At 43.9% G+C, this 56,186-nt stretch overlaps 4 protein-coding genes, 1 long non-coding RNA gene and 1 pseudogene across 6 annotated transcripts; 3 read left to right on the top strand and 3 right to left on the bottom strand.

The window, feature by feature from the left end:
- Positions 1 to 4,441: 4,441 nt before the first annotated feature.
- LOC129835150 (uncharacterized) lies at positions 4,442 to 10,425 on the top strand. 2 transcript variants are annotated; one of them, XM_055900556.1, is made up of 5 exons: positions 4,442 to 4,886; positions 5,331 to 5,382; positions 5,517 to 6,051; positions 9,758 to 9,899; positions 10,054 to 10,425. In XM_055900556.1, the coding sequence occupies exons 2-5, from the start codon at positions 5,368 to 5,370 to the stop codon at positions 10,175 to 10,177; spliced, it is 816 nt and encodes a 271-aa protein (XP_055756531.1). In that variant the 5' UTR covers positions 4,442 to 4,886; positions 5,331 to 5,367; the 3' UTR covers positions 10,178 to 10,425. The 2 variants fall into 2 exon arrangements, with proteins under 2 accessions (XP_055756531.1, XP_055756532.1); XM_055900557.1 differs by having other exon boundaries at positions 4,453 to 4,886; positions 9,758 to 9,894.
- Positions 10,426 to 18,250: 7,825 nt separating this feature from the next.
- LOC129835148 (uncharacterized) lies at positions 18,251 to 23,550 on the bottom strand. Its single transcript, XR_008756385.1, has 9 exons — positions 23,077 to 23,550; positions 22,833 to 22,934; positions 22,558 to 22,642; positions 22,363 to 22,410; positions 21,274 to 22,236; positions 20,559 to 21,139; positions 20,201 to 20,344; positions 18,610 to 18,697; positions 18,251 to 18,445 (listed from the first exon to the last, which is right to left on the bottom strand). It is a non-coding gene; the product is annotated as an uncharacterized LOC129835148 (long non-coding RNA).
- Positions 23,551 to 24,134: 584 nt separating this feature from the next.
- On the top strand, positions 24,135 to 30,893 carry LOC129835147 (la-related protein 7-like; annotated as a pseudogene).
- LOC129835146 (stabilizer of axonemal microtubules 2-like) lies at positions 30,832 to 33,947 on the bottom strand. Its single transcript, XM_055900553.1, has 4 exons — positions 33,684 to 33,947; positions 32,840 to 33,022; positions 32,510 to 32,709; positions 30,832 to 32,295 (listed from the first exon to the last, which is right to left on the bottom strand). The coding sequence occupies exons 1-4, from the start codon at positions 33,731 to 33,733 to the stop codon at positions 31,256 to 31,258; spliced, it is 1,473 nt and encodes a 490-aa protein (XP_055756528.1). The 5' UTR covers positions 33,734 to 33,947; the 3' UTR covers positions 30,832 to 31,255.
- Positions 33,948 to 38,592: 4,645 nt separating this feature from the next.
- On the top strand, positions 38,593 to 43,676 carry LOC129835145 (perilipin-2-like). Its single transcript, XM_055900552.1, has 8 exons — positions 38,593 to 38,696; positions 39,031 to 39,070; positions 39,499 to 39,694; positions 40,822 to 40,904; positions 41,229 to 41,547; positions 42,089 to 42,273; positions 42,644 to 42,754; positions 42,947 to 43,676. Exons 2-8 carry the CDS (start codon positions 39,041 to 39,043, stop codon positions 43,340 to 43,342), a joined length of 1,320 nt encoding a protein of 439 aa, XP_055756527.1. The 5' UTR covers positions 38,593 to 38,696; positions 39,031 to 39,040; the 3' UTR covers positions 43,343 to 43,676.
- A 7,084-nt stretch (positions 43,677 to 50,760) lies between these two features.
- On the bottom strand, positions 50,761 to 55,438 carry LOC129835408 (uncharacterized). Its single transcript, XM_055901047.1, has 3 exons — positions 55,349 to 55,438; positions 54,629 to 55,168; positions 50,761 to 52,793 (listed from the first exon to the last, which is right to left on the bottom strand). Exon 3 carries the CDS (start codon positions 52,180 to 52,182, stop codon positions 50,761 to 50,763), a length of 1,422 nt encoding a protein of 473 aa, XP_055757022.1. The 5' UTR covers positions 52,183 to 52,793; positions 54,629 to 55,168; positions 55,349 to 55,438.
- Between the last annotated feature and the right edge of the window lie 748 nt (positions 55,439 to 56,186).

The raw sequence follows: 56,186 nt of genomic DNA, 5'->3' as shown, positions 1-56,186 counted from the left end.
AGAACCAACAACTCCAATACCGGAAGTGTGAGTGATGATGTGTGTCTGACTCTCCTACCTTGGCCTGCTGTGTGTGGTGAGTGAGATGTTAGTAAAATTCCTGAACTATGTATTTTCATCCTTCTAGATTGCAGCCGGTAGCAACAAGAAGAAGCGCTGCGATGTGTGTGGACCCAAGAAGGACAGGAAGACACAGTACACATGCGTCAAGTGCAAGAAATACGTTTGCAACACACGCACAGTAAAACTCTGTCCCTCACTGGCCTTAATTTGTGTTCAATGGTTTTCATTTATCATTTCCATAAAATACTGTATGTAAATTGTCCTTCCAATTTGTTCAGTTCAAAGCAATAAACATAAATAGTGATGGAAAAATTGTTTCATTTATATTTGTTCAAGATAAACATGATTTATTCCACCCATGTTGATTTTTAATAGCGCTTTTATTGATAAATGTGATCTAGCAGAGGTAAATGGCAAATATTGGGTCCACACACATCGCAGCGCTTCTTCTTGTTGCTACCGGCTGCAATCTAGAAGGATGAAAATACATATATTGCTTGTAATTGATATAGGTCAACATCTAAGTATTTTTACATAAAATGTTATGGCTGTGTTGTTTTAAAACCCCAATATTGTTGTGGGTCCATCAGACCTGCAAACATTTGGTGAATAACAAAACATGAACACCACACAAGGGTTAAGGGGCTTTATTGGCATGGGAAACATATGTTTACATTGCCAAAGCAAGTGAAATAGATAATAAACAAATGTGAAATAAAGAAATGTACACTAAACATTACACTCACAAGTTCCAAAAGAATAACATTTCAAATGTCATTGTCTCTAAACAGTGTTGTACTGATGTGCAAATAATTCAAGTACAAAAGGGGAAATAAATAAATATAGGTTGTATTTACAATGGTGTTTTGTTCTTCACTGGTGGGTTAGGGTTAGACAACGGGTCACATCTTATCTTGTGGCAACGGGTCACATCTTGCTGATGGCACACTGGTATTTCACCAAATATATATATGGGAGTTGTGGGTCTGTGTAATCTGAGGGAAATATATCTCGATGGTCATACATTTGGCAGGAATTAAGTGCACATATAGTTTCATTCTCATTTTGTGGGAAGTGTGCACATAGCCTGTCTTCTCTTGAACCAGGTCTTCCTTCGGGCGGCCTTTCTCAATAGCAAGGCAATGCTCACTGAGTCTGTACATAGTCAAAGATTTCCTTAATTTTGGGTCAGTCACAGTGGTCAGGAACTCTGTCACTGCGTGCTCTCTGTTTAGGGCCAAATAGTGTTTGCTCAGTTTTTTTTGTAAATTCTTTCCAATGTGTCAAATAATTATCTTTTTGTTTTCTCATGATTTGGATGGGTCTAATTGTGTTGCTGGGTTCTGTTTGTGTTTGTGAACAGAGGCCCAGGACCAGCTTGCTTAAGGGGCTCTTCTCCAGGTTCATTTCTCTGTAGGTGATGGCTTTGTTAAGGAAGGTTTGGGAATCGCTTCCTTTTTAGGTTGTTGTAGAGTTTAATGGCTTTTTTCTAGATTTTGATAATTAGCGGTTATCGGCCTAATTCCGCTCTGCATGCATTATTTGGTGTTGTACACTGAGAATATTTTTGCGGAGTCTCAATTTGGTGTTTGTGCCATTTTGTGAATTCTTGGTTGTTGACCGGACCCCAGACCTTACAACCAGGGTGAGACTGGGTGCTGCAGACTGTTCTAGTGCCCTCACCAATTTGTTGATTATATGTTGAAGAGGGTGGGGCTTAAGCTGCATCCCTGTCTCACCCTCTGGCCCTGTGGAAATAAATGTTTTTGGCCAATTTTAACTGCACTCTTGTTTGGGTACATGCATTTTATAATGTTGTATGTTTTTCCCCAAACATCACTTTCCATCAATTTGTATAGCAGACCCTCATGCCAAATGGAGTCAAGCTTTTTGAAATAAACAAAGCATGAGAAGACTTTGCCTTTGTTTTGGTTTGTTTGTCAATTAGGGTGTGCAGCGTGAATATGTGGTCTGTCGTGCGGTAATTTGGTAAAAAGCCTATTTGACATTTGCTCAGTACATTGTTTTTGCTGAGGAAATGTACGAGTCTGTTGTTAATGACAATGCAGAGGATTTTCCCAAGGTTGTTGTTGATGCATATCCCCCGGTAGTTATTGGTCTGTAAATTTTATCATTTAATTTAGGATACCATAAACCCCACAGGCCTTTTTGGGTTGGAGGGTTTGTATTTTGTCCTGTAGTTCATTCAATGTAATTGGATAATCCAGAGGGTTCTGGTAGTCTTTAATAGTTGGTTCTAAGATTTGTATTTGATCATGTATATTTTCTTGTTTTTGTTCTTTGTTATAGAGCCAAAAAGTTTTGAGAAGTGGTTTATCCATAAATCTCTGTTTTGCGTAGATAACTCTTCGTGTTTAGAGTTTACCAATTTTCCCAGGAGTGGTTCAATTCTATGAATTCTTCAATTACATTGAGCTGATTTCTGACGTGCTGTTCATTTTTCTGTAGTGTATTTCTGTATTGTTTTAGTGATTCACCACAGTGAAGGCGGCGTAGGCTCAGGTTTTCTGGGTTTTTGGTTGGATAGGTTTCTCAATTTCTTATATATTTTTTTGCATTCTTCATCAAACCATTTCTCATTGTTGTTACTTTTCTTAGGTTGTCTGCTTGAAGTTTTTCAATTTGAGGGAAGCTGAGAGGTCAAATATACTGTTTAGGTTTTCTACTGCCAAGTTTACACCTTCATTATTACAGTGAAACCTTTTTGTCCAGGAAATTGTCTAGAAGGGATTTAATTTGTTGCTGCCTAATTGTTTTTTGGTAGATTTCCACACTATTTTCCTTTCATCTATAGCATTTCTTAATATTATTCTGTTCCTTTGGCTTTGATGCCTCATGATTGATTATAGCTCTGTTCAAGTAGTGTGATTTTGCTGTGATCTGATAGGGGTGTCAGTGGACTGACTGAACGCTCTAAGAGACTCTGGGTTGAGGTCAGTGATAAAGTAGTCTACAGTACTACTGCCAAGAGATGAGCTATAGCTGTACCTACCATAGGAGTCCCCTCGAAGCCTCTCTCTCCCCAGCCCGTGTAGCGGAGGCAGGACAGAGGCGTGTGTTAGACGATGCAACACGACAGCGGAGGTTAAATCGGCAGCTGGATGCTTTAGAGAAGGACAACTTCCAGGATGACCCTCTCTCCTCCCTGCCTCCCACCGGTCCTACCGCCCGCTTCCTGCCTTACATACACTTCCCTCCCTTCTCTCCTTTTTTTATTTATTTCTCTCTCTCGCTCCATTTTCTCCTGCCTCTCTCTTCCTCCTCCTTCCCTCTTTCTTTCTGTCTCTAGGTAAGAAGAAGAGGAAAACTAGAGGCGATCACTTCAAACAGAGATAACGCAAAAACTTCCAGACTCTACTAGAAGAGGAGGTAGATAATAGAACTAGGACACCTCAAAAGTATCCTTGCAGTGGCAAGCACATTTTCATCCACGTTCCCTCTCCTCGACGCATCTCCTTGGTTACCTTGGACCTTTTTCAAAAGGAGGCGAGAGACGACGCAGGAGTTCTGCAAAACCAAATGAGATTCTCCCCGTCTTTGCTGAGTCTAACCCTATAACCTGTCCTTGCTGTGTTGTGATTGGCAGAACGTGTCTGAAAGTGAGGAGCCTAACTACCTGTCTGCCGCGGTAACCTGTCTGCAGCTGCTAATCTGACCATATCTGGTCATGCTCATAGAATTTTGATGGTAAACACCTCCACCTGTAGATATATAGAATGTTACAACAATACAGGATCGGCACTACGGAGAACTACTAGTGTACCCGAACGTTGCTACAATGTCTCCTCAAAGATGCTATGGATATAAGGCTACCAGAGAACGATAGGGAATGCTACTAGAACGTTACAGCATGCACACAGTGGCACAGCACTCTGCAGTGTGATGTTAGTGTTGTGGAGTAGGATCTGAAGGGGGGGCAGGAAGGAGAGAGGTGGGTTTGTGTCATATGGGGAGTAGTAAGGAGGGCACTTGGTCCCATGCATATGTCTATGTTTGTCGGTCTGTCCTGCTGTGAAGATTAATTAAACATGTTTTGATATGACTCTGTGTCTGCTGTCCTTTATGTTTTAGCTTAGTCTCCTGTATTTTGTCGTTTGTGTCTGAGCGGCTGTGTGTCTTCACTGAGCCTGTGCGTGTGACTGGTGGGTGTACCCTGGTCCAGGTTTGTATACAGATGTTTGTTTATGAACTCTGACCTGATAGAAGGAATGTTCCTAGAGGGAACAAAAGGTTGTACGCTTATTAACTTCCAGGGGTATGAATAAAAAACTTTATTTTCTGAAACCATTGCGCACACACAACTGACTAAAGTCTAGCAGTGGTTGAGTATATGAATATATGTTAATGTATTGCATGTACTGAATAGGTTATATAACTTATATGGTGAAGGGGTGGGGGCAAGTGGTAACCAAGGGCAACAACCCCTGAACCTCGAGCTGAAAAGGACGTAAATTATTAATGTGCGGGATGGAGGTGAGCATGAAGTGTAGCCCTGAATTTGGCCCAGACCGGACTTCGGAGTGCCAGAGTGTGTGCGTTTAGTGCTTTGGTGTGTTTGTATTCAATTGACAGCACTTGGGAGTGTCAACGAGTGAAAGCTGCGCGGGCATCGTGTGTTGTGTGAATGGCGGATGACTAGGCTAGGCTCCGTACAAAAATCGGTCACCTGTTCGCACGGCAGACTTTACCCAGTGAGGAAGTGTGTACGGAAATTCAGTAACAGGCAGCTGGCAAGCGAATCTAACAGCGGAACGGGGGCGCCTCGAGCTGTCAAGTGCGAGCCGATCGCTGAAGCGCGCCAGGTGAGTAGGATGTAATGAATGGATGTAGCCTATTGGTCGTCCTTTTAACACACAACTATGATCCGATTACTATACCCAAACCACTATGGGGGGATGGAAGAGACCGCGGGCAGATTCATCATTCTGATCCTAGGATCAATGGCTCGTTGATCAATACGCACAGTAAAACTATAGGCTACCGCAGGCTTTCATTTCAGCCAGGTATCCCCACATAACGCATTTTCACCGAGCTCAGAGATAAGAAGCATGATTTGCTTGTTCTTTCGATTTTTGTGTATTTATTTGACGCTGAAAATCCGCTTCAACGGTGGCAATAGACAATGCTGTGATTGGCCAAGCTCTGTGTTCTCTGAGGAGCACAAGGCTCCTATTGGGTAAGAGGTGTGTGCACACTGCACATATTGTGTGAATATGTTTTGTGTGTGTGTGTGTTTCTCTGTGTAGGGTTATAGGCTAGATTCCCACTGATACTGCTGCTGCCATGGAGAGGAGGGAGGTAAGACATCGGAATATTTGATTGTGATGTACAATGAAACAGCATCCATTGCAGAACATTTGCTCTTACCCCAACCTGCCTCTATCTCCTTCTCATCTATCTATCCCTCTCTCTCTCTCTTTCTTGTTCTTCAGTATCCAGTCGGCGAAGTCCTCATCATTCCAATGACGTCGACTTCACCTTCACCCCAGGACTCAGCTCGACCCCAAGCCCTTCCCCTCCAGCCCTCTTCCCCTCCTGTCTCCTCCCCTCCACCCCCCCATTCTCTGTCTAATCCCCAGCTCCAGGCTGAGTTTCTGAGGAGAGCTCCCAGAGCTGCCTCCCCTGACAAGGACTCGGCTAGATCCCAAATCCTTCCCCTCCAGCCCTCTCCCCCCACCTCTGTGGCCCCCCGCTCCTCCCTTCCTCCCCCTCTTTCCTCCCCTCCTCCACCCCTCTGTCTGTCCAGTCCCCAGCTCCAGGCGGAGTTTCTGAGGAGAGCTAGCCGTGGTCTCAGAACTGTCTCCTGCGACACCGACGATGTCCTCACCTCCCCCAGCTCCCCCCTGGTTTCACCCTTTACCTCCACCACCACCTCCCCCCTTACCTCCCCACCTCAAGCTCTCTCCCCCACCTCCCCCTTTAGCTCTCCACCACAGCCCCTCTCCCCCTCCACGCCCACTACAGAGGGTGAGTGTATGGTGTAATACTGATAGTATAATCTGAGTAATGTGTTGCTAGTCTGTCTCAGCAGCGGCGTTGTTGTTACAGTAGTAGTAGCAGCAGCAGCGGCGTTGTAGTAGTAGTAGTAGTAGTAGTAGTAGTAGTAGTAGTAGTAGTAGTAGTAGTAGTAGTAGTAGTAGTAGTAGTAGTAGTAGTAGTAGTAGTAGTAGTGGCGGCGGCGTTGTTGTAGTAGTAGCAACAGCGGCATTGTTGTTGTTGTAGTAGTAGTAGTAGTAGTAGTAGTAGTAGTAGTAGTAGCGGCCCTTGTTGTAGTAGTAGCAACAGCGGCATTGTTGTAGTAGTAGCAGCAGCGGCGTTGTAGTAGTAGTAGTAGTAGTAGTAGTAGTAGTAGTAGTAGTAGTAGCAGCGGCGTTGTAGTAGTAGTAGTAGCAGCAGCGGCGTTGTTGTAGTAGTAGCAGCAGCGGCATTGTTGTTGTAGTAGTAGTAGTAGTAGTAGTAGTAGTAGTAGTAGTAGTAGTAGTAGTAGTAGTAGTAGTAGTAGTAGCAGCGGCGTTGTTGTAGTAGTAGCAGCAGCGGCATACCACCCTGCATACCACTGCTGGCTTGCTTCTGAAGCTAAGCAGGGTTGGTCCTGGTCAGTCCCTGGAAGGGAGACCAGATGCTGCTGGAAGTGGTGTTGGAGGGCCAGTAGGAGGCATTCTTTCCTCTGGTCTAAACAAAGATCCCAATACCCCAGGGCAGTGATTGGGGACACTGCTCTGTGTAGGGTGCCGTCTTTCGGATGGGACGTTAAACGGGTGTCCTGACTCTCTGAGGTCATTAAAGATCCCATGGCACTTGTCGTAAGAGTAGGGGTGTTAACCCCGGTGTCCTGGCTAAATTCCCAATCTGGCCCTCAACCATCACGGTCACCTAATAATCCCCAGTTTACAATTGGCTCATTCATCCCCCTCCTCTCCCCTGTAACTATTCCCCAGGTCGTTGCTGCAAATGAGAACGTGTTCTCAGTCAACTTACCTGGTAAAATAACGAATAAATAAAAATAAAATAAATAAAATAAATAAAGCGGCGTTGTTGTTTTAGTAGTAGTAGCAGCAGTAGCATTGTTGTAGTAGCAGCATTGTAGTAGTATAATAATTGTTGTAGTAGTAGCAGCATTGTTGTAGTAGTAGTAGTTAGTGATGCACCGATATGACATTTTTGGCCGATACCAATAACCAATATTTAAAAATTTTAGCGGCCTTTTAAGCATTCTAGTACAGTTAACTATTTAACACGCAGACATGGACACAGCGGTCTAAGGCACTGCATCTCAGTGCAAGAGGTGTCACTACAGTTCCTGGTTCGAATCCAGGCTTACTCACATCCGGCCGTGATTGAGAGTCCCACAGTGCGGCGCACAATTGGCCCAGCGTCGTCCGGGCCGTCATTGTAAATAAGAATTTGTTCTTAACTGGCTTGCCTAGTTAAATAAAGGTTACACACACACACACACACACACACACACACACACACACACACACACACACACACACACACACACACACACTGACCAAAAAGTTATTGTCCCCATTACCAGTAAAATATAATCAAAACCTATTTCTTTCACTTACTTGCTGTACTGTTTCATTCTCAACCAGGATTTCTATGGAACGCCATTTGGGTCTCTGCGTGTCAAAAAAGATACACGTCAAATAACACATTTTGACCAATCAGGACCTGAATATGACTGCATGACACATAATAATTGAATGCATTCATAAATTTTTTACGTAATTATTACACATTGATTACACTATCACTCGTATTTCATGTCACAACGATTCATCGATACGTATGCTATGGTGCTCGTAAAGCTGTCTCACGCACCTGCAGTGCTGTTTCAGTAGCTAGGTGTCATCATCTAAAATAACCCTAATTTAAAAGACAGTTCTTATTAGATTAATGTGGTCGGACCCATCTATGTGAAGCTAGCCACAATAAGGATTAGCCACAGCAGTGGACTTTGCGGTTGACCTTCAAAATCAAAGTATAGCATAATTCTACTATTTGCATGCATTTGCATCTCTGTCAATGACATACTTTTATTTTGAAGGCAAACCGCAAAATCCCCTACTGTGGCTAGCTACACAACACATAACGCAGTCCGTTCGAGCCTCACTAGCCAGATGAAGCTAGCTGGCTGCTTATAATGTTAGCTTTGGGAAACAGGGTTAAGTAGCTGGCTAGCCATTTATTTTCATGAACTGAAGTTCAATTTCAATAGGCGAACAACAAGTGGCAACCTAGCAAATACTTACTCACAAGGATTCCTAAATCATTGATAAGAATAATGAAAATGACTGCAGTTTCTACTGGTCATTGTTTTCAGGCTGGTTGTATTGGTGCTAGCTAGGTACCAAGCTAAAGCTAGCTACCCCAGATGTTTCGGTCGAATAAATCATGCTTTATTACCAACACGGTGTTGTAAACACATCGTTCGTGGCCGGTGTTTGCAAACTTTTTTGTACAGCTTTGACAGTGCTACTGTATCTTTTTTGACACGCAAAGACCCAAACGGTGTAATGTGAGAGATTTGCGTCAATTCAAATCTGGTATCAGGACAAAATGTGATTCAGAGTCACCGAATATACTTTAAGTATTTTAATTAAACTCCGGCGATAAATGGTAAATGCAATTTTCGTATATACGGGTTCTCTGTATCACCGCGCAGGGTAGAACAGGGAACTGGCAGGAAGTAAGTAAACAGCTGTTCTTATACCGTGACAGACGTATTTCCAACCCATCTGTTGGCCTATCACAGTAGAGGCTGAGCGTGGTTTAAACTTTGCTCAGCCTATCGCCGGCACTCACTGGTCCCAGTCTCTTGGTGCTCTCAGCTGTCCGCATCTGGTCGTTGGGTAGATTAGATCCGTCTTGTGTCTCACCCCAGATTCTACACTCAAACAGTTCCATATATGGTATTGTCCAGTGTCCTACCCTCCCTGGTTGGCCTGGAGATATGCATCCCTCCCCTCTCCAGATTGACCACAGCTTTTGCATCAAGGCACTCTATGTTGCTCAATCTTTACACACATACACACACACACACACACAAACAATGCAGATGTAACAAAACAATATTCATCTTCAAACAATATGATAGCGGGTCATTATGCATAAACATAAATCCTAACAGTAACATAGTATGTATGTGTGAAGCTAATAGCAGTGACACTATTATTGTGTAACTCCAGGCTTGACCAGTCGGCGAAAGCCAACATCACCCCCGACAGAGAACGGTTGATTGTCAAGGCCAATGAATTCCATTATCTTGGCTTTAATGGATTTCGCCTTTGAGTTGTCTTGCTAAAATGTTCTTACTCTTTCAAATAACTGCTCAACTTGTTGACTGCTCGATCCACACAGCAGACATTGTGGGCTAGGTTAGGAATGCTGTGTTACACTTGTAGTGCAACATTTTATTATATAGGTATGCAGGGTAGCTTTGACATCGGTTTTTAACATTGTTGTTAAACTAGACATCGGGCTGATAGATACCGATGTTGGCATTTTTAGCTTATATCATCCGATTCCGATATGTTCGTGCATCCCTAGTAGTAGTAGTATAATAATACAGTAGTAATGTGTGTGTCTCTCTCCAGTCAAGAGCTGCTGTGTGTAGTGGTGTACAATAATATATGTGTGTGTGTGTGTGTGTGTGTGTGTGCAGGTCGCGCTACTCGCCTGTCTCTTTCCAGTCCTGAGCTGCTGACAGAGCTGCGTCGGTCTCAGTCCCGTCCTATGAAGCACGTCTCCATCTCTAAAGGACTCACCACTGTCTTCTGTGGACGGGGCAGGGGCGTAACGGTAAGGTGTGTGTGTCTCACCACTGTCTTCTCTGGCAGGGGTGAGGACAGAAATTATTGGGAGATGATGTGAGAACTTATCTACTGGGGTAAATATAAACTCCTCCTGACCCCCCCCCCCCCCTCCTCCCCTCGTTCTCTCTCCCTCTCTGTGCACCAGACTTCTAGCTCTGCCCCTGCCTCAGGAGCAACCAACCAGACACTCCGCTCAGACTCCACGGCCAATGAAAGAAGACAGGCGGGTCCCAGGCTGTCCAATGGGACATAGCGTTAGACTAAGTTAAAGTGCCTCTGAGGAAACCAGCTGCTGTATAGTGTCAATGTTATTGATATTAATGAAAACCAGTAGTACTGTGGCCTGAATATGATACATGATCAAACACTATCTATACTGCCATGTGCCAACAATAAACACAATGCAAACTAACCGACAGACGAACACACTGTAGCTCTTCATGTAAGACATGGAGAGCAATGTGTTGAGCTGAGGCATGCCTCTCTCTTGAAAAATAAATGATAAAATGTATCATAACACACTTGTTTGTCTCGGTATTGTGGGTGTGTGTGGGTGTCACATCCCTGATAAGATCCAACCCATAGCCAGAGTCCAGAGACATCATGAGATACGGGGACATCATAACTTACCGCTCGTGTGTGGTAGCTGACAGGGGTGATATAACAGTGGTTGAGATAAAAGCCAAAGGTTAGAGGTCTCTTACACTCTTTCTTAGTACTGTTTTCCTTTCCCTCCCTTTCTAAATGTAACACAGTAAACATACCCTTCCTATTTAAGCCACACCCCCTGGAACACTCTGTACAGTGTTCCAGGGGGTGTGGCTTAAATAGGAAGTGTATGTTTACTGTGTTACATTTAGAAAGGGAGGGAAAGGAAAACAGTACTAAGAAAGAGTGTAAGAGGCAGAGAGAGTACAGGAAGAATGAGAAATTACAGAGACAGCAGAGGGAGAAAGAGGGGGAGATATGAGCTATAGGTAGAAAAATAGAGTAGGAGATAGCCGTTTACTACCGGTTAGATTTGCTCACCAGCCGGATCTGTCCTGGTAGCAATTAACCTGGGGGCGAGGTTAATTACCGGTAGGTTATGTGAAGGGGGGTCTACTGACATAGCGTGTGTGTAGACAAGATGGGACTCTATGGGCAACTGCAATGCTACCTGCTGCTGGCCTCCATGGCTCTGCTGCTCTTCCTCAGCTCCTTCTGGCTCCCTAAGTTTCCACTTTAATCATAGTGTTGAACTGAAACTGTTCTCCGTGTGGCTCTGTTTGTATAATGTGACATACACGTGTCCCTCTCACTGCTCGGGTTGGAATGTGTGATTCCCGAGACCTTCTGGCACCCCTGTCTAAGTTTCCATTTTTACCATCCAAAGGTGAGTAACACACACACGTGATTTAGTCTGTAGGAAAATGTAGTTATATTTGAAAAGTATTAGTGCAATTGATATTCTAGTGTAAAACAAAGTGAAAGATTTGAATATACAACTGTGAAGATATCTAGGAAAATTATGTGATACTTCTCTTTTTTTTGTGCATTCCACTTCTAGCTGGAGACCCCTGTTATTCCAGATGCAGGAGAAGTGCAGAGTGGGGGACAGCAGGGTGACAAGGGTGTAATGTTGCATTCCGTGCCCCCTTTCCAGGTGTGTCCAGGTCAACAGTTCCAGGTGTGGCGTCTCATGCCCCACCTGACCTCTTCCATGGCTGCACACACTGACGACGTTCTGCTGGAACACTACCTCTACAGCTGGGACGAGCTCATCAAGTGCGACTAGTGTGTGTGTTTCTGTGTGTGTGTGAGAGAGAGAAAGAAAGAAAGTGTTTAAAAGGGGAACATCTTTTAAACTTGCCATGAATGATATAGTGAGGAGTTGTTAGGTAAAGGCCAGACAGAACGCACACAGATACACACGTGGGCACACACACACACTCTAAAGGTCGGTTCACAATCTCACTGAATTATCCCACACTACCCATATACCGGTGGCCATGCCAGCTTCCCAGCAGCGTGGGCACTGATGCCTGCTCTCTCACTCATAGGCACGCTCGCACACACACACCCACTAAATCTAACCTTGCCCCTGTTCCCTAAGGAAGCGTACACTATGGCCCTGGCCCACCGTTGTTCCACAGGGCAGCTGAGCTGGTGTTTGTAGTGCTGCCAGATAGAACACTGTTCCTGGACATAGTGTGTGCTCAACATTGTTATAAACGTTATGAGAGAAGTACACACACACACACGCACACAGAGCATACTGGAACAACACAACATGATGGAGCTTCCCTCGACAGACATGGACAGACAGAGACACAAGACATAGCCTATACTGAGTCTACAAAACATTAGGAATTAGCTCTTTCCATGACATAGACTGACCAGGTGAATCCAGGTGAAAGCTATGATCCCTTATTGATGTCACTAGTTAAATCAACTTCACTCAGTGTAGATGAAGGGGAGGAGACAGGTTTTAAATAAGGATTTTTGTTGAAAACCAACAAACCACTTGTTTGTTGAGACATGGATTGTGTATGTGTGCCATTCAGAGGGTGAATGGGCAAGACAAACTTTTTAAGTGCCTTTAAACGGAGTATGGTAGTAGGTGCCAGGTGTAACAGTATAACTTTACGTCGTCCCCTCGCCCCGACACGGGCGCGAACCAGGGACCCTCTGCACACATCAACAGTCACCCATGAAGCGTCGTTACCCATCGCTCCACAAAACCCGCGGCCCTTGCAGAGCAAGGGGCAACCCTACTTAAGTCTCAGAGCAAGTGACGTAACTGATTGAAATGCTACTAGCGCGTACCCGCTAACTAGCTAGCCATTTCACATCCGTTACACTCACCCCCCTTTCAACCTCCTCCTTTTCCGCAGCAACCAGTGATCCAGGTCAACAGCATCAATGTAACAGTATAACTTTAAACCGTCCCCTCGCCCCGACACAGGCGCGAACCAAGGACCCTCTGCACACATCAACAACGGTTGCCCACGAAGCACGGTCGTTACCCATCGCTCCACAAAAGCCGCGGCCCTTGCAGAGCAAGGGGCAACCCTACTTAAGTCTCAGAGCAAGTGACGTAACTGATTGAAATGCTACTAGCGCGTACCCGCTAACTAGCTAGCCATTTCACATCCGTTACACAGGCGCACCAGTTTGTGTCAAGAACTGCAACGATGCTGGGTTTTTCTCACTGAACATTTTCTTGTGTGTATCGAGAATGGTCCACCACCCAAAGGACATCCAGCCAACTTGACACAAATGTGGGAAGCATTGGAGTCAACATGGGCTAGCATCCCTGTGGAATGCTTTTGACACCTTGTAGAGTCTATGCCTCTGTAACGGCTGTCCTCCTCTTCTTCATCCGAAGAGGAGCAGGGATTGAACCAAGGCGCAGTGGAGTTTGAATACATAATGAATTTAATGACAAGACGGAAAAAACACGAACTTGACTATACACTAACAAAACAAATAAACGGTGTAGAACAGATCTGAACGACGGACTCACATAACACACGAGAACGCACGAACAGGGAAAAAGCCTACACATAAATGACACTTAACAAACAAACCGAAACCAGTCCCGTGTGGCGCAACGACATACACAAACACAGGAGACAATCACCCACAACGAACACTGTGACAACGCCTACCTAAATATGACTCTTAATTAGAGGAACGCCAAACACCTGCCTCTAATTAAGAGCCATACCAGGCAACCCAAAACCAACACAGAAACAGAAAACATAGACTGCCCACCCAACCTCACGTCCTGACCAACTAACACACATAACAACTAACATAAATAGGTCAGGAACGTGACATTACCCCCCCCACAAGGTGCGAACTCCGGACGCACCAGCACAAAGTCTAGGGGAGGGTCTGGGTGGGCATCTAACCACGGTGGTGGCTCAGGCTCCGGGCGAGGTCCCCACCCCACCATAATCCATCCTAGCTTCCTCCCTCTAAGAATGTCCACCCTCTTTTTACCCCCACAAAATCCTCTTAATAACCTCACTAATAAGGACAGCACCGGGACAGAGAGATAAATCAAGACAGAGGGATAGATAAGAATATAGAGGTAGATCAAGATAGAGAGGGAGGTCAGGATAGAGGGGCAACTCCGGACTGAAAGGCAGCTCCGGACAGAGAGACAGCTCTGGACTGATGGGCAGTTCTGGGTATCTAGCCGTTTCAGGCTGAAGGGCAGCTCATGGCTGACTGACGAATCTCGACGCTCATGGCTGGCTGACGGCTCTCGACGCTCATGGCAGGCTGACGGCTCTCGACGCTCATGGCAGGCTGACGGCTCTCGACGCTCATGGCAGGCTGACGGCTCTCGACGCTCATGGCAGGCTGACGGCTCTCGACGCTCATGGCAGGCTGACGGCTCTCGACGCTCATGGCAGGCTGACGGCTCTCGACGCTCATGGCAGGCTGACGGCTCTCGACGCTCATGGCAGGCTGACGGCTCTGGCTGCTCATGGCGCTCTGACGGCTCTGGCTGCTCATGGCGCTCTGACGGCTCTGGCTGCTCATGGCTCTCTGACGGCTCTGGCTGCTCATGGCTCTCTGACGGCTCTGGCTGCTCATGGCTCTCTGACGGCTCTGGCTGCTCATGGCTCTCTGACGGCTCTGGCTGCTCATGGCTCTCTGACGGCTCTGGCTGCTCATGGCTCGCTGGCGGCTCTAGCAGATCCTGTCTGGTTGGCGGCTCTGGCAGATCCTGTCTGGTTGGCGGCTCTGGCAGATCCTGTCTGGTTGGCGGCTCTGGCAGATCCTGTCTGGCTGACGGCTCTGGCGGCTCCTGTCTGGCTGACGGCTCTAGCGGCTCCTGTCTGGCTGACGGCTCTAGCGGCTCCTGTCTGGCGGATGGCTCTGTAGGCTCATGGCAGACGGGCGGCTTTGCAGGCTCATGGCAGACGGGCGGCTTTGCAGGCTCATGGCAGACGGATGGCTCAGACGGCGCTGGGGAGACGGATGGCTCAGATGGCGCTGGGGAGACGGATGACTCAGATGGCGCTGGGGAGACGGATGGCTCAGATGGCGCTGGGGAGACGGATGGCTCAGATGGCGCTGGGGAGACGGATGGCTCAGATGGCGCTGGGGAGACGGATGGCTCTGGCCGGATATGGTGCACTGTAGACCTGGTGCGTGGTGCCGGAACTGGAGGCACCGTGCTAATGATAAGCACCTTCCTACTAGTGCGGGGAGCAGGGACAGGGCACACTGTATTCTCAAAGCCCACTCTATAACCGATGCGTGGTACCGGCACTGGTGACGCCGGGCTGAGGACAAGCACATCAGGATTAGTAGGGGGAGAAGATACAGTTTGTACAGGGCTCTGGAGACGCACTGGTAGCTTAGTGCGTGGGGCCGGAACTGGAGGCACCGGGCTAGATACACGCACTACAGGGAGAGTGCGTGGAGGAGGAACAGGGCTCAGGATACGCACTGGTAGCCTAGTGCGTAGTGTAGACACTGTAGGTACTAGGCTGGGGCGGGGAGGTGGTGCCGGAAATACCGGACCGTGGAGGCGTACTGGCACTCTTGAGCATTGAACCCGCCCAACCTTACCTGGTTGAATGCTCCCGGTCGCCCGACCAGTGCGGGGAGGTGGAATAACCCGCACCGGCCTATGTAGGCGAACCGGGGAAACCATGCGTAAGGCCGGTGCCATGTATGCCGGCCCGAGGAGACGCACTGGAGACCAGACGCGTTGAGCCGGCCTCATGACACCTGGCTCAATACTCAATCTAGCCCTACCAGTGCGGGGAGGTGGAATAACCCGCACTGGGCTATGCACTCGTACAGGAGACACCGTGCGCTCTACTGCGTAACACGGCGCCTGCCCGTACTCCCGCTCTCCACGGTAAGCCTGGGAAGTGGGCGCAGGTCTCCTACCTGCCCTTGGCCCACTACCTCTTAGCCCCCCCCCAAGAAATTTTTGGGAATTACTTACGGGCTTTTTTGGCTTCCGTGCCAGACGCGTTCCCTCATAGCTCCGGTTCCTCTCTCCGGTAGCCTCTGCTCTCCTCCGTGCCTCCAGCTCAGCTTTGGGACGGCGATATTCTCCCTGCTGTGCCCATGGACCTCTCCCGTCCAATATTTCCTCCCAAGTCCAGAAATCCTTGTTGCCCTGTCGAGCTTTCCCTTGCCTCCGCTGCTTGGCTCTGGAGTGGTGGGTGATTCTGTAACGGCTGTCCTCCTCTTCTTCATCCGAAGAGGAGCAGGGATTGAACCAAGGCGCAGTGGAGTTTGAATACATAATGAATTTAATGACAAGACGGAAAAAACACGAACTTGACTATACACTAACAAAACAAATAAACGGTGTAGAACAGATCTGAACGACGGACTCACATAACACACGAGAACGCACGAACAGGGAAAAAGCCTACACATAAATGACACTTAACAAACAAACCGAAACCAGTCCCGTGTGGCGCAACGACATACACAAACACAGGAGACAATCACCCACAACGAACACTGTGACAACGCCTACCTAAATATGACTCTTAATTAGAGGAACGCCAAACACCTGCCTCTAATTAAGAGCCATACCAGGCAACCCAAAACCAACACAGAAACAGAAAACATAGAATGCCCACCCAACCTCACGTCCTGACCAACTAACACACATAACAACTAACATAAATAGGTCAGGAACGTGACAGCCTCGACGAATTGAGGCTGTTCTGAGGGCAAAATGGGATACAACTCAATATTTGGAAGGTGTCCTTAATGTTTGGCATACTCAGTGTATACTGTAGAGACACACAACAACTCCGTTAGTTAAGCCTACCGTATAAGCATGTTTACAACTGTATATGTTGAAAAGCCCTTCTATATTATTCTAACCTTATAACTCCTGCTTTATTTCTGTGAAGTGAAAGGAGTGAATGAACATGTTATTTATTCACAATTATCTGTACAGATGTAGGAGCTTAATTTGAGCCAGTTCTCTACAGCAGGAAACTAATCCTGCAGCAAGAGTAAATGTGAATTATTATGTGGATTATAATTAATGAACATTTTTGTAGGGGTGTCACGACTTCCGCCGAAGTCGGTCCCTTTCCTTGTTCGGGCGGTGTTCGGCGGTCGACATCGCCAACCTTCTAGCCATCACTGATCCATTTTTCATTTTCCATTGGTTTTGTCTTGTCTTCCTTCACACCTGGTTCCAATCCCATCAATTACATGTTGTGTATTTAACCCTGTTTCCCCTCATGTCCTTGTCGGAGATTGTTTTATTGTATGTTTGTGCAGTTATGTGTTGGTGCGCGACGGGTTTTGCACCCTCTTTTATTATTTTCTATATTTTGGTTTTGGAGTTTTGTGAAGCACTTATTAAACGACTCCATTTATACCAAGTTTGATTCTCCTGCGCCTGACTTCCCTGCCATCAACACGCACCCATTACAAGGGGTTGATACATTTTTCGGCAACTCAAGTCTGCAAATTCGACAACAAAAGTGTGATCAAATTAAGATCTGTATTTTGCTGTAAAAAGTGACTGTTTCCTGTATATATTTTTTTAAATATCCTAGATATCTCAAATGCATGATGTTACAGGTTCCTTGCGTGTTGTCACGCCCTGACCTTAGTTTTCTATGTTTTCTGTATTATTTTGGTCAGGTCAGGGGGTGATGAGGGTGGGTATGTGTGTTTTTGTCTTGTCTAGGGTTTTTGTTGATCTATGGGGATTTTGTACGTCTAAGGAATGTAGGTCTATGGTGGCCTGAATTGGTTCCCAATCAGAGGCAGCTGTTTATCGTTGTCTCTGATTGGGGATCCTATTTAGGCTGCCATTTTCCATTTAGGTTTGTAGGTTATTGTCTATGTGTAGTTGCCTGTGTCAGCACTCGTTCTATATAATGTCACGGTTGTTTTTGTTAGTTTGTTCAGTGTTCTTCCTTTATTAAAAGAAGAATGTATTCATATCACGCTGTGCCTTGGTCTCCTCAATACGACAAACGTGACATATGTCCTTATAATTTCAATAGTTTTCCCAATAAACTGCAGTAACAAGTTTTCAGGGCCCCCATTTACAATGTTCACAGAATATTGATAATGCTGAACAAAATGAAAACTAATTAGAAACAAACAGCTTATTTGTTGAACATCTTATTAGTGAACTATTGTACTTCTTTAAAAGTCTGAGACATTTAATGCTCTGGAGACAATCAGTGGTTGGTGTAATATCCCATCCAAGGTTCCATCTCAAGCAGTATGCATAATATGTCTTCAAAATATATTTACCAAGTGAATTACATTTAATTTTACAGTGACTTTTTGCTAAATAAAATAGACATGAAAAGATTACAATGGAGATTGACTGAATGCAATAAGTCTTTACTTAATTAGGTGTTGTTACTTGTTGTAATGAAGGTTTGAAGGTGTTGCGAAGGCATTTGTTGATGGCCAAGAACATCCTGACAAAGATGAAGGGTTTGTGTTTCTTGTCCTCGGGTTTGGAAGTTGCAGGAAGACTCTTCTCTAGTGGAGCCGAGCCATCGGCACTATGCGGGGTGCTAGAGACAGCAGAGAAAGTTGGCATGCACTTCAGTCTACAAGCATACACATATTTTATGTTTTAAACAGATCCAAATTTTGTGCTATTCAAAAGAATGCAATGTTGTTAATGTTGTGGGACTGGAAAATACAGTATGTGATGAAATAATGATGTAATATTTACGTATGCAATGCTCCTCCTCATGGGGAAACTTAATCTGGTCCTATGCTTCCTCTGAGGGCTGGAGCTTTTTGTTGATCAGTTTGAAGGGCTAATTGTTTCAAAATAAAAATAGTCTTAATGAATATTTCTTAAAACGCCATAATTTAGACAATAGCAATTCACAGGGTTACTAATTGAAAACAAGACAAGTATAAAGTAATACCATTGATAGGTTTTCATATTGTGTAGTAAGATACCCAAAGTAAGTAATAAACACCAAATAATTACAACAATACTCAATGATATCATTTAACTACTACCATCAAGTTCTGTCAATCGAGAAGTAGTGGAAATTGAGCTACGGTGACTAGACGCTCTTGATGGAACATTGTGAAAGGAGGCTTCCTGACCCACCCCCATTATGAAGGAGGGAAGGTCAAATGAAGCAGCAATCACGAATCTCCTCCTTTGAGATAAAAAAAAGTCCAGCCTTGTTAGAACAGAGTCTGGAGTAGTGACCTGCTGCAGCACTTCAGGATCAAGATTTTCAATGACGACCCCATTATTTCTTGGGCCAGTCAATGAGGCCTCCGACACAGTATCATTCTTCATTTCAATACATGTGCTTCTAACGATAGGGAACTATTGTCCAGCAACTCAGTTGACATTGGAGTTCCTGGGAGTATTGCCAAATCTCTGAGATCTTGAGACATTTCCCACAGTAGAAAGAAGATGAAGGCCTTTTAGTCTTTCACTACGCTCTTTATCCCCCTTACTGGAAACTGTCTCCACACTCTCCAGTATTGTTCCCACCATGTCATGGAGTTGCACCAGCTCCCCGGAGGTCATCAATTCCTCTGAACTGATCAGGTCCCCTTGGATGGCAACCAAGATTTGACTGATGCTTTTCTGTGGTGTTCACATCTGGTTGATGATGCCGAGTGAAAAACTCTCAAATAGTCTGTGCTGTAGTCCACATTTTTTTATTCAGAAATGGCAACACCACTTTGCCAGCTCTTTGTTGAAGTCACAGAAGAAATTGAGGTACCTTGTAATAGCTTCAGTGACTTCTGACTTCAGCTCAACACTGGATATTTTCTCAATGGTTGACATTACAGGAGAGTCAAGCATTTTGTCAGGATTAAAGTATGAGGATGTTTTGACTCACCAAGCTGCCATAGGATACAGTCTTTTCAGACATTTTTTTCTCCACTAGGGAATCTTCCAGGTGACCACCAACACAATCCTTTGAAGCTATTTTTTTTTAAACTTTGTGTGCGATTTCTCGAAGTGCATCCATTGTTCCTTGCTCTCCTTCCTGGCATTCTCCAGAGTTGACAATGACAGCCATAACCCCTCCTGTCAACAGTGCAAGGGAGGACTCAATGTCTATATTCTCCATAGATGGATTGGGCTTGGCTTGAGGCGCAGCCTTTTCAGTGACTCCAAACCGCTGCAGCTTGGCAGAGATAACAAACATCATCATCTTCTTGGCGGCCTGGATGCCATTTCGCCTGCTAGTTCACACAACACTGGGCTTGATTTACCTTGAGCTGGAACAGGAGATGATCAGTGAGATCTAAGAGTTCACCTGAATCACAACATCTCTTACCACAGATCTGGTCAATCCAGGTGAGCAAAAAGAGCAGGATTGATCTTCCAGAACCTGAAGAATTGTGTCCTCTGTGATCCCAAAGAGGGCACTAACAGGATATGTCAGTTGAGCCTCTCCTCCATGTGCCCTCTGCAACAAGATCTAAATTTAAATAAAAAAATAATGTTTTTATCAATCTTGTCTAATGTTTACATATTGATGATCTTTACAAATTGTTGCTTTGAATGAACCAATAGTTAATTATCTAACCAATATGTTTATATGGGATGTCTGCTTTGTTATTTTACAATACATATTGTAGTTTCTTAACTTTGTATTCTAACAGTCGAATGCTGTGCAATACGAAAAAGTTCACCTGAATTGAGTATGTACCGTATACAGTGATAAGATCAGTTGGGTCAGGCCCACAGTTGAGGTTGGTGAACATGTGGTTGATGAAGATACCTTCCAGAAGAAGAACGTGGAGTGGGTGTGCGGGAGTTGTAATAATGTATACCACTTCCGCTCTTCCTCAATTCTCTGTTGTAACTTTTCACGCATCAACTCCAGCCTCTGTTCAAATTCAGTGGATGAGGGTAGGGAGTCTTGACCACCCAGAGACTTTCCACTGCTAGGCCTTGTGGGTAGATCTGTCATTTAAACGTCACCATGCGTGACTGCTTAAAGTCAGTGGCAGAGGGGTATGGAGCCTTGACCCGTTGGCTGAACAGACTTTCCACTGCCAGGGATCTTGGGTAGACCTTCATTGAACCTCGACACACATTCCTGGATGCTTGCAATGCTGAAGCACCCCAGTCAGCGAGGGGGAGGAGCTAGCTTCCCTGGCAGCATTAAGCTATAATATGTGTGCAAGGGCTGGGATGAGGATCTCTACAGCTATAGGGAAACCGTTTTCGCTATCTTCCAGCACATTTTAGCAAGGTGTACTTTGGTCGCCTGTTTCAATACAAAAAGAGCTTGAGATGTATTTTTGAGAGGATGTGGTGTCAAGTGCTTAATTAGTCAATATGACAAACTTCATGTTCAAATTTCTATCATATAATCTATCAAATGTTGACAGATAAACTTACAGGATTTCTCATGTCCTCTTGAATCACTTTCCACTGCCTGATATAGACACAAGTAAACATGTTCAGTTGTTTTGTACTGGTTCAGACAGGTTTGTTGTATACAGAATGTGTGCTACTGAAACACTGCATTTGGAAACTATTCAGACCCCTTGACTTTTTCAAAATGTTATGTTACAGCCTTATTCTAAAATATATTTGTTTCCTCATCAATCTACACACAATACCCCATAATGACAAAGCAAAAACAGTTTTTTGGACATTTCTGAAAATGTATAAAAAAATTAAACTGAAATATCACATTTACATAAGTATTCAGACCGTTTACTCAGCAGATATTTTTTGATACCCTTCTCCAGATCTGTGCCTCGACACAATCCTGTCTCGGAGCTCTACGGACAATTCCTTCGACCTCATGGCTTGATTTTTGCTCTGACATGTACTGTTACTGGACCTTATATAGACAGGTGTGTGCCTTTCCAAATCATATCCAATCAATTGAATTTACCACAGGTGGACTCCAATCAAGTTGTAGAAACATCTCAAGGATGATCAACGGAAACAGGATGCACCTGAGCTCAATTTCGAGTTTCATAGCAAAGGGCCTGAATACCTATTTAAATAAGGTAGGTGTGTGTTTTTTTTCTTCTTTTTTACACATTTAAAAAAAATGTTTTCACTTTGTCATTATGGGGTATTGTGTGTAGATTGGGGGGGGGGGTAATTTCATCCATTTTAGAATAAGGCTGTAACAACAAAATGTGGAATAAGCGGAGGGGTCTGAATACTTTCCGAATGCACTGGACCTATCAGTGAGATTGCTCATGAAATTGGTGAGGATAAAGAATCAGATGTCCTCTGCCATTCCTGAGGGGTGAAGTAGACTATTGAGAAGTTCCTCCTGTAAGAGTTGAATTACTGCTGCCCTGTTTTGGTATTTTTCCAAAGAGAATGCCACAGAGGGACCTAAAGGACAACAATTATTATGAGTTTTTCCCTTTTTTCATAATGAATCTGCACAACAAAGGGCACACTAACTAAAAAGTACATGTACTGGGAAAAGTAATGTTTTAATATCGAAAAATCTCTAACCTGCTTCAGTGTCACGTTCGGCTGAGGTCTTCTTGGCACTTGACTTCCCTTTGACATTCAAGAAAAACATTTCAAATCCCACATTATTATGCTTAATGTGAAACATCAAGTCAAACCACCCCATTTTATAGCTAATACATAGACAGATAGATAAAAACTAGCAAAGCGCCCAAATGACCAGAGGACCAATCTTACCATTCTCTCTTCCTTCAGCTAAGCAACGGGCTCTTCTTCTTACCTTCTCCTCCATCCCTTTCTTCTGATGACTACCTTCCAAGTCCTGTTCATCAAAATGAACGTAATGAGTTTTTTAATCTGTAGAGATTCTATAAACGTTTTGTTTAAACGACTGTAACAAAAAGTGGCCAAAATAGACATTCCACCTTTTGTCTGACATTGAATCAAGTTTGTACCAGACAGATTAGGCTAAACATATCAAAGAACCCAAATGACCAGAGGACCAATCTTACCTTGCCAGACTTGTCCTTCCACTATTCCTTTAGCTGAGCAACTGGCTCTTCTTCCTTTGCCTCCTCCTCCATCCCTTTCTCTTGGTGACTGTCTTCCAAGTCCTGTTATATACAAGTGTTGTTAATGTTATTATCATCATAGCCTATAAAGTGTTAATCAAATTAAGCTTGTTAACCTATCTGTAGACATTGTATAAACGGTTGTTGAAAAGAGTCTAACACAAATCTGCCAAAATAGACTTACTTTCTTGTCGTTTGATATTGAGTCAAATTTGTAAAACAAAAACCAAAAAGCGCAAAAATCTGTCCAAGTTCTAGGTTAGACTGCTATCTAAACGTGTCTGAACTGTGGACACAGCACAGACGGTGTGTCCGAACTGTCTACAAACCATGATCTTCATGTGCTACTTTGTAGACCTGTGTGGTAAATTTGTCACAGCTGTCGGCCAAAAAAACGATTCTGAACAACAAGAAAACAGATGCTATTGGCTATTCAACACAATTTTAACAGACAGCGACTGAAGCAGAATCCCGCGATCTGATGTTCAGCACCACCGTGCGGTGGACAGCGGCCGTCTCTTGTGCAACCCCATCTCTCATTATGATGGACGGTGGATAACCAAACTTCTCCTTATTACTGAAATACGTCATCATGCATAGAGATTAGAATGAGTATTATAATTCCTAATTCTATTGAGGTTGAGTGTGTGTGTGTGTGTGTGTGTGAGAGAGGGAGAGAGAGAGAGCGAGAGAGAGAGAGAGAGAGAGAGAGAGAGAGAGAGAGAGAGAGAGAGAGAGAGAGAGAGAGGTGGTATCAATATTTTCATGGGGCAGAAGAAAGGCTTAGATTTATAATAAAAAAGTTTGCCCTAGGCAATCACAATGTAGGCCAAACTGATTCTTAATCCATAAAATGAGGCGTAGTAAGGTTTTCTTACACAACTAGAATATATCTAATTATATCCGTAAGAAAAATAAACAAAATGTGCCTTTCATCTGCATAGGTGGCTATCTAGTGAAAATACAGAGTACATTTCCTGAACAGGCTACAGTATTTGGTATTTACCATAGAGATAGATAGAAGATCTTTATATGTTTTAAATCATGGCAAATGTGACAGCATGGGGAGCGCCATTGAGGCTACAACCCATATGAATCCCCACTCAGTTGACTAAAACGGCAGAAGCATGGTGGAGGCCCTCAATGCCGCTGGCCATGCTAATATAGCCGTTTGGTCACTAGAGGCCTCTATCATTCTCTATGGTATTTCCCTCCTTTTTTTGAATTCCCACGGATGTCATCAACAAGAGACAAAATAGAAAGAAAGAAAGCTTGGTTAGAAAAAGACAATCTTATTTAGCTTTTGGTAATAGAGTCTGTGTTTAACGTGTTTCCTCTAACGTGTATAATGACGTGGAATTTGGGTGTACACATTTGCTAAATTAGAGTGTGTTTGCCAACTAATTATTCGTCAATAAAGGTTGTCATACACTGTTTCTCAGTGTATGAAGACCTCACAGTTGGCGAAAACAAAACAAACGCTAGTAGCTCTAGTCTTAAATCTGAAACATACGTTTGCTAGCTAAATTATACATTTTTACCGCATATAATAAGGTCATGTCTTCTGTTCAATTTGCTACCTACTTCCTTCTGAAATATAACGCTATTTGAGGTGAGGGGTCCCCCTGCTATGGCTATCAGTGCCGACTGCCTTTCTAGCTAGCTAACTAAATGCACGTTAGCTACATAAAATTAACATTTGACTCCGTGTTCTCAATTAGCAGAATTCAAAACACTAGATAGCTTATGATGAATTAATGCCAATAGCTACCTTCAGTATAATTTTACACTTAAAAATATATTTATTTAACTAGGCAAGTCAGATAAGAACAAATTATTATTTACAATGACGGCCTAACAAAAGGCCTCCTGCGAGGACGGGGGCTGGGATTAAAAATATTTAAATATAAGACAAAACACACATCATGACAAGAGAGACCTAAGGTAACAACATAGCAAGGCAGCAACACATGACAACACAACATGGTAGCAGCACAAAACATGGCACAAACATTATTGGGCACTGACAACAGCAAGAAGGTAGAGACAACAATACATCACGCATGACATGTGTAGCTATATGATCATGCTTTATGTACCACTCACTCAGGTGTTATCACATCATGGTTGACACCGAGAAAAGAGCAGTGGGCTGTGGTGCCACATCCACCATAGACCTCAGGGGAAAGAACAAAGAGAATGAGAAGAAGAAGCGGTCCCGTGTGAAACAAGTGATGGCAGATGTGAAGAAACAGGTGGACGTCTAGTTGGGGGATGTCAACCTTCACAAGGACAGGCTTCTGAGACGACTCATTGAGGAGTCACGAGATGGATGTAAGTCATAGCAATGACCAGCACTGGTGTAGTAGCCGTCCAGTTTACTTTCCCTGTAAGTTCCTTTCATTTGAAGTGAGTTGAGCGGCTACTGTCAACTATCAGTGGTTTTATTTTCTACAGATGTTGATTAATCAGTGTTGACATCCTTCAACCGAATGAACAATCTGACAACTGATTGCAAGGGCGCTGAAAAATGTATCTGTGGTTGAGGTAAAGTACTACTGTACATATTCAGTTGTTCATTTGCATGCTGGTTGGAGTTTTGTATTGAATCCATAGACTTACGATGTTCACTGTGATCCGTTTTGGTCCTTTAGGTCAACCTAGAGGGAACTAAAGTGTGACAGCAGCGTCCAATAGGAAAGGTTACGAAAGATGTAGACAACCGACCAATCTATGTGGTAAATACCAGTTACATTCATGTTTGTCAATTCATGACGTGGTCCTTTGGCTATTATAAAATACAGCTTCCCCCCAGGAACTTCTGCCCAAGAAAGTAACCCACGACTGGCTAGAGTGAGTGTTCACCAAATGTGAAAATGTGGTTTACGTCAGCGTGCCGAGATACAAAACCACGGGCCACTCCAAAGGGTTCGCCTTCGTTGAGTTTGAGACGGAAGAGGAAGCACAGAAAGCCGTAGAGGTGAGATATCATAAAGATTCCTCTGTATTTCATTGATATGTCCTATGTAGTAGCAAACCGGTAGATAACTAACCATTTTCTCCTTGTCCAGATGCTAAACAACCCTCCAGGGGACACCCCCAGGAAGCCTGGCATCTTTCCCAAGACCAAGAACAGAAAGCCTATCCCTGATCCACCCTCCCTGAACACCACACAAGGTGGGTATTGGGAAGAATGAAGCATTACTGGTTAACTCCAAAGTGACTACACACAATAGAACAAATGCGTATACTGGCCACTTTGAATTTAAGTGCCAACGCTTAAAGTGTCAAGTTAACACCCTTTACCATCTGTTAATCAACTGTGTGTGTGTGTGTGTGTCTGTCTTTGCAGACGAGGGAGAGGAGGAGAAGAAATCCAGAGGGAGCGCCAAAGAGGATGCCTCGTCACAGACGGAGACGACAGTGGGCGGTGGGCAAACAGGAAATAGAATCTGAGTCTAAACCGTCTGACAGGAAGAGGAAACACACGGCCGAGGTTGCAGAGGGCGTAGCACCTGCGGAGGGCACAGGGAAGCCACCCGTCCAGAAAGCTAGAGAAGAAGAGACAGCGGTCCCAGACGGGGGAGAGCTCAGAGAGTAACGCACAGGGAGACATGCCATCCAAGCTGAGGAAGACGAGTGACAAGGTGGAGAGCGATGGGAAAGGTACTTCATTATATTGAACTCGCATCACATTGCTTGTAGGGTTGGGAATTACTAGGGACCTCACGACACGATATCATGATACTTTGGTGCCGATACGATATGTATTGCAATATCGCACAATTCTATATTATTGTGATTCAATACTGTGATTTATTGCGATGCTCCAAACATATTGCTCACCATTTGTCTGCTGCAGAGAGACAAGAGAGCCATGAGAACGAGTTTTGATCAGTCATGGAAATAAAAGTGATAAAAACAAATTGTCTCTTTATTTAAAAAGATGGAGAACCAGCTATGAAGGGAAAATTGAGTTTTGGTGCAACTAGTGCAAAAATAATATTGCAATATTGTCAAAATTATACAATATATCGTCAAATTATTTCCCGATATGTAACTATCGATCCCCACCTCCCCACCATCACTAATTGCTTGTGAAAAACGCCTCTCATTAACAGGTAGATGCTCCTGGTTCAGAATAACTCGTGGGCAGGTTTGACTAAATGTTGTGTTCTTCAGACCTGCAAGTCAAGGGTGAGGAAGAGGAGGAGAAGATGGACAACTCCCTGCTGAAAGCCAAGAGGACAAGGAAGAAGAAGCACAAGGAGAGGGTGAAGATCAGGGAAGAGGTTGTGTTACTAATGGTGTCTGTGCATTGCTGTGGTTCAAATTTGGTTGTAATATTTGGACATTCTTTGACCATTTAACTTGCCATTTACAAAAACAAAATGTGTTAGTGGGTAGGTGTATTGATAGGACCTCTCTTTTTAAATGATATGTAATGGTCAATCAGACCAACAGCATTGATGTAATCTAAATAAATCCCTAAATAACTTAGTCTAAAGCATAGCATCTTTATTGAACAATCCAATACCCAAGTGACAAGATATTATTTAGAATCAAGCACTTTATTTTGTTCTCTCTCTCTCTTCTTTATCTATCTCTCCTTCTGGCTCTGGATGGAAGGAAAGACTGGCTGGAGCTGGAGTATATGACCCTGCAGAAGAGGAGCATGGGAGCTCCGAAGACTTGCTTGACCAAGTTCCACCACAAGGGGGCAGGAGGGAAGATGGAGATGGAAACCAGTCTGCAACAGACATGTAAGTTCATATACTGAACAAAAATATAAACGCAACATGTAAAGTGTTGGTCCCAATATACATGACGTTTCATGAGCGGAAATAAAAGATCCCAGAAATTTTCCATGCGCACAAAAACCTTATTTCTCTCAAATTGTGCACAAATTGGTCTACAGCAGGGGTGTCAAACTCATTCCACGGAGGGCCTAGTGTCTGCAGGTTTTTGGTTTTTCCTTTCAATAAAGCCCTAGACAACCAGGTGTGGGGAGTTCCTAACTAATTAGTGATGTTAATTCATCAATCAAGTACAAGGGAGGAGCGAAAACCCGCAGACACTCGGCCCTCCGTGGAATGAGTTTGACACCTGTGGTCTACAGGGATGTAAACCAATTTGTGCACAATTTGAGAGAAATTCGATTTTAGTGCATTAGTGAGCATTTCTCCCAGACTTTTTCCATGTGCACAAAAAGCTTATTTCTCAAATTGTGCACAAATTTGTTGACATCCCTGTTAGTGAGCATTTCTCCTTTGCCAAGGCAGTGTGGGCAAGCGGTTTGCTGACGTCAACGTTGTGAACAGAGTGCCCCATGGTTGCAGTGGGGTTATGGTATTGGCAGGCATAAACTACGGACAATGAACACAATTGCATTTTATCAATGGCAATTTGAATGCACAGAGATACCGTGCCGAGATCCTGAGGCCCATTGTCGTGCCATTCATCCGCCGCCATCACCTCATGTTTCATCATGATAATGCACGGCCCCATGTCGCAAGGATCTGTACACAATTCCTGGACACTGAAAATATCCCAGTTCTTCCATGACCTGCGTGCTCACCAGACATGTCACCCATTCAGCATATTTGGGATGCTCTGGATCGACGTGTACGACCGCATGCTCCAGTTTCCGTCAATATCCAGCAACTACACACATCCATTGAAGAGGAGTGGAACAGCATTCCACAGGCCACAATCAACAGCCTGATCAACTCTATGCGAAGGAGATGGGACGCTGCATGCGACAAATGGTGGTCACACCAGCTACTGACCGTTTTTTTGATCCACGCCCCTACTTTTTTTGTTTCGGTATCTGTGACCAACAGATGCATATCTGTATTCCCAGTCATGTGAAATCTATAGATTAGGGCCTAATGAATTTATTTCAATTTACTGATTTCCTCATATGAACTGTAACTCAGTAAAATCTTTGGAATTGTTGCATGTTGCGTTATTGCCTAATATTTACCCACTACTTAGCTATCTGTCAGTAGTACAACTTCTGCATAATTAAACCTCTTAGTAGTGTCATATAAACTCCCCAAATATTGAACATATCGAGTCAAATGTTAGTTTGCTGTCCACATATTACTTTATAATAAATGCTGAAAAACATTTGAAACCGGTCCCCTTACAATTGAGTATATCCGAAGACAATATTATGTCTTCACCATGTATTTCAGTCTTGTTTCTTTTTTTCCTAAGCTGAGGAGAGTAAGGCAGGTGAAAAGGAGACTTCCCTTTGTCCTCAGTTTGAGAGTGGCTGCATCATCAAGATCACACTCACCAAAACCTTCCCTGGCAGAAAAGTCATCAAGGTTTTTACCATGTAAAAATTATTACAGCCATGTATTCTTCTAACCAAAATGTTGTGTTTGCCCGTGTGTCTAGGATGCTCTCGCAGAGGTTTCCCCCGTGGTATATGTGGACACCATAGAGGGTGACGCTGAGGGTTACGTCCGCTTCAAGAGTCCAGTCGAGGCCAAGGTCATCATTGACGCTAGCACTGGGCTGCAGAACAAACACAGCTGGCAGCTAGAGATCCTCTCTGTTATGCTGACTCTCCCATTACTTCTCTGTAGGTCATCAAGGGCCCTGTTCAAATCATCTTTAATTGCGTCCTCCCTTCCTCCCTATCTTGAGGCAATCACTGAGCTGACATGGCAACACAGAGATCAGTGATTTATTCAAGGATGGGAGGAAGGAGGGATGTATTTGGAAGAATTCAAACAGGGCCATAAACTATTTACTACATCTGAACAGAAGCAATGGAGATGTAAGATAATGGTCAATTGATAGTTGGGGATCCTCTGTAGCTCAGTTGGTAGAGTATGGCGCTTGCAACGGCAGGATAATGGGTTCGATTCCAGGGACCACCCACATGACTAAGTCGGTTTGGTTAAAAGCTTCCGCTAAACGGCATATAATAATATTATATATTAACAGTTGTTTTTCGATTCCTCTTACAGCGTCATCATTAGAGGATCAAGAAAGCATATTCATGAATGGATGTCTTTTACCGAAAGATGTTTGATTAATTTGGCTTCATTTGCTCATTAGGAGAAAAATGTGGCTGAATTATGTCACATTGAAATGAACAATTGCTCAATTGTTCATACATTTTTACTTTTAGGCGAACATGAACAAAGGTACTGGCAGAAGATCCTGGTGGACCGCCAAGCTAAGCTGAACCGACCCAGAGACAAGAAAAGGGGCTCAGAGAAGGTAAGATTCCCCTCCATTTAAATTTTCTATGGATTATTTACAAGGATCTCTAGCAGTACCCAACCATTTTAATTTGAGGAAAAACATTTTGTTAATGAGCATGTTGTTCACTCATTATTATATGCCTTAAATTGATTTTAACAGAACAATGTCTCTGTTTTATCTCTTTCAGCCCCAACTCATTTCCAAAGCTGAGAAAATCATCATAGCCAGGGCCAAGGAGGCCACTAAACACAACCGCATCACGGAGGACTGATCAAGACTGTCAAGTTCTACTGTGCGTCCTTTCTTTTCTGAATAATTTTCTTCCTTAAGAGTTTGACTGTCGGCCATTTTGTCATTTAGGATGATGTTTTTGTGAAGCTTTTTTTTCCTTCTTCATAAGAATGGTACAAGCAGAGAGAAGCCATGGTTTTAAAGGGGATGTTGTAGTTTTAAAAGGGATACATGATAACCTTCCACTGACTGGAAGGTTATCATGTATGGCGACTGTTTTACAAGCAGAAAGCTGCTACGTTATTTAAATTGGGAATAGGTTCGCTCACTATTTTTTTGTGTTGCAGTGAGAGGTGCCAACATTTCAGTTATGTGACATTTCAGTAAATGTGAATGTGTATATACTGTAAATATGATTTCAAAACGTGCCCAGAAAAGCTTTGTTCAAGAATGTTTTTTCGGTAACATGGCAACGATAACCTTTTCTTTTTGAAGAAATTTACTATTTTCTAAATAATAAATATACATTTTGGTGCATAGTAATGGACTTGTGGCTTTTTTATTCAGCCCATGAACTAAAGCCTCATGGATTATATTGCTCACACGCATTAGGTGCATTACCATGCTAAATGGTGTCTGATCTTCGTGTCCACATTGTTAACATTAAATAGAAAACAGCTTAACAATTACATAATATTCAAAGTAAGAATTGTTATGAATTCTTTGTATATAAAAAAAAAAAACGCATGCACAATCAGGGTTATGTTTTTTTTTATGTGAGTGACCATACAAAATACCTGAGGTGCTCGTGATGAATTCATCTAAAATGTCAATTAATATATTTGAATAGAAATATAAGAATCCCCTCTAGCTAGCTGTGTGTGTGCAGGTCTGTGATCGGGACTCTATGGCGCCCTCTTGGCTCGGCTGGGGACCCTGCAGCTCTTTCTGCTGTGGGAGTAAGAAGGCTTATCGGACGTTGCAGCGGCCAGCTGACTCAGCCCCGTTTCCTGTACCGAGATGGTTCGGTACAGCCTGTGTCCTCCAGCCCCCATGGAGCTGTACTCAAAGCCAGGAGGACAGCCATCCCGGGCTGGACAAGGAGGGACCTCCTTGGGTGTGTAGGTGGAGCGATAGATGGAGTCTTCATCCATGGTCTGGGGGCTCAATAGCTTCTGGGTGGGTTTAAAGCTGGTGGCGCGCTGGGCCGTCTTGGGCGTGTATGCTGAGCGGAAGGTGGTGGTGTTGGCGAAAGCCCCCTTGGGTTTCTCTAGCTCATCTGCGTAGACCATGGGGGGACGACGGACCACATCCCAGGTCCGGGAGTCCTCCTTCATGGTGGATCTGGTCTGGAGGGGCTGTCTGGCCTCCTTTGTCCAGGCCTCGACAGGGGGACGGGCGGACTGGGGCCGCTGATGGCTCTCGTGGTCGACATAGTCAGCATGAGCTGTGGACAGACCGACCATAGTGCCCTCGGGTGGGCAGTACTCCTCAGCCTGGTGCCGGTGCTTGGGCTGCAGGGGCCAGGCCTTGTACTGGTCGCGGAACTCACTGGTCCCCTGGAATACAGCCGGGCTGCTCTCCCAGGCCACCTTGGTCCTAAAGGGCTTGGCGGGCTCAGCTGGCAGTCCCCGGTAGTCCTGCCTGTGGGTGGAGACCCCATTGAGGGGGGCACTGGTGGGCCTGTAGACGGCCCTCTCTTTGGGCTGCCTGGGCTGGACTGGGTGGGGGACATACTGCGTCTGGTAGTTGGTGGCGCCGTCAAAGGGCAGGGTCTCCCGGGCGTCGGCAGCCGGTTTGAAGCTCTCCCTGGCCTCGGCCGGGCCCTTGTGGCAGTAGTCGTCTTGGAAGGTGGTGGTCACCTCGAACTTGCTGTCGTTCATCTTCAGGTTGTCACAGGTCCTGTAGGGTTGGACTTTCTGGTTGTGCCATGCTCGGAATTCCCCTGGAAACAATAGAGTGAGAGGACTACATTTTATGTCAATCCATTGTCATCTCTGATCATTAAAAACATTTACAAATTCTACGAGCGACCCAATGTTAACTCCAAGATGTATTCATCTTATTGTTGATTTGATTACAACTGATTTATTAATCTTCCGTATACTGAGTAGCCTGAATCTTAAACTATTCTCCTACTAAAGACACAGATTCTGTACCTTTGTATAAGGACTGAGCGACCATCTTTGCTGTGGGCGGATGATACTCTTCCGGCTTGGTCACGATGTGCTTCTGAACAGGGTGTGTTGGGTAGTCCCTGGCGTAGGTGCTGATGTGTCTCATTCTCCCGTCAGGTGGCACATACACCTTGGTGACCTTTGGGGGCCTCTGGGTCACTTCATGGGCCACGTAGTCTGACCTGGAAGACATTACCCTCATGACTTGCAACGTGCAGACTGAATAAACTACGCAAACAATTAAACTGTGAATGTTTCACTCTTTTTCTACCAGAATATCATATATTCTTTGATGAATTATGTGTGTCTCACTTGAAAGTGGTCATGTTGGATATCCTTCCCTCCAGTGGCTGATACTCATTATTCTGCTTCTTGGCTGCCCGGACAACAGTGGTGCAGTAGGCAGGGTACTTTTCCTGGTATTCCGAGACCATGCAGCCTGGGATCAGGACACACGGCTCCTCTCGAAGGGATCCTTGTGAGCAGTGGTGATGCCTGCCAGAGGAAAGGGATTATGTGTTGGGATTGGTTGGAATGGCGCAATAGAGTGTGTTGTTGAGAATCTGCTGTTGGTCAAAGTGGTGTTCTGAACCACAGGAGGTTGGTGGCACCTTAATTGGGGAGAACTGGCTCATGGTAATGGCTGGAGCAGAACGCTATCAAACACATGGTTTCCATGTGTTTGATGCCATTCCATTCGCTCAGTTCCAGCCATTATAATGAGCCGTCCTTCCCTCAGCAGCCTCAGCGAATGTAGTTCTTATCAGAATAATATTACAATTATATTGAGCTCCGATTAGGTTTGTCTCTCTTCTCTCAGATAAACTCAGATAAACATAATTTGGTGTAACACACAGCATGCAAAATAATTATACGGTAGTTAAACTTGTAAATGTAATTAGAAGATGAACGATAACCCTAGCATGATGTATAATGATCATGTGCTTTCATTGGGTCACAGTCAATATATTTGCATTACGTTGGTACGCGCGTACCCTACCCTGCCTTCAGGTAAAACTGTATTGCAACCCACTCCCCTTTCTCCCATCAAGGATTTTACAGCCATATCCTCTCTCCATCATCAGAATCTAACTCACACTCCATGCACGATCCGAGGTATTTAACGACCGCAAAGTTAAAACGTTAATGATTTTACCTCATTGGCAAAGGTGGGCATCTCCAAATTCCGGATATAGCTTGAAACATCACACTATGGAATAGGCCTGCGCGTCTTTACGCTGTGCGCTCGGGTGTTGTGTTCCAATCCAATGTACCAAACCCGTTTAAATTATTGACCAGAAGAACATGGGCCGTGTTGTAGTAGGCTACATGAAGTGCGTAGCAAACGAGAGAGCTTCTAAAAATAAATGCCCGGGGATTATTCACTCTCTCTACTCTCACTCTCTCAAGCCCTGTTTATACCTGATGCTTATATGGGTCCTTTATCCGGATCTTGTCTACATTCTGATTGTGCCTACATTTCCAGAAATGTGTCTACACACAATGTGTCTATTATCCGTCCACTATGTCTGCATTGTGACCATATTTCCTGGTCCCTTCCTTTATGCAAATGATTTCACAGCTATTCTTTTAGAATTATATTTATTGTAAGACACATATTGATGTAATCAGTCAATGGTGCCACCTGTCAATGATTTTAGAGGGCGGAATAATATGATTTATATTGTTTCTCTGCCCAGATCTGTCTACACTTGTAAGATATCCAGACACAATGCGTGTCTGACTACCTATGGGGGAGGGCGGGATGATCTGATGACAATCAGATCACAATGTGTCTTTTGATTGTCACACCTGTCTAAAAATGTGGGCAGAATCAGAATGTCCGCACGATCAGGACAAAGGACGCAAGTTAGAAGTAGGTATAAACGGGGTTTTAGACTCTCTCCCAGCTCGGGCTCGCTCGAAGGATGAGGACGCCGCTGTGCTTTTGCTCTATGTAGAGTTATTTACAGGGCATTCGTTGGGGGAATGGATTATGTAAATTCCAGCTACTTTAAGTAAACAAAATACTAACAATTAAATGAATGCTGAGCATACATATTGGTCATCCCATATCCACTCCAGTTACGAAATTGGAGTGGAAATTGGTGATAGACATCAAAGAGAATAGGCTATGAGACATGTTGCAGCAGATTTTGAGCCAGTGTGACCTCGTAGGCTGTGTCGTAGTTGCAGCTCTCTCCATCTGTGACATTTTCTTTGCCAAAAAAGCACTAAATTACACTACAGCTGAAATCGATGTGTGAGTGCACCGTCGGTTGAGATGTTGGTACTTACCCGCAGGTGCATATCTGGCACAAACATTGGATTGTCATGGTGTCTGTCTGTTGATTATACACTCAACTCCTTCTGTCATTTTAAACTTTGAACATCATTTTGTGGTTGAGAGAATAATCATTCCAAAATTGGAATTTAATATTCGAGAATGTGTTGTTTGTGTCATAATGAAGGCTTTGTTCCACAGGTGTGATCATTCTTTGAATGTGACAAACTTTCTGACATATACATTTGGGGTGTTCTTATTCTTTTTGTATGGATTTGTCATACTGAACTCAACCTGTTTTGCCATTAATACCGTCATTGTAAATAATAATTTGTTCTTAACTGACTTGCCTAGTTAAATAAAGGTTAAATCAAAAATTTTAAAATACACGGCTGGGCATATGGGCCCCGATCTAAAAAGGATATCCAATCTTAACTTGCAATATATCAAAGAGTCCACACAGGGGCAGCAAAACCCTGTATTTTACAATATCACCACAGAATCAAAATCATACTACCTGCTTTGTGTCAAGTTATTTAATCACGTTGATAGAGGGAGACAAAGAGAAAGAGATACAGAGCGAAAGACCCAGTGGCAGGTATTCCTAGATGCCAAGGGAAGCATAGCTGCGGGAAGTAGTGCTGAAAAATCATGAAAAATCACAATTAAATGAAAATAGTTAAAAAAAATATATAGTTTTTATACAAAAGTAGTGCACTGGGCCTTTACTAGTATTACTGGACCGATATAGAGGTCTGTAGCATGGGCAAAAACACATTTTCAGTATTTCCACTTTGGCAAAAAAGGTAATTGTACACCTTTGGCAGTGATTACAGCCTTGAGTCTTCTTGGGTATGACGCTACAAGCTTGGCACACCTGAATATGGGAGTTTCTCCCATTATTTTCTGCAGATTCTCTCAAGCTCTGTCAAGTTGGATGGGGAGCTTCGCTGCACAACTATTTTCAGGTCTCTCCAGAGATGTTCGATCATGTTCAAGTCCGGGCACTGGCTGGGCCACTCATGGACATTCAGAGACTTGTCCCGAAGCCTTTCCTGCGTTGTCTTGGCTGTGTGCTTAGGTTCATTGTCCCGTTAGAAGGCGAACCTTCACCCCAGTCTGAGGTCCTGAGTGCTCTGGAGCAAGTTTTTATCAAGGATCTCTCTGTACTTTGCTCCGTTCACCTTTCCCTCGATCCTGACTAGTCTCTCAGTCCCTGCTGCTGAAAAACATTCCCACAGCATGATGCTGCCACCATGCTTCACGGTAGGGATGGTGCCAGGTTTTCTCCAGACATGACGCTTGGTATTCAGGCAAAAGAGTTCAATGTTGGTTTCATCAGACCAGAGAATCTTGTTTCTCATAGTCTGAGAGTCCTTTAGGTGCCAATTGGCAAACTCCAAGTGCACTGTCATGTGCCTTTTACTGAGGAGTGGCTTTCGTCTGGTCACTCTACCATAAAGGCTTGATTGGTGGAGTGCTGCAAAGATGGTTGTCCTTATGGAAGGTTCTCCCATCTCCACAGAGGAACTCTGGAGCTCTGTCAGAATGACCATCAGGTTTTTGGTCACCTCACTGACCAAGGCCCTTCTCCCCCGATTGCTCAATTTGGCCCGGGCCACCAGCTCTAGGAAGAGTCTTGGTGGTTCAAAACTTCTTCCATTTAAGAATGATGGAGCCCACTGTGTTCTTGGGGACCTTCAATGCTGCAGAAATGTTTTGGTAACCTTCCCCTGATCTGTGCCTCGACACAATCTGGTCTATGAGCTCTACAAGTAATTCCCTAGACCTCATGGCTTGGATTTTGCTCTGACATGCACGGTCAATTGTGGGACCTTATATTGACAGGTGTGTGCCTTTACAAATCATATCCAATCAATTGAATTTACCACAGGTGGACTCCAATCAAGTTGTAGTAACATCTCAAGGATGATCAATGGAAACAGGATGCACCTGAGCTCAATTTCAAGTCTCATAGCAAAGGGTCTGAATACTTATGTAAGTAAGGTATTTCTGTTTTACTTTTTTTATAGATTTGCTAAAATTTCTAAAACCCTGTTTTTGCTTTGTCATTATGGGGTATTGTGTGTAGATTGATGAGGATTTTTTTTTATTTAATCCATTTTAGAATAAGGCTGTGACATTACAAATTGTGGAACAGTCAAGGGGTCTGAATACTTTCCGAATGCACCGTATATATATCACAGTTACAAGGCATATGAACTAACAGATTATAGAGCAAACGCAATTATCACAACACATACTGTAGGTTGTAAAATGCATTTTTTTCTGGCTTCTCCAGTGATTTTACCCACGCACCACTACTGGAGAGACCTATAAACTATAAAGCTTTTGCATGACTCAGATGCGGTCAGAGAAGTCAAGTAAGGACAATGAACTTTGATCACACTCAACAGGCCATTGAAGATGCTTTCACTACTAGCAACACTAAGTAAACATTTATATAAAGTTGGATTACAAAACCTACCACATCCTGTACAAATACCTAATCTTGTCAGTTTCTCATGTCACATGAGACATAGCCTAAACCAAACAGCAAAAACCAACGTGACAAAAACACAAAGCTACACATGTATTATGTGCTTCTAGACAACTGCAACTTGTCAAATATCCCATATTGTCCATGCTATGTAGGCCTACTGATTCTGTACAGTTGACGGTGATATCCCAAAGTGCAACAATAAAGTGACGACATTCGTTCTTGGTCCACAGGTTGTACTTTGCTTGACATCACATCAGGCCAGGCAAATAAAATTATATAACTATGTGATTGGATTATATGACACTATATGACACTATGTGATTGGATTATAGTCCAGATCAAAACAGAAAAGTAATCACAAACGTCACTTAGTCATTGGAAGGGTCAATTCTAGTCTATTACAATTTAGAACTATTGAAGTAGTGGAGGGTAAATTTTGCTTTTACCCACCTTTTTATTACCCTAGATCATTTTTTCCCCTTTTTCATTAGCATTTGCCCACCTATTTACCCATGGTGCTCAGGGTTTAACCTACTTTACCACTACTTCCATACTTATAAATATAAAAAGCTAAGAAAAGGGAGTTCAGTTATGTAGAAATGTCTATTTTAGTCCAATATCTCTTTAATCCAGACTTTTGAGCAAGGTCAAAAATGATGGCCAACTGGGGAATAGTTCATTGAGTAATACTGTATTCCAAAATCACATGGCATGATGATTCATAGTCTAAGTATGAATTACACTGTATTACAGCCATTGTAATTATAGTGTAACACACAGTTAGGTCATACAGCCTAAATGGTTTGATAAAAGTATCCATTCTTCTGACAACCCTCACTGTAAAGACTCTAGTACCGTAAAACCTAGGTTCAATAGCCGGTCAGTCTATGAAATTCAATGACTTTTTGGCTAGGGATGTATTCCCGAAATGGCCACCGCCTACTTTAAGGGTTATTAAAAAGGAATATCTGAATGAATGTGGAATAGAATCCAAACAGCTGTACATTATATATTCGTATACATGTTATCCCAGTAATCATACAAAAATAAATATATCATCTATGGGATACCCACTATAGAGGTTGTTCGTGTAAGAAGCTACCACATGCAATGTGTTAAATGTCTGACATCGTTTATCCTCAACTGATGCAGGACTGTGTCAGGCCATTCATTTATCTAGGAAATCCCCTGCCATTTCCCCCCTCGTTACCTTTGCCCTAGATTTTTTTGTGGCGATTACGTCAAGTTATTAGCAATATCTCGCGAGAAGCAGAGAATATAAATGGGACGTTGTTAGTTCACAATCAAATCAAACCTGAAACGGAGTAAGTTATTACACTGCTGGGATCATCATCATTCACCAAAATTAACCAACTAACGTGGTAGGTAACCTTGTTTAAAACATTATTATCATACTTTTGTGTTTATTTGATTTCATTATCAACCAATTTGGTGGATATTTGTCTGAACGCGAGAGTTCCTCTTTCGAATTTTACAGCATACAGTAACGTTTGCTGCTACACTGTATCAATCAATATCACTTTCCCTGTTGTTGTTTAGGTAGATAATTGAGTAGACATAATGATGTTGAAATATTAAATCGTATTTTTTCCTTGTGAGTTTATCAAAGCAATGCAGCAGAAAATAACCTATTTTTGTATTGTTGAAAGAAATGAAATGTCCAAAACATGAATTTGTCTTTCTCCTCTTGTTTAGGTTTGCAGACATGGAAGTCGTTGAAGTCGTCAATAACCAGGTGTGTCTCTTTTGGGGAGTGAAACGGGTCAAAGTAGTGTGTGCCAGCTGATAATGAAACAGGATATAAGTGCATATACAGAAAATTATCGAAAGTAGGCTACAACTCCTCAAATAGTTGACATTCAGTTGGCATGGTTATAGGTTTGTCTTTATTTTTGATTGTGTGTTTACAGGTCCAATGTTATGATAAAGTATAGCAAGTTAAAGTTTCATACTACAGTAGCCAACTTTAGTCAGGAGATGCTAGGCATTGATCCTTTGGACCTCAGATGGGTTAGGTTGCTCATCTTAAATCTGAAGGAAAAGCTACAAATTCAGAAGCCTATAGCATACTTAGGGTTTCTACTTGTAGCATTGCTGACATTACTCTTGAGATATTGTAACACGCAGTGTTCTAACATCCATTTTCAACTCATTTCTCACCAGAATGTAGTTGAGAGGGTGGCCAGCCTCCCCTTGGTGAGCTCTACCTATGATATGGTGTCCAGTGCCTACTGCACCACCAAGGATAACCACCCCTACCTCAAGTCTATGTGTGAGGTGGCCGAGCAGGGGGTTAGGAACCTCACCACTGCAGCGCTCACCGGTGCAGCACCCATCATCGGCAAGCTGGAGCCACAAAGTAAGAATCTGTAGCCATTACCAAATCTATAGCCACCTCGTTTATTTTCACTAACGTAGACCTACATATTGAGTTTAATCTATTTTGATTCATTTCCTATGTGGTGGTCAAATTTAGAGAGCTGAAAATGGAAAAGCAAGCGCTTTGCCAGAATGGTATTTCTAGTATAAGATTTTAAACATATGCTTATTACAGAAATACTGTGCTTTTCTAGGTCGGTTTGGTTTCGATGATAAAGAAATAGGCAGGGTTTTTCGGTTTCGATAATATTTTTTAAACATTACAGTTACTTTGGAGCTTTTTAATGGCAATTCCAAAGCGGGGTGCTGAGAATACACCCATCGCTACAGAAGCCCATATCGGTCGGATATACAGGTCTACCTTTTTCAAAAACCAAAACTTTAAAATATATTTTTTATTTAATTATTATATTTCTCAGCACCCCAATTTAGCTAGGCTAGCTGCAGAACTGTCTGACAAAATAATTGTACTGGTTCTTCAAAGATAAGACATACTATCACGAACTGTCTCTATCCCTTGCGGTCTATGCGGTGTTTGTATCTAACCTAACTATATCTCTGCCTGAGCCGAAAAAAACTGGCGCAATGGATTATCGTCATTGTAGTTAATTACCACATTTATGCACTGAAATAGGTTGAATATTAGATTAATAAAAACTACAACTCGCTTTAGCCCAGCGACCCACGTAGTTATTGAGTTTATTTCTCTCGTGAATGATTAGAATTTTCTCTAGTGAAACGGCGCGTTGGGCTCACAAAACCCCCGAAGTAAATGGAATTCAAGCAATTGAACCGACATCGGTCAATTAGTTGTTTAATAACCGAAAATCCCGGAAATATTGGTTAATCGCTCAGCATTAGATCGTGGAAAGAAATATTGTGTTACACTTCCTAATTGTGTAAGGAGTAGGAAGTCTGTCCAGTCATCTATGAGCTGTTGCTCAACAACATAACCTTTCACCTAGTAAGCACATCTTTGGCCTTGTCTTGAACCAGTAACACTTTTTTAGTATTCTTCTGTAGTGCTACAATTTGTGACTCTCCCTTCCCAACCTTGAATGTGAAACATTTTGCTTATAATGTTATGCCCTCTTTTTCTGCCACCAGTTTCCATGGCCAATGACTTGGCCTGTAAAGGTCTGGATAAGATTGAGAAGACCTTGCCAATCCTGCACCAGCCTTCTGAGCAGGTACATGACTCTCACTGCCCAGTTATTACTTGGTACCGAATGACACAACGCAACACCGCATTTCACAATGAATCAAGCGGATGCCAGTCAGGTTGGCCAACCATAGAGGGAGGAGCAATGACTCATAACCTGTGTGTCAAAATCAGTGACGCATCATCTATTTGGACCGTGCTCTCCCTCTGTCGTAAGAAAGTGTCTAGTCAGTCAGCGGTAATCCAAAGGCCAGGGCTCACTCATTTGAAAGATTAAGTTCAATCTCAATGTGACTTTCCTGGTTAAATGAAAAACAACCTTTTTTCTCCCTATCCCATTCTTCCTGTCTAGATTGTCGCCAACGCCAAGTATGCTGTGACCGGTGCCAAAGACGTGGTGTCCGACACCGTCACAGGGGCCAAGGACAGTGTGTCCCACACCTTGACCAATGCAGTGGACCGGACCAGGGGTGCCGTGCTGGACGGAGTGGAGATGACCCGTGCTGCGGTCCAGGATGGTATGCAGATGACCCGGGCTGCGGTCAACGGTAGCGTGAATACGGTCATGGAGAGCCGTGTGGCCCAGATGGTCAGCAACGGAATGGACACGGCACTCACCACCTCCGAGAGCCTGGTGGACCAGTACCTGCCTTGCACTGAGGACGAGTTGGGTGAGTGAGAGCTAGGCTTATAACCTAACAGTCTCTTACAATGGATTCTCAGTGATGACTGAAGAATTGGACTGGGGCTAGCAAAAACACCAAAGAGCATTAAGATCAGTCATTGATACTATTTAGCTATGCTGTTGATCTTCATCCACATTCCGGAGAAAAGGCAGCTAATCGGGTACACAATGTTTCATACAACACTTCCAAAACATATATGTTGTCAATAAACTCAATACGCACCCATTGATTCTTGAAGAATATAATTTATAAATGCCTCATGAGCTTAGTTCAACTGTCGTACCCCATCAGAACCCAAAGTATAAGCTTCTTCTAATCCAATGTTTGTGAACAAAATGTAAACAATCACTGTATAGCCCGAAAACATGGTTAAAACTATAATTTTGATACCATGGATGGTCAGTCCTTGCATCCATAGCTATCTTTGAATATGAGAGTGGTTACATTTCTCTAGTCCTAATTCCCTTTTATTGTTTCAACTCCTGATTGATGCTTTAATTTCATGTTCCTCTTTTCACCTTGACAGAAATGGAGGCTAAGATGGTCGAAGGATTCGACGTGGCGAAGGATGCACCTAGCTACTATGTCCGTCTGGGCTCTCTGTCTACCAAGCTGCGTAAGAGGGCATACCACAAGGCTCTGGCCCAGGTCAAAGATGCCAAGCAGCGCAGCCAGGAGTCCATCTCACAACTCAACCACACTGTAGACCTGGTGAGTGTTGACATCAAATGATAGAAGTGGAAATGGAAAGAGGCCCCATGTGGCTCAGTTGGTAGAGCATGGCGCTTGCAACGCCAGGGTTGTGTGTTCGATTCCCACGGGGGGCCAGTACAAAAAAAGTATGAATGTATGTACTTGTAAGTCGCTCTGGATAAGAGCGTCTGCTAAATGACTTAAATGTAAATGTAAAACTTTATTCTCCATAGAATGTGTAAATTCTGCAGTAAATGGAAATTATTTTAACTGTCTTCCATGAGATGTAATAAGATCTCATGAGGTTCCCTTGCACTGGATTCATATAAATTATGTGGGAATGAGATGTTCGTTGTGAAGTCTATCATTTAGTTTTCAAACCTTTTAGATTGAATACGCCAGAAAGAATATTGACGGAGCTAACCAGAAGGTGAAAGTGAAACTGAGCTCCCTGATTGAGTGGAAGTCTAATGAGGAAGGAGATGGCAATGAGGCTGAGGTAATGACCATACTAAAGAGCACTCATCATAGAATACCATTTTAGCCACATCATATTGTACATGGACCATCTCTTGCAGTTTTGCATCCAAATTGCATATTTATTTTATTTGGCTACTCCTTGAGGAAAAAGCTACTTTATTTTATGTGAAGGTACAGGTGAATTAAATGGTCTTCATCATTTATCCCCCAGAATATAGAGTCAAGGACCCTGGCTATAGCACGCTCCCTCACCCAGCAGCTGCAGACAACATGCCAGGTACTGGTGTCTGGCCTGCAGGGCCTTCCCCAGAACATCCAGAAGGAGGCGCTGTTCCTCAGCTACTCAGCCTCCCAGGTCTACTCCAGCTTCAGCAAAGCTGCGGCGTTTGGGGACCTGTCGGACGGCGTGCTGGCCAGCAGCAAAGCCCAGCTGGGCAAGATGAAGGAGTCGCTGGACGACGTCATGGACTACCTGGTTAACAACACGTCCCTCAACTGGCTGGTAGGTCCCTTTTACCCCCGGCTGACACCACCCCCCACCGCCACGTCCTCCCAGTCTCAGAAGACACCAGCCCCCGCAGAGGTGGAGATGAAATCACTGGAATAACTAGCTGCCTGTTTAACGACTTTCTATCCCATATTATTCCTCCATCAAGTATCCTTAATAGTCACACTAATGAGCTTGCATTTATTCGGCATGTTGATGAATAAATGTTGACCAACTGTTTGAATGTTGCTCAGTGTGTGCTCAATAATCTAGCTTAATTTCCATTAGCCTTTTCTTATGCAGGACATTGCTTTTGACGCTACTGTTGTTTTTGATATCACTTTATATCCTGTTGTAATCATAACCTGCCATATAGTAGATACAGCCTTGTGTTAATACCTTACCTTGTATGCTGCCATCTTTGTACAATTCTAATAAATAAGTTAATATGTCATCTGTGTGTTGTCTTGCTGCCTTGAAAATGACCAACCAGTGTGAAAGCATTTGGGAATGGAATTGGATGTTTTATACATTGTCAAACCCCATCTTCAGCTTCAGTGAATTCAATGTCTGTAATACATTGAGATAGCTTGGATATGAGGTTTGTCTGTGAGTGGTTCAACTAACTAAACTGTAGTTGTATGGTTTTCCAGGACTAGGTTTGGCAATGATGTAACCCTCCCCCGTATTAATACCTAGTAGTCCAAAGGTCATACAGTAAGGCAGGTTCTTGTGCTTAGTTGTGTTTTCCATTTACAGGTACCAGACTTCACCTTGTCCGACCTGGCCTCGGAACCTGACCTCTCCTCAGTTGAGGACGATGAAATGTCAGATGAGACCAGCACCAACGAACCTCTATCAGCTCCCATTGCCCACCAATAGCCTGCATTGTCAGCTAAATAGCACGTATGTCTGATATAATGGTTAGTTATTGAAAATAGTATTTTATTTTCAAAATACTTTCAAATACCATTGGTAGACATTCAAATAGTTCAAATACAAGTAGTTGACTTGGCCAGTGTATTTTAAATTTTAAATACAATACGTAAATACTCATGTATTTCAACTCTGTTTTGTTGTGGATTGAAACATTTTTGCATTCGCTAAGTGACCGCCTCTCCCACTTACATATCCAGTTTTGAATCAGATTCAAGATATCATAAAATTCATAATGCGGTCATTTAAGATATAATAAAATTGGTGTTTGTGGATTAATTTACTTCTACTCGATGCCTTTTATGAACATGTTTGATTGGGTTTTCATTTTTGTAGATTTTGCACTTGAAAACATTCAAAAAGGTAAACTACAAGGCGGTCACTTTCCTAGGGTATCTTCATGGCAGGCGTGTGAGCATTTAAATAAATATTGCAGCTATACAGTAGCTATGGTTTCCTTTACAGAATATAATGTAAATGTAGTGGGATATAGACTGAGGCCTCCAGAATAAGAATGCTATTTCTCATAGTAGCAGAAGATTTAGGAGTAAATGTAACCAGTGTGGGGTTGTATGTTCTAATTAGCAGTTCTTTAATAAGTAAATAGAGACAAAGTGTTCTGCCCCATTGCTGCTCATAACAATGTCTTCTTTATTAACAAGAGGAATAGTCATATACACAAAATCTATACAAAAACTTTGCCAGTTATGACAGCCTTCATAATGTGTCATGCAGGGATCATCAACTAGATTCAGCCACGGGCCAATTTCTTTCTGGAGCAGATGGTCGTGGGCCGGAACATAATAAAAAAAATCGTTTTATACTGCAAAATGACCGCAAGACGCCTAAACAGACATTTGACTAAAACAACCATTTCAAACCTTGATTACATTTGAGAACATTGTCCTGCGAAGGGTGCCTTCTTTTGGATGGCACGTTAAAATGGGTGTCCTGGCTCTCCATGGTCTTTCAAAATCCCATGGTGCTTATTGTAAGAGTAGGGATGTTGACCAGTGTCATGGCTAAATTCCATCATGGCCACTGAATCATCCCCCTCATTCCTAATTGGAATATATCCCTCCTCACCTCTCCACCTGATAGCTGATGTGTGGGGTAGAGTTTTGGCATAAAAATGGTCACTGTGCATCACTGAGGTGGGTGCTGCACATTGATAGTGGATGAGGTGAGTTTCCCCCTACTATGTAAACTACTTTGAGTACCTCAGTTAGCAGAAAAGTGCTATATAAATCCAATCGATTATTATTATTTGTATACAATCAAATATGTCTCTCTATTATGCGTGGCAGTACTTGGGAATATATTTCCGAAATTAAAACCTATAGCTGATTTCCTGGTGTTTTTACAGTCTTATGTCCAGCAATGAAAATCTAAATTTGGTCCGCGGGTCGCCAGTTAGGGAACCCTGCTGTACAGAGCACAACAACCCTCAAGAACTTTTGGACAACTTAGACTTTTTCTCGATGAACTCGCTAGTGTATTTTCAGGTTGCCGCTTTCAGTGAATCTCTTACCACACCTTATACACTGATAAGGTTTCTCCCCTGTATGAGTTCTCATGTGTTTTTTAACGCAGCTGCTGGATTCAAAACGTTTGTCACAGTGTGCAGGGGTACGGCCGCTCGCCTGTGTGACTCCGCAGATGCACTGTGAGACTTTCAGGTTGTTTGAACCTCCTCCCACAAAGTTGACAGCTGTAGGGTTGCTCACCTGTGTGTGTTCTCATGTGTACCCTCAACTGACCTGAGGTGCTTAAGGTCATTCCACAAACGCTACATAAGAATAGTTTCTCCCCTCTGTGCATCCGGAGGTGTTGCGTCAGGCCATTCGACTGTATAAATCCCTTCCCACAGATAGAACAGACGTAAGGTCGCTCCCCGGTGTGAGTGCGTTCATGTGACTTTAAGATTTCTGTTTTCCTAAAGCCCCTGCCACAATGTGAGCAAACGTATGTCCTGTCTTCAATGCGATTTGCCTGGTGAACTTTCTGGTGCTGTTTTAGACATCTCTTCGTTTTGTATCTCTTCTCACACTGGTCACATTGGAACGGCCTGGCTTCAGAGTGAACACTTTCATGTCGTCTCAGGTCACAGTGGTTTCTGAAACCTTTCCCACACTGGGAGCAGGTGTACCTGTTGATTTGATAAGACAAGATATGATAAGGTGGTTTAGTCAAGGAACTATAGAACAACCGAGCTACGGTGGTGAAGCATCACTATCTTCACCACCGTAGTCCTGTACAGAGCTCAAACTCATTTTGTTTGGGGGCCACATTCTGTCTTCCCTGAGGTCCAAAGGCCACACTGCAAATTGTGTAATACTAAAACTGTATAAATATGTAAAAAAAACAATTGATGCTCCCTGACTAACAGCCTAGCTTTCATTTCAGTGACTGTTAGTGGGGAGGATACAGTGAATATGTTTGTGTGATTACCTAATATATGGTGTTGAAAAGCTACCACCTAGAGAAACAAAGTAACCAATGACATCAATATTACGAGAAAAATCATATTACACTGTCATTAAATGACTCAGTATTACAAAACAGCCAATTATCTTGCTACTATGAGAAAGATGTTATTACGATGTAAGTTAATAACTTGTTCTTATGAAATAACAATTCTCGTTATAAATGGGAAACATAACGTTGTTACAATATAATGTGTGTTCTTAGAACATGGATACACTGTGGTTACTGCAATTCCTGTCCAACGAGGAGCGATGGGATTTTGTATTTCTTTCCTTCCTTCTTTCTTGCCACACTTGGTGACTTGTGGTGGGCCGTACTGATATTACACACTGAAACCCTGAAACTTTCAGGTTGCCGCTGACAGCGAACCTCCTATCGCACATTTTACACTGGTAAGGTTTCTCTCCTGTATGAATTCGCATGTGTCTGCTAAGGTCACTGTGGGACGTGAAGCATTTGTCGCACTGTGTGCAGGAGAACGGCCGCTCACCAGTGTGGATCCGCCGATGTATTGTGAGATCGTAACATCTTCTAAACCTCTTCCCACAATGCTCACAGCTTTTGGGGCGTTCATCCGTGTGTGTTCGGGAGTGTACCAACAAGGCACCTGAAGTACTAAAACTCTTTCCACAAACGGTACATAAGAACGGCTTCTCCCCTCTATGCCACCGGAGGTGACCTATCAGTATTTGATGTTTAATAAATCCCTTCCCACATATAGGTCAGACAAAAGGTCGCTCCCCAGTGTGTGTGCGTACATGTGATTGTAAAGTTCCTGCAGACATTTGGCCTTTCTCTAGGGCCGGGACAATACCAGTATCGCAATACTCGTTAGTATCGCGCAAGGAAACAAAACAGGAAGAGGATTTAACTTCTTTAGGAAAACAACCTCAATGTTGGAAACAAACATCATGATGTCATGAAGCTATAGCACACAATATTTTACATATAGCAGGTTTTTAAAGGACCAAAGAGTTTGGTCTGCTTTGTGTTTTCATTTTTGCCATGGAAAAAATATTGCACTACTGGTATTGTCCCAGCCCTACCCTTCACCAGTGTGAACTCGATGGTGCTGTTTTAGAGCCACCTTTGTTTTGTATCTCTTCTCACACTGGTCACAATGGAAGGTGTTTCAGTATGATATGTCGGATTATGGAATAAATACAGACACCAATGTCAAGTTCAAAAGCCTTGTTAAGCCTTGTACAAATCCCTACGCGTGGAGTCTGGGGAACAGTCCAGCTAGTCGATTACCTATCAACTAGACTCCGTAACATCATCCTTTTCAATAGAAAGTGCAAACATAACGGCATAACATTGAGTTCTTAACAGTCAAGTCATAACAATTGAAAAGCATAACATTTTCTTTTTACTTCAGTTGTCATCTTCCTTTTTTTAAACATTTTTTAATTTTTTAATTAACAGACAACAAGTTAAGTCTCTTGCTTACAGAGTAAGCCTGTCCGGTGGCTTGCACAGCCGACCCACCCGTGAGTAAGTATTGGCTCTGACAGGGGTAGGCCACGAGCTGGAGAGTTTGGTGGGGTAGAAGCTTCACCTTCAGTTGGCTCATGTCTCAATTCTGCACCCCTTACCCTTAGGCCTGGACTGTGATCCAGCTCATCTAGGTGAGTGTATGGCATGTTCTGGTTTGTCTGCTCTGCTATGCGCAGAACCACCCAATTGCGACGATAGAGGGAGCCACCAACATCCACCAGGTAAGAACGTGGTGCAACTCTCTGTAGGCATGTGCCCAGCCTCCAAAGTCCTATGTGGTCTCCCGGCAGCGGTTTCATCCTTATAGTTTCACCCACCTCCAGCTCTGGTAGGTCTCGAGCAGTCCGGTCGTAGAAGCACTTAGCGAGCTGCTTTCTGTGACGCAGTTTGTCCGTGACGCCAACCATGACGCAGGGCTCAAGTAGCTTGTTAGCTACGGGGATGGTAGTCTTCAGACGTCTGGACAGAAGGCGTTGTGCTGGGCTGCTGTCCATGTTTTCGGTGGGTGTGGTCCTCAACTGTAAGATCGCTTTCCATGGGTCGTTGCTGTCGCGCAAGGCCCTGCTTAACAGGTTTTTTGCAATCTTGACAGCTGATTCTGCCTTGCCATTTGCTTTTGGGTGTCTTGGAGAGGAGGTCACGTGGTCAAACTCCCATTCTGAGGCGAAACGCTTGAACTGTGCAGTGAATTGTGGGCCATTGTACGTGATTACCTTGTCAGGCTGACCTTGCCTTGCAAACTGCGCCTTGCAGCGCTTTATGACCGTCTCTGCAGACAAGTCAGGGAGCAGTTCAATTTCCCAAAAGTCAGAGTAATGATCAACAATGAGAAGATAGTCCTTTTGTCTGTGGCTGAATAAGTCCATGCTGATGATTTGCCAGGCCCTTGTGGGCAGTTCGTGTGACATCATGGTTTCCTTTTGCTGTTCATGAGCGTACTCGTTGCATGTGGTACAGTTGCTGACAAAGTCTTTAATTTCTGCTTGCATGTTTGGCCAGTATAATGTTTCACGAGCCTGGCGGTAGCATGCGTCACCTCCAACGTGACTGGAGTGTATGCGGGTAAGCATCTCTGGACGTAGTGATTTGGGAATAATGACCTTCTGACCTCTGAACAAGACGCCATTTTGCACACTGATCTCATCTCGAAAGGTCCAGTATTCTCTCACTGTGAAAGGTGTCTCCTCTTTCAGATATGGCCAACCTGCGAGAGCCATGGACTTCAGTGACTGTAGGTGTTCGTCCTTGTCAGTATGTTGCCTGATCTGGGCTAGGCAGTGATCTGTGACGTTTAAGTAGTCGGCCTGATTGATCTGTTGAACATCTTGTTGTTCCTGCTGTAGCGAACAGATGGCCTGCCGCTGATAGGCAGTGCCTCTACCTGTACATTGTGCTGTTGCCCTGCTCAGTGTGTCGCTGATGTACATCTCAGGTCCTGGCTTGTAAATGACCTTCAGGCTGTAGTTTTGCAGAGTCAGGAGCATGCTTTGAAGCCTCTTGGGCGCGTTGAGGAGAGGTTTAATATGGCAATGAGTGGTTTGTGGTCAGTTTCAGCGGTGACCAGCTCTCGACCATATAAGTAGTGATGGAATCGCTGGCAGGAGAAGACGATGCCGAGGCACTCTTTCTCAATTTGTGCATAGTTTTGTTCGGTGGGGGTGAGCGCTCTCGAGGCAAACGCAACGGGCTGGCCTTCCTGCATAAGGCAGCATCCAAGTCCCCTTTGGCTAGAGTCGCTCTGGATTGCGACAGGCTTCGTGACGTCGTAGTAGCGCAACACTGGCATGGATGAAGCCAGAGATTTCATCTCCTGCACTGTGGCCTCGTGCTTGGGTAGCCAGTGCCATGGTGTGTCTTTGTCCATCAACCGGCGCAGAGGCTCACAGACTGCTGATAGGTGTGGCATGAACTTTGCAAGATAGTTTGCAAAGCCGATGAGACGCTGTACTCCTTTCGCATCAGACGGGTTTGGCATGTCGAGGATCGCTTGGACCTTGTCTGGGTCCGGCTTCAGGCCTTTTGCCGAGAGAATGTGGCCATGGAAGTGGACATCTTTCACCTTGAACTGCAGCTTCTTCAGTTCAGGCCAAGACAAAGCTTAACTGATCGGCAGCGCTCCATCAGTGCCAGGAGCTTCACATTGTGGTCGCGTTCTGCTTCTTCGTCTGTTTCACCACAGCCTACAATCAGGATATCATCAGCGATGGGTTCAATGCCCTTGAGCCCAGCCAGTAACTTGTGCTGCTTGCGTTGGTATACCTCAGGCGCCACTGAGACACCAAACGGGAGCTTGAGCCAGCGTTTCCGACCCCAGGGGGTCCAGAAGGTAGTCATGAAGCTGCTTTCTTCGTCCAGCTTGCATTGAAGGAATGCATCTCGGGCATCCACCAAGGTGAAAATCCTGGCCTTGCGAAGCTTATAGAGGACATCCTCTAGTGTCGGCATGATGTAGTGGGATCGTTTCAGTGCTTGGTTCAGATGCTTTGGGTTGATGCAGAGCCTCAGCTTCTCTGTTTTTTTCACTATGACCATATTGCTGATCCAGTCAGTTGGTTCAGTCACAGATGTCATGTGCCCATCGGCCTCATACTTGTCCAGCTGGGCCTTCACAGCCACTTTCATTGCAATGGGCCCATGCGAGGAGCACACTGGACTGGAGTGATGCTCTCATCCACTTCAAAGTGTACCTCCCCAGGCACTGATTCAACGGGCATGTTGAATACATCGTCATATCTGCTGAGTAGTTGTTCTTTGGACAGGGGTCCATGCTGGACATGATCCACAATGTGCAGGTCATTTGGTACAGTGAACTGCATCAGTCCCAGGCGTTCGCATGTAGAGCCTGAGAGGAGAGGATTTTGACTGGTTTTCACAATCTCAAACTCCAGCTTGTGTTTGCGTCCCCGAATAACACATTCGGTCTCAAAGGGGCCCATAGAGCTCATTAGTTCTCCTGAGTACAGCTTTAGTCTAGTATCGCTGGGCAATAGATGTGTGTCAGGTGCCAGATTGATTTTGTCTTTGTAGCTCATTACGTTGCATGTAGCACCCGAATCCAGTTGACATTGTTGTTGCTTGTTGTGTAATCGTAGTGTCACAAACCATTTCTTCCCTCTTGAGTGTACAGCCCCAATGGATTCATGCATGTAAATGTCACTTTCAGTGTTCAGCTCTGAACATTGAGTAACATCATCAACACAGTGAATCTTGCCCTCACTCACCCTTCTTTTGCTTTTGAGACACACTTTTGCAAAGTGATTATTAGTTCCACAAGCTCTGCATGGTTTTCCGTAGGCAGGGCAGTGCTCTTTGCCACGTGTGTGTGTATTCCCACAGTATTTACATGCTACGGGGCTCTTTGTGTTCACCGTTCGTGGTGAATTACTCTGCCTCGATTGGTTTTGTCTGAATGTCTGCCTAGCAACAGCGTGAACAGTATCAATGTCGGAGCGTGGGGTTTCCGTTTCCATTGCTCTCATTCTCATGTCAGTGACTTCAGCAGTGCGGCACATTTCGATGGCAGTTACTAATGTTAAGCCTCTCTCTCTCAGTAGACGCCGGCGCGTATTCTCATTTGCAATTCCCAGTACTATTTTGTCACGAATCAATTCATCTTTCAATCCCCCGTATTCACAAGTGGCGGATTTCTCTCTCAAACGGGTTACAAAGTTGTGTACTGACTCACCCTCTTCCTGTTTGCAGCTTCCGAAAACGAACCGCTCGTAAATGACGTTTCTGGCGGGTTTGAAGTAATTCTCCAATGCATCCAATATAGCCTTTGCATCACACTGTTGTCGTGCCGTGAGGGTGAGATTGTGCCGGTAGATATGCCTGCATTCACTGCCCATTAAAGTCCTCAGAGTTGCCGCTTGTACCTCGTTGGGTTTCTCATGTAGACCGGTCGCCAGCGCATAGTCCTCGAATTCATCCCTGAAGTTGTCCCAATTAGTATTCCAGTCCCCTGTGAGAACCATGTGATTTGGTGGCGGAATGTTCGCTGCCATAGCAATGGAATAGGAGATTTCTTTGCCTTCAGTCATGGAGGTAGGTAGTGATGCTAGCTAGCCAGCTAACATCGAGTTGATCAGTGTTGTGAGTAGGAAACGGCGTGTGTTCGCATATGGAACGTAACTGCGCCTATACTGTACTTAGCTACAAAAATAACAAATGTGTGTTTTCCGAGCCACTTCTGATACCATGTTTCAGTATGATATGTCGGATTATGGAATAAAGACAGACACCAATGTCAAGTTTAATAGCCTTGTTAAGCCTTGTACAAATCCCTACGCGTGGAGTCTGGGGAACAGTCCAGCTAGTCGATTACCTATCAACTAGACTCCGTAACAGAAGGGCTTCACCTCAGAGTGAACGGTTTCGTGTCGTCTCAGCTCATATGAACATTTGTGACCCTTCCCACACTGGGAGCAGATGTACCTGTTCTTCCTGATCTTCTTGGCTGAAGAGCTTTCCGTCTCACTGCCAGGCATGACGTTGTTCTCAGCTCCAGCTTCTCCAGAGCCCAGGATCCCACTGTCCTCCTTTGGATGGTTCTTCTTGATGTGCTCCTGAAGGGTGAGTCATCTCCTGTTGGAGAACTGGCACTGTGAGCAGGAAAAGCCCTGGGACTGGGGGGGCTTGGCTTTAGCTTGTCCTGCAGGTAGAAAACACAGGAGGGTGAAATAAGGGCTGGTGAGTTCAAAGTTCCATTGCAGATTGTTGTCAGTAGTCGATGAGGCGATAATATAAAGATTTGTATTTTATCCATGCTGTTGTGCAATTATAGAATCTGATCTAAATTGATCTAAACTAGTGGAGTTATGGAGTGGAGTAAGAAATTCCTGAAAAATTAAGTGTTACTTTAAAATACATTTTTACAAAGTTACTTTAAAATAAGTTTGACTAACAACTAGTGTTGCACGGTATACCGAAACTTTTGTACTTTTTTGTATTTTTTCTGATACTAGAACATGAAAATATTGTTTGGTACTAGAATTTGTAACTTTCGGTACTTCTGTCAAACGTGTCTCACGGATCAAGTCTATCAGCGCAAGGGCCTCCCGAGTGGCGCAGCGGTCAAAGGAACTGCATCGCAGTGCTAGAGGCGTCGCACAATTTTCCCGCCGTCGTCCGGGTTAGGGGAGGGTTTGGCCGGCCGGGATGTCCTTGTCTCATCAAGCACTAGCGACTACATGTGGCGGGCCGGACGCATGCACGCTGACTCATGTCGCCAGTTGTAGTGTTTCCCCCGACACATTGGTGCGGCGAGCAGTGTGTCAAGAGGCTGTGCGGCTTGGCAAGGTCTTGTTTCGGAGGATGCATGGCTCTCGACCGTCGCCTCTCCCGAGTCCGTACGGGAGGTGCAGCGATGGGACAAGACTAACTACCAATTGGGTAGAAAAGGGGTAAAAAGTAAAAAATGTAATAATAATATAAATACAAAAAAGTATATCAGCGCAGACGATGTCCCCCTTATCAGGCTGTACAGAAGTTAACACACTTCAATAATACGACACGACATCAGGCATGCAGAAATGTTGAAACTGTTAATTACGGTTCGCAAAACAATATCCACACAGGCTAAAACACTTTATAATGCAAGATGATACCGGTAGCTTCCAGCTTAGTACTTTCCTTGCTAGTTTACAGCTGAAGCCAACATCAATTCACTACCCTTTGTAGTGCAAAATGTTGCTGATTTAGAAGCTAAACGCCACCAAAAAACATTATTAATTCGCTTGTTCGGTCTCTTTATCACATCTCTCCCAAATATTATCTATTGCCTCAGCAAACTGACTGTGTGTGAATAGGGCTCCACCTCGTCAATACTGGCTAAAGAGACAGAGCGCACTTTTATAAAATAAGCTACTTCTATGCAAATGTTGTTGATCAGTACAATAAAATGAGTCCCAAATTGAAGGGAAACAGATTGTTTGTCAAATGGAGCCCCGTGAAATCAGCCAAAACAAACTCAATAACTCAATGCATGCACACACTCCTATTGAATATACATTCACCTGTATTGTGAAAAGGCCTAGGCTAAATCTGGATTTACTCAGTTTATCAAATCGAGATTTACTATTCAAATAAATGACTGCCATTATGTTGTTATTTACTGTAGTTAGAAATTGACTGTTTGATTTTATAATTGATTCATTAATGCATACATGGGAGTCTCTGAAAAATGTTACCGTAAAAAGATTCTAATGTAATGATATTGAACTCAAAAGATGCCCAACGATTGAACAAAGCAGTAGCAGAGTTGATCTATTTAGATAAAGTACAATTCTGTGACTGGCTAATATATGCCTTCTTTTTTTGCCCATGGTATCATTTTGGTATTGAGTGTCATGACAATAAACCTGGTATCAAAGTCAAAATTCTGGTATTTTGACAATACTAACAACTAGGCTCTGCTACTCAAACTTCATCAACTCAGTTCGCCAGTGTATGGATGTATGCAATGTATTCCGCCCTGAATTTCCTTACCATTGATGGCCACTAATGATGGCTGTTTCTGCTGCCCAGAGTTCCCAGAGGGTTCCCCAGCCTCTTCCAGTTTTTCAGCGCCCCCATCACTTCCCTTCGTCCTCCCCACTGACTTCTTGCTGTCCCTCCTCGCCACTCTCCTGTTCTTTCGGTCCTTGAGCATTGTCATTCTCTCCCTTTCTCCTCACATCACTCTCGTTCTTCACCGTGCCTTTTTCTCTGTCTCTTTTGGTCTGTTTAGACTTCAGTGAGGGAGCGAGGCAGGACAACGTGGACAGGATGGTATCAGAGTCATAGAATAAAAGATCTTGAAAAGAGAGAGAATACAAATAATTCAAAATTCTCTTTCAGGAGAATCCCCCACAGTTATTTCACCCAGAGGTTAAAAAGTTCAAATAGATCACCTGAGGGATCCTAACCTTTTTTTAGGTGCCCCAGATTTCTATGATGCTGCAGCAGTGTCTTCAGATGCTCAGGATCAAAGAAAGACTGCTGACACTCTTCCAGATCTGTAGGGGTCAGGTTGAGAATGGATGCTGTCTGAGAGGGAGAGAAGAATAAGCATGTCTGAAAAACAGAGAAAAGCGCAGTCCAATCCCACATGACCCCTAGGCCCTACCCAGTTGAGACTTATTGATGTTTATTCATTCATGCAAGGGTGTCAAGTGTACAAATGAACGTCAACATATTTTAGATGATGTAATAGGATGGAGACAGTACCTGTGTAAAGCTGGGCACTGGCATCATCGCCTCCAGTCTGTCAAAGAACTGCCACACCAGTATCTGCAGCGCTGTGTCATACCTAGTGCTGTACTGTACAGGGAACAGAGATAGAAAGGGAGAGTCATGTGATTTTAGCCAAGGCCCATGTAGTAATTTAATCGTATTCAATATTCGCCTTGAGGTCATTCTAGTCGAGGGATGGGCAGCTTTAATGGGGGTGGGGGAAACTAAAAATCTGAACCCATCAGGGGCCGCAGTTGCTAGCGAGTCTGCGTACCCACATGTGCATACCCCCACCACCACAACCACATTTTGAGCAAAACATTTTAGCAGCCCCCCCTCTGACAGCAGGGAGACATTTTTTTGTTTGTTTTAGATTGAATTATGTTTTGTTCAATGTATATACTGAGGAAACACAAACTGGGGAGTCAAATATGTAACTGATAACGAGTGTAACTGATAACTGTGAGATCCAGGGGCTAGGGGGAAACAAAGGTCTGAATATCACCCAATGGCCCACATTATACTTTAGTGGTAGACATTTCTCTAATTATTCCACCAACCCTACACCATTCCCAAACCTCAACACTTCCACCGGTCTCACCCTCGCTCTCAGTCCCAGGATGAGTTGGACCCTCTGCTTGAGCGTCAGGAGCTCCGGACCCATCTCTGTCACCAGAGTCACAAACTCCTCCAGCTTCCCATACTGCATCACGTTACGCTACTGAGCCACTTGCCACATGGATGCAGACATCAGACGTAGTGGTGGCACCAGGAGACGCAGGGAGGATAGTGGGAGATGGGGAGCTGTCACCAAAGGAGGAAGTTAGACAGT

This window comes from Salvelinus fontinalis, chromosome 36, assembly GCF_029448725.1.
Source record: "Salvelinus fontinalis isolate EN_2023a chromosome 36, ASM2944872v1, whole genome shotgun sequence".
Lineage (NCBI taxonomy): Eukaryota > Metazoa > Chordata > Actinopteri > Salmoniformes > Salmonidae > Salvelinus > Salvelinus fontinalis.
The sequence above is the reverse complement of the archived record's forward strand: the minus strand, read 5'-3'. Positions and strand labels throughout refer to the sequence as shown.

What these genes read in the sequence shown, in the direction of transcription:
- LOC129835150 (XM_055900556.1), top strand. An exon ending in CTCCACGCCCACTACAGAGG is followed by an intron (nt 6,052 to 9,757) that starts GTGAGTGTATGG and finishes GTGTGTGTGCAG; the next exon opens with GTCGCGCTACTCGCCTGTCT. An exon ending in GGCAGGGGCGTAACGGTAAG is followed by an intron (nt 9,900 to 10,053) that starts GTGTGTGTGTCT and finishes TCTGTGCACCAG; the next exon opens with ACTTCTAGCTCTGCCCCTGC.
- LOC129835146 (XM_055900553.1), bottom strand. Translation starts at nt 33,733, where the DNA reads ATGTTTCAAGCTATATCCGGAATTTGGAGATGCCCACCTTTGCCAATG. An exon ending in TGCCCACCTTTGCCAATGAG is followed by an intron (nt 33,023 to 33,683) that starts GTAAAATCATTA and finishes TTCCTCTGGCAG; the next exon opens with GCATCACCACTGCTCACAAG. An exon ending in TCCAACATGACCACTTTCAA is followed by an intron (nt 32,710 to 32,839) that starts GTGAGACACACA and finishes AATGTCTTCCAG; the next exon opens with GTCAGACTACGTGGCCCATG.
- LOC129835145 (XM_055900552.1), top strand. Translation starts at nt 39,041, where the DNA reads ATGGAAGTCGTTGAAGTCGTCAATAACCAG. An exon ending in CGGCAAGCTGGAGCCACAAA is followed by an intron (nt 39,695 to 40,821) that starts GTAAGAATCTGT and finishes TTCTGCCACCAG; the next exon opens with TTTCCATGGCCAATGACTTG. An exon ending in TGCACCAGCCTTCTGAGCAG is followed by an intron (nt 40,905 to 41,228) that starts GTACATGACTCT and finishes CTTCCTGTCTAG; the next exon opens with ATTGTCGCCAACGCCAAGTA.
- LOC129835408 (XM_055901047.1), bottom strand. Translation starts at nt 52,182, where the DNA reads ATGACTGAAGGCAAAGAAATCTCCTATTCCATTGCTATGGCAGCGAAC.